The sequence below is a fragment of the Chelonoidis abingdonii genome, chromosome 11, assembly GCF_003597395.2.
Source record: "Chelonoidis abingdonii isolate Lonesome George chromosome 11, CheloAbing_2.0, whole genome shotgun sequence".
NCBI classification, from domain to species: Eukaryota; Metazoa; Chordata; order Testudines; family Testudinidae; genus Chelonoidis; species Chelonoidis abingdonii.
Genome location: NC_133779.1, coordinates 48190991 through 48260515, shown reverse-complemented (window position 1 = coordinate 48260515; position 69525 = coordinate 48190991). Strand labels below are relative to the sequence as shown.

At 50.2% G+C, this 69525-nt stretch overlaps 4 protein-coding genes across 4 annotated transcripts in view; 1 reads left to right on the top strand and 3 right to left on the bottom strand.

Moving 5' to 3' along the window:
- Positions 1–13696: 13696 nt before the first annotated feature.
- Positions 13697–27421, bottom strand: LOC116831823 (ras-related protein Rab-11A-like). The gene is made up of 5 exons (XM_032792132.2): positions 27289–27421; positions 18124–18319; positions 17184–17377; positions 14855–14935; positions 13697–14726 (listed from the first exon to the last, which is right to left on the bottom strand). The coding sequence occupies exons 1-5, from the start codon at positions 27326–27328 to the stop codon at positions 14587–14589; spliced, it is 651 nt and encodes a 216-aa protein (XP_032648023.1). The 5' UTR covers positions 27329–27421; the 3' UTR covers positions 13697–14586.
- Positions 27422–32343: 4922 nt separating this feature from the next.
- RAB25 (RAB25, member RAS oncogene family) lies at positions 32344–44892 on the bottom strand. Its single transcript, XM_032792133.2, has 5 exons — positions 44498–44892; positions 38364–38559; positions 35923–36116; positions 35413–35493; positions 32344–34171 (listed from the first exon to the last, which is right to left on the bottom strand). The coding sequence occupies exons 1-5, from the start codon at positions 44535–44537 to the stop codon at positions 34041–34043; spliced, it is 642 nt and encodes a 213-aa protein (XP_032648024.1). The 5' UTR covers positions 44538–44892; the 3' UTR covers positions 32344–34040.
- A 5280-nt stretch (positions 44893–50172) lies between these two features.
- LAMTOR2 (late endosomal/lysosomal adaptor, MAPK and MTOR activator 2) lies at positions 50173–54314 on the bottom strand. The gene is made up of 4 exons (XM_032792131.2): positions 54176–54314; positions 53004–53166; positions 51910–51999; positions 50173–50460 (listed from the first exon to the last, which is right to left on the bottom strand). Exons 1-4 carry the CDS (start codon positions 54241–54243, stop codon positions 50404–50406), a joined length of 378 nt encoding a protein of 125 aa, XP_032648022.1. The 5' UTR covers positions 54244–54314; the 3' UTR covers positions 50173–50403.
- Positions 54315–61204: 6890 nt separating this feature from the next.
- The window catches only part of UBQLN4 (ubiquilin 4), a 12654-nt gene continuing 4333 nt past the window's right edge, over positions 61205–69525 (top strand). Inside the window, exons 1-7 of the mRNA XM_032792230.2 lie at positions 61205–61356; positions 64479–64696; positions 65119–65381; positions 66789–66947; positions 67433–67658; positions 68331–68470; positions 69338–69421. Coding sequence (XP_032648121.2) covers positions 65157–65381; positions 66789–66947; positions 67433–67658; positions 68331–68470; positions 69338–69421 — 834 coding nt within the window. The 5' untranslated portion in view covers positions 61205–61356; positions 64479–64696; positions 65119–65156. The remainder of the gene's footprint in view (positions 61357–64478; positions 64697–65118; positions 65382–66788; positions 66948–67432; positions 67659–68330; positions 68471–69337; positions 69422–69525) is intronic.

The window sequence follows — 69525 nt, the reverse complement described above, 5'->3', positions numbered from 1 at the left end:
AGGTAATTTATTATAAGAAAAAAAAGGATATTTTATTTTATGATAAAGTGATCCTTAAAAAGTTTAGAAGGGTTAGAATATATGTAGGTTAAAAAAATACATTTGTATCCAGAGTATTGCTTAAAAAGTGTTTTTAATATATGTTTCTTTTTTTGTGTGTGCGTGTATGTAAAAGTTGATAGTTACAGTGCAAATGGCCCTTCCCTGAAATAAAGTTACACAAAGTTGTATGTATTTTAAAAAACTTAAAAATCAGAGAAGAGAAAAACCACTATGAATTCAAAATCTTGCTGCCATTTAAAACTCCAGTCCTCCCAACTGCCCCTCATATGTGTCACTTCACATACGGGGGTAGTCCTGTTGCCTGGAGGAGCAAAATTATCAGCAGCCAGGAATCTGCAAGATTGGGCCCCGAGTCATTGCAGGATCGGGCCACAAGCCTTTGCTAAATCAGTGGCATATTTCACTATGGCTCCAGTCCAGGAACCCATCCTCACATGAGTAAGCACTTAAGCATATGCTTAATTGCCATGAGAGTCAAGGGTTAATCATGTGCTTGAGCCTTTTCCTGTCTGGTGCAATCACGCTGTCATTTCAAGCCCTGATTCAGTGAAGCACTTAAATACGTTCCTAAGTCCCGTTAACTGAGCAGGACTTAAAGTTAAGCATGCACTTAAGGGCCTGATCCAAAGCCCATTGCATGAATTCCTGGCCCCACTGAAGTTCTGCCTTTGACTTCAGCAAAGCCAGGTTTTCACCCCTTGATTCTATTGTGCTTTAGATCAAGCCCTTTGTGTGGATCGGAAGCTTGACCCTGCGGACGGTAGGGAGCGGGATCCACCACAAGAGCCCAATCTTGCAAACACTATCAGGTGCCTGTTATAAGTGGTTCCGCAGCACCCAGTAGCTTTTACAGAATGGGGGCCTTAATGCAGCCTTCTTAGGTTATAGTAAGTGATATGACCAAGCCAGAAGGATGGGGAAGAGGGTACACAGAATACAGCCCAGCCTCTATCTTTTTTTATTTGGATTTCTGGCTACCCTGAGCTTGCCCTCTTTTGACCCCCTACAAACTAGAGCATTAACAGCACTTGGTGCAAAAAAACTATAAAGATAATGCATCCTCTTTAAGAAAACCATGGGCTTTTGGAGGGGAGGGTGGGCATGTTAATTCCCCTGCACTCTTTTAGCCATTAAGGTCCAGTTTAAATCCATCCTTGTTCTGGAAAGCACTTAAGTTTTAATCGTGTGCTCAAGTGCTTTGCATGATCTTGGCTCAAGGACCTGACTTGCAGAAGTGCTGAGCACTCTTGACCCCAGTACAAGTCAGCGGGAGCTGGGGTTACTCACATCAGCTCTGAAAATCCAACCTTAACGGTATTCACCCTTTTCAAGGCATCAGAAAGGTGGTAGTGGGGTGGTTCTAATCTTTTGCCTTCTAAAGAAGCATTTTAAAATGAGAATTGTTTGTTTTTAACCAAAAAGAGGGGGGAAAACAGTTTGAGTTGATGGGTATAAAAATATTAAAATAATAAACATTGAAATTTATTTCATATAATCCTATAGAAAAGATTAAAAAATAAATAAACTTAACTAGTTCATATAGTAGATGTTATCCATATTGTTTTATCTATAGTAGAGGTAATGATCCCAGACAGAACAGAATGTAAACTAGACTTGTAAACAAGGTCAGTTGTTACTGTTTTAATTTCCCTACAGATTCGATCCATTTTTGCTCAGTACTATTTTCTGAAACTTTAAAAAAAAGCGCCTAACAAAAATTCAAACCTCTGTCTGGTACCTTCTGTCAATCAAAATCCTGAAGTTATTTTTATAGAGGGGAAAAAATGGGATCTGATGATATGTATTTTTTTAAAAAAAGATCAGTTTGGGGTTTTATGTTCCTTTTTTTAATATATAAAAATTGGCTATCCACTGAACACACAAACCTGGCAAGTGAGGCCTTGTTTTTGCCTTATTCTGAACTCCAACCTTGGGCTAGCATGGGTGGAAGTGGCGATTTCAGAGAAAGAAGGGTTGAAAGTAAATATCTCGCGGTTGTTATGTTTCTTATACTATCACTTTAGGTTTTTTTAAACTTCTCAAAAGTACTGGTGGTTTTGGAAGGTCCCTGAAGCAGGCTGGTGGAGACAAGTTACATTGTATATAGGCAGAGAGGCAAAGGAAAATGAAATCCCTTCTGTAAAGGCAAAGAAACATGCTGTAAAAGGATGGTGCTTTTTAACTTCTTTCTTCTACCAAGTGTCTTGAGGTCAGAGGAGTGCGTTCACCACCTCGTCGATCATGCAGTGTTGGGTTAGGGGCCTGAGTTGCATGTGCACCTAAGGCCAGTGCCTTCAGGTGACTGATGTAAATGAAATCGGGCCCTCTGACACTGTTCTGCCTTAGGTATGGCTTCTAGATGGGCATGAGGGATTCGCGAAGGGTCCTGTGTGATGCACTGGCCGGATGCACACGCTGTGCAACTCTCAAAGCAAAAACTGATGGCAAGTTTCTCTTGGAAGTTCGAAGTTCAGCCTGCTAATATTCTGCACTGACTATCTGAGCTGCACAGGGAGAGCATCAGGCCAATAAGCCCAGAGATGTATGAGATTAGCGTCCAAAGTCTCGAGTGTCTGTCTCATAGCGTTACTGACCCTGTCCATTACAGGACGACACCAAACTGCAGAGGGAAGGATGAATGGTGCAAAAATGAACCTTGGCCTTTGTCATGTGAAAGTCCCCTGCTTGCTAGACAATCTACAGGTTCTGGCAGAGCCAGCGGCATTGCGAGGGGATCCACTTTTCCATCCTGAACAGCTTAGTTTGTGTGGAGAAGCCAGTAGAATGACTGTTCAACCCCACGTGCTTTAGCTTAACCGCAAGTGTTTGGGCTTCCTGCAGGACTCACCAGGTGAAATGTTCTGGCCTGCGCTATGCAGGAGATCAGATGAGATGATCGTAACACCCTGGAAAACCATGACTAGTTTCCATGGACAACTAGCATTAGCGGGTAGACCTAAGCGTTTGTACCATTCTGCCAGGGCTCAAGCATTGGAGGACTCAGAGGTGTCATGTTTGGGGAAAAGAATCTTTCGGACTTGCTGGGGTGGAGGGAGGAGCTGGTTGCTCCATTCTCTTGTGCGTCCATCTACACCAGTTTACATCAGAGCTGTCAGTTCAGGTCCTTTGTGGGAAGGTTAATATTTATGCTCTGGTTCCTAGGTAGAAAAGGAAAGACAGCAGTGTTATCTGTTGGTTAGAGAGAAGGACTGGGAGTCAGGAGTCCTGGGTTCTGTTACTGGCGTCAGCCTGGGAGTGGGGTCTGGTGGGTAGAGAAGGGGGCACTGGCTGTCAGGATTTGCGAGTTCGATACCCAACTCTAGAGGAGACAATGTGATCTAGAGGCTAAAGAAGGAGATTTATGTGTTCTTATGCTGGGGTTTGGAAGGGCAGTATGATCTAGGGGCAGGTACAGGGAATCAGGATGTCTGGGTTCTACTCCAACCTTTGGGGGAGACAGTGTTATCTCGGGGTTAGAACAGGGGACTGGACATCAGGACTCCTGGGTTCTGTTCCCAGGTCTTAGAGTGAGTGTGGTCTAGTGGTTAGAGCAGAGGTCCCATGCAAGGACTCTGGGATTCTATTCCCAGCTCTACCTCTGAATTCAGTGCAAGACTTTGGGCAAGTCACATCCTCTGGCTCTGTGCCTCAAGCTTCCTCTGCCTCTAAACTGGGGATAAAGCAATTTGAGATGCTTGAATGGAGGGGGGGCAATGGAGTGCAGAGTACCACTATGGTGCCGGGATGGAAGCGAATGAACCACATACTGATTTTATTTTTATGGCTAATCTATGAATCCAGACTGAAAGAGGGAACGATTCCCAGTTCTGCGGCTGAGATACTATGATCTCAGGGACAGGTCAGCCTCGTGCTCCACATGCCTGACTTCCCCCTATGTAAAAGGGGAGGCAGGACTCCTGGGTTCTTTCCCTAACTTTGGTAGGGGGTGTGGCCAACACCTCCTTACCTGGCAGAACAGTGTTCAGGTTTAAGGGTCTGATCTAAAAACGCTATTGAAATCAATGTGAGCCTTTACACTCAGTTCATGGAGCTATGGATCAAGGCCCAGAGTTTTGAGATCTGTCGATGAAATCTTATCTGGTGTCCTGGGCATTCACTCAAGGCAGGTTTTACTGTAGGAAACACAGCCCAGAGGGTGCATTGGACAGCTGTAGATGGGACAAAGGTTGCCCAGCAACCTTGAATATTGTCATGCTACACCCTATTCATCATTCAGAGTAGGGTGAGCCCTGTGTCCCACAGCAGTGGTGATCGCACCAAAATCTCCCATTTATATGATATTATATAATAAATAACATAGTTTTAAAATATATAGGTGTTATGAGAAGAAATTAACTACCGCAAAAGAGATGCCTCAGAGAAGTAGGTGTTGCCTTTGGTTTTAGTTTTTAATATTTTGTGCTGTGATTCATCCACAAAGAATCCAATAATGTCCTACAGTTCACTAGCACCTGGAAGGATCCCAAAGCATTTCCACAGGCAATGCAGTTGCTGCATCCCTCAGTCCAACTGCTGGAAATGCAGCTGCTTCTGGGGTGGGACGTAGCAGCTGTTTAACAGCGCACAGTAATGCTGTTTGGCAGTTTAGGATGGAAGTGAAGACAATTGGTTCTTGTTATGCTCCTGCTTACTGCACTGCAAATCAGGAGTAGCTCCATTGGGCTTGATTCTGCTCTCTTTCACAGGTGTAAATCAGGAGTAACTCCTTTGGGCCTGATTTCTCTCTCTGACACTGCTGTAATCAGGAGAGCAGAAACGGAGCCCAAACTACCATAGCCCAGCTGGCAACAAAATTAAAACGGTGGCAGCTTTTTGAAAGCAGAGGGTGATTGTTTCTGGTTCGTGTGCTGGCCCCTTGGAGTTTATGGTGGGTGGAGTGAAGAGGTCTGGTCCTTCCCAGCAGGGGTCAAGAAGCAGACTGTTTGCTCGTTCATTTTTATTTTACCTCATTTTTGTTTTTAATACTTGAACTGTCAGTGATTGAAGTTATGCAGTGATGCCCTGGACTGGAGATCAGATGCACTTTATATTAACTTTTACACTGGCCCCATCCTACCTCTGTTAAGTCCATGGCAAAATTCCCATTGGCTGCAGTGATAGGAGTGGACCAGGAAAGGTTAACTAGTCAAAAAGTCGTTCTAGGATTTTAGGAGGGATTTGTATTTTTATTACTATTTTTCACATACTGTAGAAGCTGAAGGCCAGATTCTGCTTCCTCTGGTGGTATTCCAGTGTCACTCCATTGGAGTCAATCTAGAATCACCTCACTGGAGTGACTCCATTCTATGCTGGGTGACTCCATTAAAGTCAATGGAGATAGAGACTCCAGATTTTAATCTGTTAACTTCAGTTGAGTTACACCAGTGGAATCTGACATCCGTGGAGTAAATCCAGAGTCACTCTAGTGGAGTTACACCAGTGTAGAGGCTGGAGTCACTCCACATGTGTCAGTGTAGTTCTACTGGGATAAAATTTGGAGCCACTATTGGAGTGACACCAGATTTAGCCTGGCAGCTAATGGCAGAATTTGTTTTTCAGTCTTATTATGATTTTCCAAGGTTGTTTTGAAACAACTTGCAAAGAAATGTAGCAGCAACACCCATCAACTCTCTCTAATTCCTTGGATCTCTGCTTAAATTTGTTCCTTCCACAGCTCTCTGGAATTGGCGGTAGAAGGTCTGGTTCTTGCAAACTGCTTTGCTATTCTGTAAAATAATCAGGGCCAGATCCTGTTTTGCCTACAGGATTTGCTCCTAGATTAGAAAGGATGTTAAGCAAACGTGAAGGGCTTCAGGATTATGAGGCTGAGTTTTGGACAATGTTGGCTCCTAAAGTAACAGTGCTGTTTTCACCTCAATCTGAGCAAATTCCTGTTCACACTGTTCCACTGTCCTCTGACTGAGGCAGATTCTGATCTCACCTCTGGCATATCTCCACTGAAATTACACTGGAGTCAAACTGAAGTCAACATGGGAGATTCTTCTCTCATTTGTCCGGCTGCAAATCACATTCACTCCACTAAATTCAGTAGAGTTGCTCCACATTTCACTGGAGCAACAGAGACTGGAATCCCGATCACGGACTTCAGCATGCTTCACGGGGACCCAGCGTTGCAGAAATGGTGAGATGAGTGAAATAAGAGGAATCAAAATTATCAATGGAGCAGATCCTCAACTGGTGTAAATTGAGTCCGCCAACTTCAGTGGAGCTATGCAGATTGACACAACTAATGTATCTGGCTCAGTGCGTTCAAAGTAAATTACAAATGTCCCTTCAGCCCTTCGTGTATTTTGCTTAACAAAATTACCATCCTCTTGTCTGAGATTGCACTTGCCGTGCAAGCTTGTGCATGCGCTTTGTTTTCCTTCTTACCTGGGCACCGTGGTACGTTCTTGTCACTCGGTCTAAAACAAAATCTCTCTCTTGATCAGCCAGCCACAAAATTCCCCAGCATTAGCCTTGATTTCCCAGTTGTGTGGCCGCTCTGTTGAAAGTCCATTCCTTGTTTTATTTTGTTCTCATCATAGGAAACCTGTAGTTGGGATTGTTACTAGCGGAAACAGATCACATGTTCCATCCAGCTATTTTCATCTCTCCAGCATCTCGCAAAAATAAATAAATTTAAAGGCCTGCGAGAGATATAACCGAACATAGAAAAGTAGAGTTAGGCGCGATGTCTGAGTTTTGAGGCATATAGTAAAGGGGAGAAGAAGAAAATAAAATTAAAATAAAATAAAAAATTAAAATGATGTTGCACAACTTGTAGAAAACAAAGAAGGGAAAGGCTTACTGTATTAAATGTGCTAAATTACATTAAGAAGTTAATTTTATTAAAGTATTATTACTTAAGAAACCTGGTGTCATGTCTCAATTGTTTCCTGCATCTTCCTGCCTTCACTTTGGGACGGCAGAAATTCAAAGACTTGCTGACTGATCCAGTCATTCAAGCTGCCTATTCAGTGTGGCCTCCATCCAGGTGTGGGATTTAAACATAGAAATTGCCGGACTGAATCACACCCGAGATCCTTCTAGTCCAGTATTCTCTCTCTTCAGCCCTTTCAAAATTGTTTGTTGTCATAATTATGTCATCTCTGGATCTTGAAATCCATATCAATGTCCAGTCTCTTTCGGAATTTTGGTATGTTTTTGGCCTTGTCAACTTCCTGTAGCAATGAGTTCCGCAGCCTCAATGATTTTTTTATTGGTTTTGAATTTCCCACCTTTTGATTTCATTGCATTAATTAAAGATTTGGGGTTTCCTCTTTGAGCTTTAGCTCAATTCCAAAAAACATGCAGTGACCAAAGGTGTCTTCCACGGAATATGATCTTAGAAAACAAAATCCATCACACTTAGTTACAAACTTGAAGTATGGTGGTGATTGGCCAGGAGGTACCTGAGGCTAGCGGGCTCTTTAATCTAGCAGACAAAGGCAGGACAAGAGTCAACAGTTGGTTGATGAAGTTAGAAGAAATCAGAGCGGAAAAAAGGTGACATTTTTAACTGAGGGGTCGTTAATCATCAGAGCAGCTTGGAATTCTCTTCATTTGGGTTGATTTCAATTGAGATGAGATGATCTTTCTAAAAGCGCCCAAGTGACTTAAGAGTCTCTCTCTCTTTTTTGAAAGTCACATTGGGATTGAGACATCTAAAGCTCATTGATTTTCACCAACACTTCGACACATTCAAGACCCCAGGTCCTCCTATTGATTTAAGTGCTTTGTTCAACCATGAAAGGACAAAGAAGGGAGCAAATGTCCCAAAAGGGTCCCAAGAAAAAGGAAACCTTAGAAATCACTCGCACCAAGGAAACGGAACGGTCTTACCCCGCGCGTTGGGCAAGTCACGCCCATGCTCAATACCTCAGTTTCCCCTCTTGCTCTTTGTCAGCCCTGTCTATTTACACACAGTTGTTGTCCTGGTATAACTAAGCTGGTTAGGGATATGATTTTTTTTTCTAAATCAATGTACTTATACGAGTACATGCCCTAATGTGGACACAGGTATATAAGGAAAAAGGTGCCTTCTTCCACTGTAGCACTAATATAAAGTACCTTGATATCACTATAGTTGTGTTCACACTAGTGAGGCTGTACTGGTTTCACTATAACGGGCTAGTTAAAGCAAGGCAAATTCTGTGCGTAGACAAGGCCTTAGGGACGTGCCTACACAGCCAAAAATCACCCGCAGCAGCAAGTCACAGAGCCTAGGTCAGGTCACTCAAGCTTGCAAGCTAAAACTACCAGCACAGGCATCTAGACTCAGGCTGGATCCTGGGCTCTGACACCTGGCAACTGGAGAGGGTCGTGAAACCCAGTCTCCAGCCCTAGCCCAAATCTCTCCCCTGCTCCTTTTAGCCTGAGGCGGTGGAGCTGGGTGCCGAGATGCGCTACCACGGTTTGGGGTATTTTTGCTGTGCAGTGTGCATGGGCCAGATCCTCAAAGGTCAGGAGACTTCTAAGTCCCACTGAAATCAATGGCAGTCAGGCGTGGAGAGAACTTTGAGGAGCTGTGTCTGAGCTCCATAGGACAGGGCGTGGCAGCAAGAGAACATGGGACAAGCATGGCTGAGACTTTTTACACACTTTATCCTAAACTCCTTTTACCATGGGAAACTGCCCTGTTGCTCTGCCCCGAACCAATTCAGCGCTGCAGCCAGATCCCCACTGACCATGTGACCCGGTCACCTTTCCATGGGGAGGGACACGTCTCCCACCTGTTCCAGCTCCATGCGGTAACAGTGAGTCACCAGCCACGGTGTTAGAACAACGTCACCCTCCTCGTCTCCACCCTGGCAGCGCCGGTGGGCGAAGCAATTGGGGACTGGGAGATGACATCACCACTTGGCACTGAGTCACAGTGTAGGCAGATGGTGGCAAGGAAGGTGTGTGTGGGGGGGGAAATAACACTTGGCTGCTCCATCAGCATAATCGATGCAGGCAGAGTAATCACAGCCACTTAGCGCACGGCCGAGGTGCGACTGCTTCTTCCACGCTCCATTTGGAGGGTTATTTTTGTGTGTGGGCTCAGTGCGGAGTCATGCTAGCTAATAATAATATCCCACCTGGAGACAGTCATCTTCAGCTGGCAGGGCCCCAAAGTGCCCCACAAACACCACATGGCTAGGGATTGGCTGATGCACCAGGGATCGAACTGGTGACCTCCAGGGCTAAAAGCATGAGCTGAAGAGCCCCAGCTCTAAAGGGGGAGTTGTAATTACTGATATGGGCTGTGGCTCGGCACAGGGGGAGGGGATCTGTAACGCACATGCCCCCGGGGGTTACCATTGCTCCAGCTGGCACTGAAATGCAGCCACTTCTAGGGTGGAGCATGGCGGCTGTTTAAAAGAACACAGTAACACTGCAGTGGGCTTGTTTCACCCAATGCTGAAATGAAGCCATCGTGAGGGTAGAATGCACCAACTGTTTTTGTTTTTCAAACAGCACTCTGCAACCCTCAGAGGTGAAAGACAATTAGGAGTCAAGTTTTCCATTGTTTTAAGTGACTGTAGCCAAGGGAACTTTGCCATTTTGAACCAGCTGACATCTCTAATACAGCCCCGTTGTTAGTAAGCCAGGATGGGATGGGGCACTTGCCTTGAACTCTGATTTTCCTGGACCAGTCCAGATCTATGGAGACCTGGGAGGTTAGGAGAAAGCCATTTCCATGCAGGGGACAGTGGTCGAGGAACAGCCCATGGAACAGCACAGGGGCGCACCAGTTAGACAATGCAATTTCCTGCCCCCCCCCCCCCAAGTTCCCCTTGCCCAAGCGAAAGGCCTGACAATAGCTGTTCACTTGCCAGCTTGGCCAATGCCAGCGATCAGCGCAGGGACCCTCCAGAGCAGAAAGCACAAGCCCTTCCAGCTTCCGCTAGAGAGTCTGATTGAGCAGCTGGGCTCCGCTACAGCTTGAGTGTAGAGGAGGAAGCAGATCCTACTATGCTACTTGGCTACACTAGCACTTACGTACTGTCTGTCACATAACAGGGCTCCAGGTGGCCTCACAGGGTCATTATTCCTATTACACAGATGGGGAAACTGAGGCACAGCAGGGCAGGGACATGCCCAAGGTCACTCAGGGAACCAGTGGCAGAATTAGGAACAGCACCTGCCCAGATTCCTCCTCCTCTGCCCTGTAGCCATTGTGGACACACTGCCACCAGGGCTTGGTTCACGGCTGGCCCTCACCGACTCTCACCTGGGTCTTTCCTTTCTGCACTGGCTCACACCAAGTGATGTGGTAATCTGGCTCAAGCAGCTCTGCTGGATGGCCACCGATGCACTCGTTCGTTCCCCTCCACCCTGTTGTCCCCTCACCCTGTGCTGAGCCACAGGGGGGACCCACGCCCACCACCGAAGCAGACAGGAAGGGACTGGCGCCCAGCCTTCCCTCCAGCTGACATTGGCCTCTGCTGAGCACTGGCAGGGGGCAATCTCCCCCCTGGCACCCACACCCTTCACAAGTGGCGCTGCCACTCCACCACCACCCTGTACTGCAGCCCCCGCTGCCAGTCCAATCTGGGGCCTCTCCTGAACAGCAGCTGCCCATCACCGCAGGGGTGGTGGGGTTTTTTTGCAATACAGGGAAACATGCACCAAGCGGCTGCAGCACAGATGCGATAAATGGTGCCTCTTCCCCTAGCAGCCTCGATCCCCAGTCAAACCCCACGATGCAGGTCATGCGCCCCCTGGGCCCTTCTTAGACAGGGGATAAAGGAGCAGCGATAATTGATTGACGTTTAAATCCGCCTGTTGAATGGAAAGGCACCCAAAGGCACCCCCGAAAACCAGCAAATAGCGCCACCTAGTGGCAGAAAGGGCCCATAGCAACTTGATGCTTCCCTTCCCATTCACCCTCCCTTAGCGGTTTTTGGGAGTGACAAAGGACGGGTGTTCAGAGCCCCTTGGGCACTGGGAGCACACTGCCCCTGGAACTAAAATGCAGCCAGTTCTGGGGTGAAGCAAAGTTCGCAGCCATCTGGGAAGTGGATGGCAAATGCCCATGGACCTGAATGACAGGTGGGCAAATGAGTCTTCAGGCCACTGCTTGTCACATCACGCCACCTCACAGGCAGCCTTAGCAAAGACAGAGGCTTGATTGTGGAGACTGCACTCAGGGCTGCCCACTCGATGCTTTGCATAAAGCCCCAGCTGCTGGAGTCATGTGATTTACAGCAGACTGGCAGTTTAACAATTAAAACCCAAACATTTCCGGAGTAAAGCTTAGGCCAGGTCTACACTGCGACTTTAAATCGGTTTAATGGCCGATATACCGATTTAACGCTGTATCCGTTCAGATGACGTCGTCATTAATATCGAGTTAAACGGCTCCTTAAATCGATTTCGGAACTCCTCCCAAACGAGAGGAGTAGCGCTAAATTCGATAGTGATAACTCGGATTAGGGTTCATGTGGACGGAAATCGACGTTGAATGGCCTCGAGGCGGCATCCCAGAGGTCAGCACTGACCGCTCTCCGGCATGAACTCCGAGATGCAGCGGGCAGGTAAACGATGAAAAAGCCCCGCGACACTTTTGAATTACATTTCCTGCTTTGCGCAGCGTGTCGAGCTCTGATCTAGTTCACTGCGCTGGACGCATTGGAGGCACAATCGAGAAAAGAGCCCAGCATAGACCGTACGGGAAACTCTGTAAGTCCCTGATCGCCCCATGAGACTGATCCGCTGTAGGAAGACAAATCTGTTTGTAAATCCAGCCCGTTACAGAACACGAAATGCCAAAGCGTTTGGAATAAAAAACTCCAGGATACACAGCGGGTGTGACAAGCGTAACGCGGGAAGCCAGGAGAACTCAAATGGGACGCTCCATGAAAGGAGGAAGGGGTCTGAGACTCCAGCATATCCCACAGTCACACAGCAGTCTCTGAAAATTATTGCATTCTGCTGCGAGCTCCCATGTCTGTAGTTCAACACTAGTGTTCTGGCTGGTTTTAAGGACACTTTCCTCAGTTATATTCCCCCCCACACGTGAAAAAAAAAAGGAAAAGATTGCTGTGCATGGCGTTTGCTCAATGCACTCCGCCGGAAAAAAGCCGCCAAAGGGTTGTCTGCTGCCTTCACAAAGGGAGGTGAGGCTGCTACCCAGCACACCCGGGCCATTGTTTCTGCCCCAATCAGGCACTGTGCTCTTAACACATGGAAGTGGGAATATGGGATAGCTGAGGAACAGCTACCCACAGTGCACCGCTCATGAATCGATGGTAGCTTTGGACCATGGACGCAAACAATCGATGCGGGATCCCACTGTGGACGCGCTAAACCGATTTTATTAGATCTGTTTTGTAATATCGGTTTAAGCTAATTCGAAATAATCGTGCAGTGTAGACGTACCCTTAGTGACACGACCGGGCTGAGTGTGAGCTAAAGGCTCGGAGACCAGCCGGCAAAAGACAGAGCATCCCAATAAGATTCTTTTGTAAATGGATCTCACAATATTTTTGAGGCCAGGCGCCTGATTTGTAAATGCCCGGGATCAATCCTATGAAGTCCCCCTCTTGCCCCTAGCCGGGGTCTCTCCAAGACAACATGCTTTGCTCCTGGGGGCAGGGAGGGGGAACGGGGGTTGCTTGCAAGGTGTTGCCCATATGCCAATCCCCAGAGTTTGCAATCTGGCATCCTTCACCACCCTTTCAAATAGGAACCTCAACTCCTCCTCCCATGCCATTGACCCCTGGAGGATAACAGCCTACTATCGCTGCGACTTAGGAGTTATCCACTTGAGTAGGAGAGGCTCATGCTTTTAAACGCAGAAGGTCCCAGGATTCTGACCCCACTGAGGAGCCCAGCGGTGCAGGCTGAAGTCCCACACCCCGTGACAGAGAGAGGGAGGCAAAACAGAAAGAAGTTAGATATTTTATTTAAACATTTTTTTTAAAACACATTCAACAAAAACCAAGCCGCAGTCAAGAGCAGATGTTAAAAGGCTCCATGATATTTACACAGGTTGGGGGGGTGGGGCAGGCTCAGCGCTGCACCCAATACAACCACAGCAGACAAAGGAGGGGGAATAAGCCACCACCAGTTACCCCTGCTTCCTGCTCATCATTGGTTGTGGCCCCAGCAGACAGGCTAATGACCATACAGACTCAACAGCCCAAACTCCCTTCTCAGCCCAGGTCCCTCCAGGACAGAGCACTGGGGAAGCTTGCCCGGACCTTCTGCATTCTTAGCTCAACCAGGAATGAGCTTCCAAGACTGGATCCAGACAAGGGCACGCAGGAGTTATCACTGCTTAAACTAACCAGCAGCCCCTGGCTTGCCCTTGTCTCCACGTACGGCTGAATATAGCTGTGACTACACCAAAGGCTGAGCAGGGGCTAATCTCCAGGTGGGCGAGACCGCACTGGGCAATTTTAGTAGGATCAATGCTGAAGAGAGCAAAACTTTGGTTGCAGCAATGAACTGACACCAGTTGAAGATCCCAAGCCTGCAGCTACCCAGCTGGAGCAGAAAGAGCATCAAGTTCTTTCTTTGACAGCAAATAGCACCCCTGCCTCTGGGTTGCGCCCTCAGCTCTCGAGGATGTGACGGAGACACTGAGCACCCACCGCGCTGGGTGAAGCCAATGGGAGTCAATGATCAGTCCCTCTGGAAATCCCGCTCTAGGGACCAAAACGGTGAGATGTGGGTGCCCGAAACGGAGGCACCGCAAACCACTAGTCACTCACCATGTCAGTGCTCAGCCTGCGCCTTCTCTCTGGGAAGCAACAAAAGGCAGGGATTCCGACCCCATTGATACTGGAGTAAATCCAGAGTGAACGCCACCAGAACTCAAATCTAGCCGGACTCAGGAAGGCTCAGAAAATCGTCAGCCAATCTGGGCTCGGGTCTTAACGTCTCCTGAGATCAGCGAGGCTCAGCCCCTGGCTTTCAGCAGAGTCACTCTGGATTAAGATGAGTGTAACTGCACTCTGCGTCCAGCCACCTCACTGCAGACAGAACGGCTTGGTGATCCACAATAGACTCTCTCGTGTCCTAATCAGACTGGTCTAGCGAGCCTACCTAGCAGCCACACCTGCAGGGTTGGGCCGTCAGGCCCCTTTGAGTCTTGGGTGAACCACATACACACGCCCTAGGTGATCAGGGATCTGAAAGAGTTTTTTTGTTTTTGTTTTTGTTTGTTTTTTTAAAAAGAAGAGGTAGGGGCAAAGAGGAGATACCCACAATGTGTCTCCTCCCATTAGAATAGGCCCTATATAAACATACGTCCGATAGCATGTGGGAAGAGAGGGACGTGATACCAGAGGAAATGATGATCTCAAATCGAGAACACCCGTCTCCCCAAGGAAACGGCTGTGGCCCAGTTATGTTTATAGAGGAGTTACATTAAATACAGCAGTCCATGAGTTGCAGGAGGGAACACGAGACAGGGAAATGACAGGATCTTATATAAGACATGCTCCAACACTGCCCCACACACATGGAAGCAGCCCTGGTGGGGGACGATGACAGGGGTCCGTCTGCCTCTGGTGCCTCCAGTCAGGATCATATGTTCTGGCAGCAGGGAGCCTGTTTCCCCTCCTGGTGAGTGGGCAGGACTTTGATAGGGTCAATGGCCGTGCTGGACCCAAACTCTGGCTCCTGCTGCCCAGTCATCTGCCTCTGCGACACGATGCGGTAGATTTCTGCAGGCGGGAGAAAGAGCAAACGCAGGTGGTGATGGGGGTTCATGTGCATCCCTTCCCACCCTCCCCCCCATGATAGGTGCTGCGGTCCCCACCCCACGGGAGCGAGGCGTCTGTGGGGCCCGTACCTGCCAGGATGCTGTGGAAGGCTGTCTCCACATTGGTGGAGTCCAGGGCAGACGTCTCGATGAAGGACAGGCCGTTCTTCTCTGCAGGGAGAGAAAGCGGAGGGTTAAGACAGACAGATGCACCCAGCAGAGCTCCCAGGCCACTGGCAGTTCCCGTTACCTGGCCCGATACAGCCACCTTTAACCTGGCCCAGGTCCAGATCCCTTCAGGACTACCCTCATTGCCCTTGCCCCAGCTCTCCCCAAACCCTGCACCGCAGTAACTGGCTGCTAGCGTGACAAGCCAGCCTGCCGGGGACCAAACCGGGGACCTCCCAAGCCAATAGCATGAGCCAAACCATCCTAGAAGTGGGTATAACCAGTCATCTCCTCCACAGGGCAGAAGGGGTAGGGGGCGGACAGACCTGTGATCCAGTCTGATGAGGTTCAATAAGAACAAGTGCTGAGTCCTACACTTAGGATGGAAGAATCCCATGCACTGCTACAGGCTTGGGACTGAGTGGCTTGGAAGCAGTTCTGCAGAAAAGGACATAGGTGTTACAGTGGATGAGAAGCTGGATATGAGTTGACAGTGTGCCCTTGTTGCCAAGAAGGCTAATGGCATTTTGGGCTGTATAAGTAGGAGCATTGCCAGCAGATCGAGGGACGTGATCATTCCTCTCTATTCAACATTGATGAGGCCTCATCTGGATACTGTGTCCAGTTTTGGGCCCCACACTACAAGGAGGATATGGAAAAATAGGAAAGAGTCCAGTGGAGGGCAACAAAAGTGATTAGGGGGCTGGAGCACATGAATTAGGAGAGGCTGAGGGAACTGGGATTGTTTAGTCTGCAGAAGAGAAGAATGGGGTGGGGGGGGAGGGTTAATAGCTGCTTTCAACTACCTGAAGGGGGATTCCAAAGAGGATGGATCTAGACTGTTCTCAGTGGTGGCAGGTGACAGAACAAGGAGCAATGGTCTCAAGTTGCAGCGGGGGAGGTCTTCGTTGGCGATTAGGAAACACTATTTCATTAGGAGGGTGGTGAATCGCTGGAATGGGTTCCCTAGGGGAGTGATGAAATCTCCTTCCTTAGAGATTTTTAAGGTCAGGCTTGACAAAGCCCTGGCTGGGATGATTTCGTTGGCGTTGGTTCTGCTTTGAGCAGGGGGTTGGACTAGATACCTCCTGAGGTCCCTTCCAGCCCTGATATTCTATGATTTTATGCCTGTCTGCTCGATTCCCTCATCTCAACAGACCCCATTCACCCAACCCTGGGAGAAATTCCAGCTGACTCCTTTAACTGGCCCCTCTTAGAGGAGCTGGTGCAACCAGCAGCCCAGCAGTTCCCGTTGCTTATTGGCCAGGTAGGGCTGGAGATGGGACCGTCCCGGTGGTTCCCAAGTTGGGGTATTCCTCCACCCAGCCCCACCCCAGCCTCCAGTTCAGGCCAAGAGGTGAATGGCCCCTGTAATATCTAGCTCTGCCTCTGCCCTGGACCCTGCCCCCCCAACTGTGGCTGTCCAGAGCCCCCCTCCAGATGCCCAGTCACTGGACAGGGACACTCCATCCATCCACATCCACGATGCTGGGCACATCCTTGGGTGAATGAGGAGGTGCCTGCTGCTGATTTACATGGGGAAGTGGGGTGAGCAATCCCCATCCCTCCCCCCATGCCCCTCTCCTGATGTCCTCTGCTAACTCCCCTCCATCTGCATTAGAGCAGCCCTGACCCCTCGTCTGGGCCGTCAGCCCCCTCCACACAACTGCCTCCCCACCCCCACTCATGCCAAGGAGCAGGGCTGTCCAGGCCAGTCCAAAGGCTGGGGTTTGGGAAAGTCTTCAGGGTGAAATATAGCATGAAAAGCCACACCCTGGAGAGGCTGCGCTTCCTACCATGACCTGGGGCCCTCTCAGTGCTGCTGGGGAGCAGTGGGAATGGAACTGGGGGCCCCCCATGCCCAGGCTCCAGCTGAGCAGAAGGAGAATCTCCACCACTGGCGAGGACCTATGACACACGGTTATGCAGTGCCAAGGCCACCCAGAAGAGGGCAGTGCGCTGGCTCACTCATGCGCCCCCAACATTCGACAATTGAAGAGGCAACACAAACCAGGTCAGGATCCCCACGCACACCAGCCAGCTGCTACCCCTGAGTATCGCCCTCATCATTTAGCCTGGCCCCACTGAACCCCAGCCCTGTCCCCTCCTGGGGTGCCAGCCCTGTCTCCCCAGTGGGCCCTGCTTTGGGTTTGATCTGGTGGGTAAAGCAAAGAGAAATAGGAGGGAATTCCAGCGCTGTTCTTCCTGCAGCCCCAGGGCAGCTTCCGGAGCGGGAAGAGCCGGGCCGTACCTGCAAAGCTCTTGGCCTCATCGGTGGGCACGGCACGGAGATGTCGCAGGTCGCTCTTGTTGCCCACCAGCATGATGACGATGTTGGCGTCGGCGTGGTCCTGCAGCTCCTTCAGCCAGCGCTCGGCGTTCTCATAGGTCAGGTACTTGGCAATGTCGTAGACCAGGAGGGCCCCCACCGCCCCCCGATAATAGCTGGGTGGGAGAAAGAGCAGTGGTGTTGTCACAGGCTAGCCAGGAGGCACAGGGTGCCAGAGTGGAGCAGGTCAAGCTGGATCCAGCTCAGAGCAGCACAGACAGGGGCCTGTTCCAGCTTCACATGGGGAGTTGCTGTGCTGTGAGAACAGTGGGAGACTGGGAGTCAGGGCTCCTGGGTTCTGTTCTCAGCTCTGGGGAGGGGAGTAGTGTCTAGTGGGTAGAGCTCAGGGGGACTGGGGACTCTTGGGTTCTCTTACCAGCTGTGCTCAAGGTGACATACCAAACTGGGCCTCAGTGCACAATTAGCCTGTGTAACTCACTGCCACAAGATATCACTGGGGCCTTGTAACAGGCTGCTTTGCCCCTTTAAGGGCTGGCCAGCCCAGTTATCACACACAGCTGCTAGGGAAGGGAGCAAGTGATTATAAAATGCCAGTGAGTGGCTCAGTTGTGGAGGGAACTGCAGAGGAGACATGAGCAGCTGTATTGAAAGGGAGGGAGTGTCTTTTCAGCACAGAGAGCCAAGTGGGGCAGGGAGCTGTGGCCCAAGAAGTGGCAGGTGCTGGTTGTTCTCCAAGACAGCATCCTGGACTATACAAACCTTTGCTCCGGTCCAGCCTGTCCGTTTCTATGTTACTGTGTGCTGCTAGGCAGCTGCTGTGTTCCACCCCAGAAGTGGCCGCATTCTGAAGAGATGTACTGCCCGTACAAGCCAGGCTCTAGGGTGAAATGCTACTACTCACGCTGAGGTGATGGCGCGGTAACGCTCTTGGCCCGCTGTGTCCCAGATCTGAGCCTTCACAGTCTTGTTGTCCACCTGGATGCTCCGGGTGGCAAACTCCACCCCAATGGTGCTCTTGCTCTCCAGGTTGAACTCATTGCGGGTGAAGCGTGAGAGGAGGTTGCTCTTCCCTACGCCAGAGTCCCCGATCAGCACCACTGAGAGGTACAAAGCACAAGGTTAATGGTGGCCAACGGCACAAGGGTGCTTGCAACCTTCAACTCTCACCTGGCATTGGCTGATGCAGAGCAAGTATTGTCCCCATTCTGCAGCTGGGAAATCCAAGACACAGAGCAGCAGTTTGGAGCACACGCTCAGGGCCTAGACTACCCTGGCATTGGCCCTAAGCAGCTACACCAGTGCAAACCCTTCCTGTAGGTTTTGCACCAGTGCAAACAGAAGTCTACACTAGGGGCTCCAGCCACATGGCTATCCTGCTGCAGTCAGGGCTCACGTCAGCACAAAAGCCAGATTAGCACCAAGTGTTCTCCGTTTCGTGGCCTGGCACCATTGAAGTCAGCAGGGTCTGCTCTGACTCATGCTGGGTTTTGGCCCCCAGAGCAGCCCAGTGGTGTAAAGCCACGGCCCCCTGTGCACCTTGTCAAGGAGCAGCCCACAGTCAGACCCTCGCTCTTACCCTAACATGTCCCCGTTTGCTGCTGCTGTCAGGGAGCGTGTGGCCAGGATCAAGGGGAGAGGTGACAGTTTCAGCAGTTGGGTTGTAAGGGATGAGGACAAGGGATCGTTTAGTGGAAGCAGCAGCAGGGACTTGGTAAGCCAGTGGTTCTCAAACTTTTGTACTGGTGACCCCTTTCATATAGCAAGCCTCTGAGTGTGACCCCCCCTTAGAAATTAAAAACACCTTTTTATATAATTTAACACCATTATAAATGCTGGATGCAAAGCAGGGTTTGGGGTGCAGGCTGACAGCCTGCGACCCCCCATATAATAACCTCACAATCCCCTGAGGGGGCCTGACCCCCAGTTTGAGAACCCCTGTGGTATGGCAAGGCTGACTCTTAAAGGGGCCCTTCCAACACACTCTTAAAGGGGCACCTGAATCCAGCCCACCCCAGAATAATCTCAAATAACCCTGAGCAGGCTCCGACCCCTTTGACTCGATCAGCCAAGCCTACTTTGAGCATTAGTTTTGTAAGAGCCACATTAGACCATTCCATTTTTTAGACAGCAAATCCTGCACTTTGCCAGGGGTCAGACTGTCCAGGTTTCTCAAAGAGCAGTCCACAGACCGGTGCTGGTCCCTGAGATCGCCCTGACACGGCTTAGAAAGGCAGCAAGCCGGTCCCTGGTATCGGAAAGGTTGAGGAACACTGGACTAGATGACCCCTGGTGGTATCTTCTGACCCTCTGGTTCTAGGATTCTATGAAATGTGATCCCAGAGCTGGCATGGGGGAGAAGCAGTCGCCGTTCTCAGACGTTGGAACCAAACAACTTATGCCGTTTAAATAACACCACAGACGCTCAACAGGCTTTAAACAGGTTTCACGAATATTCCTGCCAGACCTAGAGAGATTGCAAAGGTTTCAATCTTCTGCCTCCTCCTCCCCCAGTAAGACACACCCAAAGCAAGAAGTTGGCACCTGATGCAAATTTTGAGCCAGGGTTTGGTGTGGATGGAATTTGATGGAGAACTATAAGCAGCAAGAGGAAGGAAGGTCTTGTGGCTAAGGGGCTGGGATTTGGAAGACATGGGTTCCATTCCCACCTCTGCCACTGACTCCCTATGTGACAGTGGGTGAGTCACCTCATTTCCCTGGGTCAGGTTCTGATTTATACCACAGCTCAGTGTGAAAGGGCCTTATTGCAACTGGCCGTGTACTGTCACTTCACCCTGATGTGTAACTCCAACATTCTGATCTGGAGCAGCTACCATCTGGAGCTCTGGTGGAATGAGTTTGCGGGGTCTCAGTTCTTTCCAGACAAGCATCAGAAACTGCTGCTATCAATGGCATATAGAGTCCCTGCCTGAAGAGCTTACAGTCCAAACAGACAAGACAGATGGGGAAACTGAAGCACACAGAAGAACAGGGGCTTTCCCAGGGTCAGAGCCTGGACTAGAACCAAGGTCCCCTGAGTCCTCGTTGTGTTCTAACCACTAGGAAACACTGCCTCTTGAAGACAAAGGCCTCTCTTGCCACAGAGAATAGTGGCCTACTACTGCTGCCAGCTAATGGAGATGCTCCTTCAACTCAATTAGCAGAGAGGCCTGTGTGGTTAGTGCTGAATGTCCAGAGGGTGGGTAAGAAAACACATTTCCTACCAGTCCCAGCTTAGCCCTGTTCCAGGAGAACCCATGCATTAAAGTGCCTCAGTTAAAACAAAAAGTGGTACCAGGGGTTCTCTCTCTGTGGTTTCCATATCGAGTTTGCTCCGTTTATGACTCAGCAGAGAATGATTTTTCCCCAGCCACTGGCTCTGCAAACCCAGGGAGTGGAGACACAAAACTGCTCTGTCTCCCCCATAAACCAATGCTCGGAGGCAAAGGGCTGTGTGTGTATGTGTTCAATTAAACCCAAAGGGGGTGAATTCCAAACCGATGAAAGGAAAATACTTTTCTCCACACACTCCTATAAGAGGTCTGTGAGCTCTGAGCAGGGTTAAACAAGGATTCAACATTTATACAGAGGGTTAGACAGGAAGATCCAGAGTTAGAAGATTGAAAACTTTGGAAGGGCAGAAATCTGAGAGCTGTGAATCAAGTTCTAGCTAATGGATGGTGTGTTTGGGGGGTGATATCACCAGAAGCAGATTACAGCCATGGCAAAAATTCTTGCACTTCTCTCTGATACTGGCCACAGGACCATCTCTGGTCTCAGAGATGGTTATCTGGCTCCCGTTCTCTGAGCACCTCACAATCTCTAATGTATTTCTCCTTAAACCCCCTTGTGAGGCAAGGCAGTGCTATTATCCCTATTATATAGACGGGGAAACTGAGGCACAGAGCGAGAACAAGTGACATGCCCAGGGTCACACAACTGTGGCAAAGTAGGGAATTGAATGCTGGTCTTCCAAGTCCCAGGCTAATGCCCTAACTACCACACCATCCTTCCTCACTGGTCTAAATCCACTATAAGTTACTATGTTCCCAAGAAAAACCATGTCAGGCTCCCTTTTATCCTGGAAGTGACAAGATAGGTGACTGCTTGTTTGCCGAGACAGAAGACCAGACTTTAAGCCACAGGGAACAGCGAGAACGTTTCATAAAAATTACTTTTTCTGACTAAAATCTCTTTTTAAATAAGCCCCAGATAACTGAGTAACACAGGGCCAGGATGCGGGGAATCACTTGACCGCAAGTGAATGGCAGCAATCTGTGAAACCTATTGTAGTGTGAAATAAGTCGCTGTTATTAGCAAGGTTGTTTGGAAGGCTTGGAAGCGTCATTAATAATTGCAATAGTTTTTTAAAGGAAGGACGTAACCGAGAGAGGCTGGACTTTGGAAATCCAGAATCAAAAGAGTCACCTGATGTTAGATGGAGGCCAGAGGGGTTGGCTGGTTTCTTAGCATATCAGGAGTGGGAATTGTACCTGGTATGACAGGATCAGGCAGCAAAAATACAGACACAGGGGCCTGATTCTTATTCACGTTAAGGCCCCTTTGCACAGCTCTGGCATTGCTCACTCACTGTGGGGGCCATTTACATCACTGGCAGCATAAAGGGACTTCAAAGCAAGAATCATACCTCTTGATATCACCACCTAGCTCTATTCAATATGCAAAGGACGGCAGTATCCCTATCCCCATTGTACAGATGGGGAAACTGAGCCACAGAGGGGACTGTGACCTGCCTGTGGTCACCCAGGAGGTCAGTGGTGGAATTGGGAATATAACCCATGGTCTTCTGAATCCCAGTCCAATGCTTGATCTACCAGGCCAGGCTGGCTCCCTTAAGGAGAATAAGGAGTCATCTGAATATTTCACATGGCCTGTATGGCTTGGAATTCAGAAGGCCTTTCTTTCTGTTCTCAGCTCTGCCACGAGCCTGCTGGGTGATCTTGGGCAAGTCCCTTCCTCCCATGGCTTGGAACAGAGCTGCCCAGGAAACATATTTGCCATCCCGCAAAAAAATTCAAGACTTTTTTTTTTTTTTTTTGGCCAGGGCTGGGGGGTGTCGAGGAGGGATGGAGAAATATCCTTCCTGATTGAGAAGAAAGAAAACGTTGGACATGTTTCTGGCAAAACAAAATTCCAAACACAATTTTGTTTCAGGTCAATTTCATCACGCTAACTGTGAAATATTTTAATTCGATTGTCCCCCTTGGCACTAAAAACGTACAAAAGCACATTTCAAAATGAAAAGTGCTTTTGAAACTATAAATCCAAAACTTGTCATGCTGATAGTGGGACATTTAGACATTTTCAACTTGCCTTTTTAAGCATAATTGTCCAAGTTGATCGGATTTTGCCAAAACTTTCTGGTTTTGTTGAAACTGCATTTTCCAAGGGAAAAACGGATTAGAGGAAAGTTTTCCAATGAGCTATATCCAGGAAGTGATGAAGCCAACACGCACACTTCAGAAGAACGCACATAGTCACTCCAGAAATGAAGACACTACAGGAATAAACCGGATTCAGTGAGCCCTAGCAGGCCTCTCTGGGATTTGCCAATCAGCACAGGAACGTATCACTTCCCTTTGCTTAACCGCAGGGCTTCCTCCAGTTGCTGGTACTGCTAGTGTAACAGGTGATTCTGCCAAAGGAAGTAATGCCCACGCCTTTCCTCTCTGCCTACTTGAAAGCCTGAACTGATGGGATGAGACACAACACCCCTGGGGAGTTGGACCTGTTTCCCAAGTGGGGAAAGTGAAGCACTAATGCAATTTGCCCAAGGTCATGCAGCAAGTCAGTGGCAAAGGTGGGAAGAGAATCCAGCAGGCCTGTGGTCTCTCTGCTTAAGGTCCCTATGCTGCTTGCCTGCAGTAGCAGAGGAGACAGGCGAGAAGGCAGGACATAGGGGAAGAGACTGAAAGGGGCACGTGAGTGTGATTTAACAGAATATGGCTGCAAGGGAAGAGCTCTGGAGCACATTACCTCATTGTCCTCAGAGCTGAGGTGTGAGCAGTGGGCTGGGAGCCAGGAACTCAGAGCTGTAATCCCAGCACTGACACCCACATGGTTGCAAGATCCTGGCCTCTGTGCCTCTATTTCCCCATTGGTGAACCAGGGACGATGACTGACCCCCAATCACAACAAGGGTTTAATTAATATTTGCGAAGTCGTGTGAAATCAGAAAGGCCGATGTCAGTACTGTGAGTTCGTATGTAGCAAGTCCTGTTATTCATTTGACAAGCTTGGGAGTCCAGAAGGAATCAAAAATAGCCTGTAAGTCATCTAGGAACGATGGTAAGCCCCAAGCTGTTCACATGGCAGTTTGGAATGTCAGAGCAACTGTGGGAATAGACTCAGATACCCTGGCACCTAAATCAAGGTCCTGCCGTCTGAGTTAAAGGAGAGTCACCACCTGGTGTTAGCGGTATAGGGTCTATGACCTACAGCAGAGCAGTTCTGATTCCATCCAACACACAGAGCACATGAGGAAGTGAATGCACTGCAAAGCAGGCTACACATGAAAAAGGCATGTGCTCTAGGGAAGGCTTCGTAGCCTTGAAAATAAGCGGTTATAGGTTCAAGTCCCATTTGATTATTTGTAGAAAGGGATAAAAATGCTCTGGCTGGTGCTTTGCAAGAGACGGAATAGTCCTTTCTGGCCTTAACATCTGTGCAATCAGATTTAAATATCTTCCATTCTGCTGCCACCTTGCAAACCGGCACAGAATTCACCCTGCCGTAACCTTCTCTCGGCAGTGCCTTTCGCACTGAATAGCACATGTCCTTCAAAGCCTCAGTAGCAGGGATCGTGGATATCCTTGCGACTCCATTGGAGAGAACAATGGATACAGCCTTGAGCTCACAGGAGCGCCAGGGAAGAAGCAGAGACTGAGAAGGGTTTGAAGACAGACCGAATTCACAGCCCCTTTGCATGGCCAGAACAATATAGGAACGGCCATACTGGGTCAGATGAATGGTCCATCTAGTCCAGTACCCTGGGTCAAACAGTGGCCAGAACCAGAGCTTCAGGGGGAGTGTACAAAACAGGGCAATTTTGGAGAGATCCACCCCATCTTCCCCTCTCAGTTTCTGGCTGTCAGAGGATTAGAGTGACTGGAGCATGGGATTGTGTCCCTGATTCTCTTGGCTAATATCTTATTAACTTATCAGTTCTTTTTTGAACTCAGTTATGCTTTTGGGCATTACAATGTCCCATGGCAACAAGTTCCACAGGTTAATTGTGCGTTGTGTGAAAAAGGATTTCTTCTTGTTTGTATTAAATCTGCTGCCTATTAATTTCCTAAATTAAAAACAGCCATAATTTGGGAAGAATGGGCCCAATTCTGATCTCACAGACACTGATTTTAAAGGGTTGCAACTCCACCGATTGCAATGGATTATTCTCGATCATCATGGGGTAACCGAGCTCGGATTTAGACCTGATGTTTCCTGACTGTGTAGTAACCTGCACGGAACTTGGAGGGAGGAGCACAGGCTGCAGGAGGGAAGAGTTAGGAAGAGGCACCTGGAAGTCAGTCTGTGTGCACATGGCTAGCATGCTAGCTGCAGCATTTGCGTGAACAGCTCCCTTAAGAAACAGTTTTAGAAACCTGGAGGGTATTATGGGGATGGGGCCAGTTACGTACCTTAGCACCTGTTGCCAGAGGGGTGTAAAGGAGAATCAGGCCACAGACCTTGTCCACACCCAGACTTAATTAATGGTGGGGCTGTTTTAAAGTCAGCGAGTGAAAAACTTGGTTTATAGCAATTTAGCTCAAGTTGATTTCTTGCCTGTGAAGCAATCACATGCTGCTGCCTCCCACTGACCAGGAACCCCCCTCAAATCCCCTTTACCTTCAATGGGCTGGCAGCTACAGAAGGGGGCACCCTCAACTCTTTCACTTGCGAGTGGGGTGATGTTTGAGTTCCATTGGATTTGTATGTTTCCGGTACTGCAAATACCCCAGGGTTTTCAGTGCCTGATCTGCCCCAGTCAGGGTGCATGGAAGCCATGAAATACTTGAATTAAGTGAAAACAAGCTGGGAAGGAAGCTCTCTTCATCAAAGCACCGATTCTCTGCCACCCGCTCTCTTATCATTTACACTAGTGCGAAATGCTACCATGCCCAAAGGTCGCATTCTGCTTCAATGTAAAGTGACTCCATGTGGAGGTGCGAGGCAATGGAGATTCAGGACCAGATCCCACCCCCCACCTTTAGGTCAGCTCTGCACAAGAGGCAGGTGTGTCCGGGAGGGAGCTGTGCAAGGAGCTGCTGGTCTTATAGGAAACCACCTGAAAGGCACAAGCGGCTTGAGCCGTTTATGGCCTTTCAGAGAAGTGCTTGGAAAGGGAAGTGACTCATCAGGAGCGGAGCATGATGACTTCATGCATACTGGGCTTGATTCATCAGTAGATATCTTGCCAGTCCAGCCTCTCCTTGCTTCCAGACCCTGTGTCCTAATTCACCTGTGGCCGGCTACCGCTAGATGGTTGCTAAACGGCCCCATGGCAGGCACTCGGAATGTCTTGGCAACAATGGAGGTAGAACCCAGGTCCTCTAGCACAAGAGCCTGCCACCTGAGCGACAGGAGAGTCCCCATCAGCTGGCAGCAGTAAATGGCCCATGACACACAGTGGAGCAGTGCTGGTTCCATTTAGCAAAGGACAGTGGCACACATACAATATCATGATATGATGTTGAAAATCTACGTTCAAAGCATTTTAAGTCCCCATAGCCTTTGCTGGGGCTTAAAGATAGAAGCGTGTTGGAGGTCAGAAACACACACACAACTAACAGCAGCAGCAGCTAGTGCCTGGTATCCAAGGGTCTCAAAGCACTTTGCAAACATTAGCGCATTAACCTTTGCATCCCCCCACAGGAAGGCTGCATTATTCCCATTGCACACAAAGGGAAACTGAGGCGCAGAGCATAGCTGGGACTTACTCAAGTCACCCAGTGACTAGAGCTGGGACTGGGAGTAATCCTGACTCACAGCCCTGTGCTCCAGCCACAAGCCCCTCCCCTAATTGCTGCAGAGGTAGTGACATCATTTGTTTCAATATTACTCGCTCAAAGAAACCAGCATCACCTCTGTGCTTTGTGCACCAGGCCAGCTCAGAACAGGCTGCTGAAACCTGCCGGGTCTGGGAGGTGCCAGGGCAGGCAGATACCAAGGGGATGGGCACTGCTCAGACACCGGGGCTGCGTGGTGGAGGAGGAGGTTTATGCAGGCAGAACTGTGAGGCTGCATTGAGCTGACTAGGCTAACAAGGGGTTTTCTCCTCATCACAGCCCAGCTGGGGCATCCCCACACTGATGTTCCCTCAGCCCTGTCTCTCCCTCTCACACACACACACACACACACACACTCTCCCTCCTACCTGCCAGTCTGGGACGCTCTCTAGGCCAAGGCATCTTTCGATTATAGATTTGTACATGCACCTAGCACACCCTGATCAGGTCGCTAGGTGCTACCCTCCCCCCCCCCCCCCCCTCACACACAGACAACCACCACCACCAATCCCCATCACTTCCCCCCACTGGCCCCCTGCAATGCACCTGGTTGTAAAGGACTCTTGCCTCAGTGACCAGCCCTCTTCCCATCCCCCAGCATCCTAGCACGTGCCATAAAGTCAAGGGGATGCCCTCGCTCCCCTCAATTCTGGATTCAGAGCAACCCACGCAGGTGGCTTTTTTCAAGTGGGATCATGGATGATGATTATTTGCATTGCAGTAGCACCGGGAAGCCGCCCTCTTGGCCCAAGATCCCGCAGCGCTAGGTGCTGTATGAATATAGAACAAAACACCAACCCCCTGCCCCGCAGAGCTTGCAATCTAAATATGGGCCATGGAAGGGGGATGAGGAAGACAGAGTTAGACCAGTGGAATCCAAACCCCAAGGGGAGGTAAGCCAGGGGACTCCGGTTCTGGGCCATCTCTGGGTGGATGACAGAGCAGCTGAGACTGGTAATAACTCATTTCCCAGCCCAGGCTGGGCAAGTGCCTCCCAGGGATGGAAGCAGCAAAGCCCGGTTGCAAAGAAGGAAAGTTACCTTTGAAGAGATAATCATACTCATCGTCCTTGCCACGCATCCTGCCACCTGCTCCCTAGGTGAGGCGTCCTCCCCGTGCACACCTGTGCTCTGGTCCCCCTGCCTCCAGACTCCGGCAAGGCTGATCTCAGCACTCTGGGATTTCCTGGGCTGGGCCAGTGACCCCCCCAGGGCAGGCCTCATCAAGCCTTTCCTGCACACGTATTGGCCTGCTGCTCTCTGCCTCTCCTGCTGTGACTGGCCAGCAGGGCTGTCCCTCACTGGCCAGGCTGGCAAGGCACTCACCTGGCACAGGTATGCGGGGTGGGGCTTTCATGATTTTTTTTAAAGGAGCCATGTCTCTTTTTTCTTCTCACTCTTGGGTGTGATGGGAGAGGGTCAGGAGGCAGATGAATGGGATGGCTGGAGTGGAATGGAATGGGATCCCCTAGCTGGCAGCCTGTTTGAGGGAGAACTTGTAAAACATACCCAGTGCCTGTCATATTCCTTTAACTCTTTGTCTTGAACACGCAGTCACGTGGGAGGGAGAGATGGGGTGAGGGGGCTTTTGTGTGACTATGTTAATAAAATGATCTGCCTGGCATGTGTCTGTGTGTGCGCTACTGCCTCTGCTGGATGGCATCAGAACTGCTAGTCTGTGAGTCATAGACCCTTCACTGCCCATGGCTCCTGAGCTAGGAGGATCTTTGTTCTAGCAGTAATGGAGCAGCACAGTTCAGAGTGTCTCCTCCAAATGCACACATGTGTGCTCAGATATGCACACCCACTCTCACTTGCACACTCACGTGCAGGCACATACACATTTATTCATAGAATCATAGAATCATAGAAGGGACCGCAAAGGTCATCTACTCTAACCTTCTGCCAAGATGCAGGATTTGTGTGTTCACTTGCACACTCACGCTCGTGTTCACTCACTTGCACACATGTGTGAATGCACACACTTGCTTTGTGCAGTTGTGTGGGTGCAGTGTACTCGGTTGCACTCTGTGGATGCACACTTGCACACTCATGCATGCACACACTCATGTACACTCACATGCTCACACTCATACACATGCATGTTCAATCATACTTGTGTGCATGCACACATATGTATGCACACGTTTACACGTGTGCATTAATGCTTATGCACACACACACACCACATGGCTCTCCCCCACACACCAAAGTTTTGGGTTTGTTCCAATTAGCCCTAAAATTTCAGCACAAAGCCGGGCTGAATCAAGCCACTGGGCTCAGGCCAGTTGCATCGACAAGCTCTAACCCGGCTCCCCTGGGCTGGCTGGGAAGCAGGGCCCCACCTCTCGGCTCAGTGAGCCTTGCAGCTAATCTGACCAGACTTTCAGGTTGATGGCTCATCAGTGGCCCCTGAGGCTGGTGTCATTAGCCAAGGTACCTGCAGCTCTAGGGAGGGGCTGATTGACACGGCTGCTCCCTGGGAGGTGGGTCTGTATGCAGTGAACCATGGTACAACCTCTGGCCTCCCTCTCTCCACCAGACCCTGCCCTGCCAAGTAGACAGTTCAGCCCCCCCGTAGGAGACCAACACTAAGGAGCCCCCATGGGTGAGAAGATACAGTCTCCCTTCCCTTAGCGTAACCAGCTCCGCTTGGGCAGCTAACAGGGCTTGAACCGAGGACTTTCAAGGCTCAAAGCAGGGAGCAGCAGCCAATCTATAAACCCTCTTCCATGGACCAAACACTGAAGGGCGACGGTGAGACACCCTCGGGGCTCCATTCGCTGAGAACAGCGGATGACTCATCAACCGCTTCTTCACATCTGCCTGGGTAACCATGGTTCACTGCATGCAGGCCCACCTCCCAGGGAGCAGCCATGTCAATCAGCCCCTCCCTAGAGCTGCAAGGACCTTGGCTAATGACACCAGCTTTGTGCTGAAATTTTAGGGCTAATTGGAACTAACCCAAAACTCTGGTGTTTAGGACAGGCAGGACACGAAGGACAGGACTGTCTCCCGTTGAAATGGCCGGGGGCATTCTGAGGGGGCAGTGTTCTGTGGTTTGGATGGGGGCACTGGATGTTCTGGTCCTGGTTCTCCGTCTCAGCTAGGCCCCACCAGACCATGCTGGAAGTGCAAAGGGGGCTTAAAGTGGGTCAAAACAGCCCCCAGAGAATCTCCCCTGTGCGAGGGGCCTCCCCATTCCATTCCATCTGAGTCAGGCCAGCATCTGGAAGCGACACGGGGCATGACCCGCAGTGCTCACCTGAGCCACTTGGGCACTAGGACTGCAAGGGGCAAAGGGAAAGCACTAGCAGCCCAGCTCCTGAATGGAAAAGGAAGGACATTTGCTCTGCCCTTCCCCCCAGCCCTGACTTACAGTGATGTTGCAAAACGGGGTGGGAAATATTGCTCAGCTTTCCCCCGCCGTTGTAGCAACCTGGCCATCCATCTAGCCCACTTTTCGTGCCAGCCTGGCCCTCTGCTTGCCAAGCTCTGTGCGGCTAAACCCTCACTGTCCCCTCTGAGGGCAGTGCGGGGGGCCCACAGCCTGGCTTCAATAAGAACAGGTGTTCAGAAAAGCTCAACACACCAAGCCAGTGACAGGTCACTGCCTCCAGTCCTGAGCATTATCAAGGCCTGCTGTTAGCTTTGCCAAGAGAGATTAAAGTCAGGGGAGATCTGCAGGTAGGAGTCCAGAACCAGCTGAAAAACTGAGGCAGGATGACAGCTGTGTTGAGGCCCGGCCAGCCCTATAGGACTGACCCTGCTACCCTCCATTTAAACTCAGGTGATTCCATGTGTGATCTTCGCAGCCCGGCCCTCTCTCTGCCATTTAGACTTGTAACAAAGCCTTGGGTTGACCCAGGTCTCCTAGCAAGCAGCTGTGGGGTAGCTCTGCTGAGACCAATGAAGTGATGCTAATATAAACCACCTGAGGATCAGCCCCACTCCTCACAGCCCTGTGGGAGCTAATACAGCAAAGGGAAAGCAGCTGAATTCTTCTCCCAGCCAGGGTGAGAGTCAGCTCTCTGCATTGCTTTGAAGGTATTTAGTTGGAGGGTTTAGTCAGGGTTGGGTTTTCCCCTAGACCAGGTCTGCACAACATACGGCCCGGGGGCTGCATGCGGCCCACATGGGCTCACTGTGCGGCCTGTGGGGGGTGAGTAGGCAAGTGGCAGGTGAGGGAGGGGGCTGAAGAGGTGGGTGGGCAGTGGCGAGGGGTGAGAAGGTGAGCCAGGGGGTGAGGTGCTGAGGAGGCGAGTGGTTGGGCAGTGGCGGGGGGTGGGGAGGACAGGTGCCCTGGTGTCAGGGGCAGTGGTGGGGGCTGAGTAAGTGAGCCGGGGCGGGGGCCTGAGGAGGCGAGCGAGGAGTCAGTGGCTGACCTGTTCTACTGATCTGGTCTGGCTCCCAGCCCCTCTCCAAGGGGTGCAGCTGTCTGGAGGTGCTGCCTTCCACGCCTTCCTCAGTCACACCTCATTCATTCAACAGGGCAACTGATTACAATGTGGGGGAAGATCTTATTCTACTTCTAACAAAAAGACATTTTTCTTTTACCTTAATTACACCACCTTTGGGGCCTGCTATAACATATTACCAAGGTTCAATACCGCTGTTTCGGGGGGGGAGCACTGGGGAAGGAGGGTTTGTTTCCGCGAGGCGGGCTGTGCTGGGGAGGGGGTGATGCTGAGGGTGTGTGTGTTGTGTTTAGGGAGGGCTTGGCGGCGCTGGGGGTGGGGTCGGTGGGGCCGGGGGGGTTCGGCCCTCAGCCGTTTTCTTTGGAGTAATATGGCCCTCGCCGCTTTACGAGTTGTGCAGGCCTGCCCTAGACAAATTACCCAAACCATCAGCAGAGATCAACTCTTGCTCCCCAGCAGCCAGTTTCATCACAAGGCAAAGTGTTTTCTTGTGCGTAGACCAAATGCGACTGGGAACCATGGAGAGGGAATAAATGAAACCCCCCACAATGGCTATACAAAAATCTCACTGGGGGATCTCAGGGCTGGAATGGGTTGGAGTGAGGGGCATCAGCAGAGCCAAATGAAATTAACGGGCAGCAGGTTTAAAACAAATAAAAGGAAGTTCTTCTTCACACAGCGCACAGTCAACCTGTGGAAATCCTTGCCTGAGGAGGTTGTGAGGGCTGGGACTAGAACAGGGTTTAAAAGAGAACTGGATAAATTCATGGTGGTGAAGTCCATAAATGGCTATTAGCCAGGATGGGTAAGGAATGCTGTCCCTGGCCTCTGTTTGTCAGAGGGTGGAGATGGATGGCAGGAGAGAGATCACTTGATCATTACCTGTTAGTGTCACTCCCTCTGGGACACCTGGCATTGGTCGCTGTCGGTAGACAGGATACTGGGCTGGATGGACCTTTGGTCTGACCCAGTACAGCTGTTATGTTCTGAGCCCAGGGGACGCAGAGGTGGGGCTACGGCTGAGGCCTGAGATCTGCTATCAGAGCTGTGTGCTGTGAAATCTCCCAACACCCCCCCCCCCCCCCGCTGATGGAAGTAGGGCTACAGGGCCACTTCAGAGCTCACAGACCCTTGGTTGTCCAGTCTGAAACCCCATATCTTGCAGGTTCACCCAGCATCCTGCCCATTAACATCCCTAAGGATAGGGAAGGGGAATGAAAAGGATGGAAAAATTAGATGAGATCCTAAAGGGAAACCCACCAGGAATATGCAGGAAGTCAAGGTAGGCGGAGCGCTGTCTTTGAAACGTTCTCTAAATGTTTTAATGTTTGGGTCAGGGTCCTTTAGTCCATCGCATCACACACACTTCCTCGCCAGGGCTGCTCATGAGACAATCTGTACAAAAAGATCCAGCCCCGCTCCGGCGATAAATAATTCCCACTGAATTCAGATGGTCACAAGATGCTGCGGTTAGATTCACAGCAGGCAAAAGCCACGTTTAGACAAGAACGAGAGGCATAACAGGGATTTAGTGTTTCTGTCTCAGCACAGAATCTGCCCCGATGAGTTAAATTGCACTGGTGTAAATCCAGAGGCACTCCCGCGGCCTCCAATTGGCCAGATTCTGATCCCAGATACACCATTGCAAATTGAGTCGCTCCAGTAGAACTGGGCCAGATTCTGATCTCGGATACACGAGCGCAAATCCAGAGTCAACCCACTAACTCCAGCGGCGGTGGGCCGAGTCTGATCTCGGATACATTGACACACACGGAGCCAGAGTCAACCCACCTGGCGGGTGTATATCGGCATGACTTGGGTGGAGTTTTGCCAATTTACACCAGCTGAGACATGGCCCATTGACTTCAGTGACATTAGGGCCAGATTCTGGTGTCTGTGGATTTGCTCCACTGAAATCAGCACGACTCCGGCTTCCCCAGGTTGCCTGGAGATCACAATCCAGCCGAGGTCCAAAGAGCTCAGACGTTCAACCATTAATTACAGGCAAACCCCTCCTCCCCCGCAACTTCCTTCTCTATAAACTGGATCCAAAGCCCATTGAACTCCATGGGGAGAACCCTGGTGACATCAAGGGGCTTTGGGTTAAGTCCGTAGTAGCAAGAAGTCAGTCGCCCCCTGTTCAGTGTATATTGACAGAAGGGATGATTTGGTGAGGTAGTCACAATTCCAGCTGGAGGCATGCTCAGCCGCTCTGAAATCCAAGCTCTTCACTGAGTTATTTTAACAGAGTTCCTCTCTCAATTTCACCCTCCCATCTCCAAGATCTCAGACCTTAAAGCAAGGCTGAAGCACAAGGTAAGACTAATTAGGCAACGCAAGCCCTGGAACTAGAGATGTCTGCTTTCCCTTCACTCCTGTATTGCCATTCTGTACAGGGTGTATTTTTAGACGCTGTCTATTCAGAGAAAGAGATTCGGTACCCAGGGGCGAGAACAGCGGTGTGGTACGCATGCCACGAGGTGAACGAACAGGTTATGGGAGACAGCAAAATGGACAGGATGTTTAAAGCAGCAGCATCTGGGTGAAAATCGTGGCTCCGATCCTGGAACTGGAGCCATGTGGCCGCACTCTCCACTGACTTCGAGAGGGAGGGCTGGATTCTGACCTCAGATGCAGCTGTGTGAATCTGGTGCAAGCCCCACTGAGTTGAGTGGCCTTGAGGCCAGATTCAGAGTGAGTGTGGATCCAGTGGCAGGATCAGACAATATATTGATATTTAAATTCCTTCCTTGAAACCTCACACCTGCAGGAAGAGAAGAAGGACTGCATAGCTGTTAAGGCGCTAGCCTGGAACTTGGGAGACCCAGGTTCAATTCCCAGCTCTGCCACAGATGCCCTGTGTGACCCTGGGCATGTCACCTAGTCTCCCTGTGCCTCAGTTTCCCCATCTGTACACTGGGGATAATAGCACTGCCCTATCCCACAGAGGTTTGTGATGATAAATACATTTAAAAAGATGCTCTGACACTGTGGTAATGGGATCAGATAACTAAGATAGATGGGTGTGATCCTATGGCTGACTCCCCCTCTGCTAGGAAGTTTAGCTAGCTGACTCCCCTCCCACCTAGATTCCCCCTGCTGTGGCTTGGCAGACTCCAGGGGGCAGAGGTCTGGGTATGCAGCATCCCCTTCTCTAGTGATGCTGCCTGCAAGGTGTGGGGTGGGTAACGGCTTTGCGGAGGGAGCGAAGGGATGGATCAATTGCAGACGTGTTTCCGTCGCCCAGCCCCGGCCTGGCTTGGTGCAGTTACGGGGCATTGAGGGAGGGGATGGGCACTCCCCCAGTCAGAAAGCAAAGCAGATAGAGGGGCTCGTGCCTCCACGGCGAGTCCTGGGCCAGCTCCCACCCTGCTCTCAGAGGCTCACGCAGCACGCTCGCTTCTCCTCTGGGGTCTGGGAGGTGCCGTGGGGGTTCTCGCTGGAGAGCGACACCGTGTTGTCCTGGGGGCTTCTCTGCTGCTGCTTCTGCACTTTGTTGAAAATGTCTGGAAGAGGGAGCGATAATGAGGGATCCTGGAGCTTTCCCCCTGGCCCAGGGTCACCCCCACTGGGTGGTGCTTTGTCCCCCTCGAGCTGGGGCTGGGCCACAGACAGAGGCTGATGAGCCTCCTACTGCCTTAACCAACACAGCTGGTTCTATTAGCCGCACCAGCTGCTGCTTAAAGGGCTAGCGGTCCCATGTTCAGTCCCTGCTGGGGCTCAGCATAACATAGGTGGATCTTCAGGGCCTGCTAGGTTTTCAGTGTGGTGCAGGCCCACAGAGAGAAATGTGGGGCCCTGATACAGCCTGTTTGCTAGGGTCCTACCTCCTCCCATTTCACTTCATTTACACAGACATTTTGGGGCTTTCCCTAGCCCCGAGCTCAAGGCCCTGGTACAACTGTAGAAAGTGAATATGGAAAAGTTATTTACTTGTTCCCATAAGATAAAAACTAGGGGCCACCAAATGAAATTAGTGGGCAGCAGGTTTAAAACCAATAAAAGGAAGTTCTTCTTCACACAGCGCACAGTCAACCTGTGGAACTTCTTGTCTGAGGAGGCTGTGAAGACTAGGACTAGAACACGATTTAAAACAGAACTAGATAAACTCATGGTGGTTAAGTCCATGAATGCCCATTAGCCAGGATGGGTAAGGAATGGTGTCCCTGGAGTGTTTGTCAGAGGGTGGAGATGGATGGCAGGAGAGAGATCACTTGCTGTCCCCCTTTACGCCCGCCCCACATCAACCCTGCTTTGGGGTATTCTTTAGTCCTGTCCCCTTGAACCACGGTGGAAACAGGCAGCATGAGGGTAACTCCTTGCCCAAACCCACTCCCCAGCCGTATCTCTCTTCAGGGTGTCACATGGTGTTTTCTCCCAGCCGCTGAGCTTTACAGCTAGGAAAATCCCCAGTCTAGCCCAAAACAGGAAACCAGTTGGCCTAGTCATTAACCTGCCGCCCTTGGTGCAGAGAGAAGCTCCAGGAGCAGACAAATGATCTGACCGGGCCCAGCAGGATGCTGGAACGGATGGGCCTATGGGCTGGTTTGTCATGGCAGGAGGTGGGACACCAGATTCCACTCGGTCTCCTTAGCGCTCCCTGGTGGTGGGGCAGTTGTCACATGGCACCTTGAGCTCTTTCTATGGAGAGTTCACCCCTCTGGGTGCTTCTCCATCAGCCACCCCCAGAGCGGGCTCTGCTCAGAATCCAGCTCCCTGATTCCATGTTCCCCTGCCCCCGGCGCACCTCTCAGTATGGTCTCGAAGGCCTGCTCGACGTTTGTGGAGTCCAGCGCAGACGTCTCGATGAACAGAAGCCCATTGTTTTCTGCAAGGACAGGGTCACGCAAGAGGCATGGGAACTATGGTACCATTTGGGGGGTCCAGCTACCCGAGCATCCCTCTTCCTGCCAGAACAGGACAGACCCTTGGCCCATCTAGCATGGCATCTTCCCCAGCAGAATGACACTGGGGCATCAGGGTCAGGGAGAGGAGAGTACCCCCACCCTGATCCCACAGTACAGCCCCCCCTACCCCCTTCAGGGTCCTGAGCATCCCCTACTAAGCCCCCACCTCCTTGCAGCCTGGTACCCCTTGGTCTATCACATTACGAACCCTGCTTAGGTCATGCGGGCCCAGAACCATGACCTCTGGCTGGAACGGGAGGCTTTCAGGATGTGTTCTTGGGGTGGTGTAGCAGAACCCAGCGGGCGCTGGCTGTCTCAGGGTGGGTTCTCCCAGGGAGGCGGCTCCATACCTGCAAACATCTTGGCCTCCTCGGTTGGCACCTCACGGGCCTGGGCTAAGTCCGTCTTGTTGCCCACCAGCATGACGATGATGGTGGCCTCGGCGTGGTCATACAGCTCCTTCAGCCAGCGCTCTACCACATCGTAGGTCTGGTGCTTGGTGATGTCAAAAACCAGGAGGGCACCCACTGCTCCCCTGTAATACCTGCCGAGAGAGAGCGGGCGGCCTTCACAACAGGGCCTGAGACGGAGCCTGTCACAGCCCCACCTCCTCTAGTGGGGTAGGACCTCTTTTGGTGTGTCTCCACTGCACACTAAGCCCAGGCTCTGACTCAGTTTGAGCCCAAGTCTCTCTTCCGTCCACACACAAATCCGTCTGACTCAGGTCAGCAAGCGCTCAGGACCAAGGTCCAAGGACTCTGCTAGTGGGGTGGGTCAGAGTCTGAGTCCTGCTGCACCTCACGTCCAAGCCCTGCCAGTTTGCTGTGTGGACGCAGCTCAAGCCTCAGACCTGAGTCAGAGGGTCTGCGCAGGGCAGTGTGGACGCGTTAGCAGGGCTGTGAGACCCAGGCCAGGTCTACACTGCGACTTTAAATCGGTTTAATGGCCGATATACCGATTTAACGCTGTATCCGTTCACACGACGTCGTCATTATATCGTGTTAACGAGCTCCTTAAATCGATTCGGAACTCCTCCAAACGAGAGTAGCGCTCAATTGATAGTGATAATCGGATTAGGGTTCATGTGGACGGAAATCGACCGTTTTGCTGCCGGGCGGCATCCCAGAGTGACACTGACCACTCTGGACAGCAATCTGAACTCGGATGCAGCGGCAGGTAAACAGGAAAAGCCCGCGAACTTTTGAATTACTTCCTGCTTGCCCAGCGTGGAGCTCTGATCACACGGCTGGCGATGCAGTTTGAAATCGAAAAAGAGCTCCAGCATAGACCGTACGGGAGATACTCAGGTCTGATCGCTGTATGGGGAGACAAATCTGTTGTATCCAGCTCCGTTACAGAACACGAAATGCCAAAGCGTTTGAATAAAAACTCCAGGATACACAGCGTGTGTGACAAGCGTAACGGGAAGCCAGAGACTCAATGGACGCTCATGAAGGGAGGGGGTACTGAGGACTCCAGCTATCCCACAGTCCACAGCAGTTCTGAAAATTATTTGCATTCTTGGCTGAGCTCCCATTGTCTGTAGGTTCAAACACAGTGTCTGGCGTGGTTCAGGGAACGTCCTCAGTTTATTTCCCCACCACCACGTGAAAAAAAAAAGGGAAAGATTGCTGTGCTATGGCGTTTGCTCAATGCACTCCGCGAAAAGGCGCCAAAGGTTGTCTGCTGCCTTCACAAAGGGGGGGGAGGCTGTACCAGCACCACCGGGCAGTGTTTTCTGCCCATCAGCAGTGTGCTCTCAACGGAAGTGGGAACTATGGGATAGCTGAGGAACAGCTACCCACAGTGCACCGCTCCTGAAATCGATGGTAGCTTTGGACCATGGACGCAAACAATCGATTTCTGGATCCCACTGTGGACGCGCTAAACCGATTTTATTAGATCTGTTTTGTAATATCGGTTTAAGCTAATTCGAAATAATCGTGCAGTGTAGACGTACCCTCAGGTCGAGCAATCGTAAGTCCAGGTTTACAGCGCAATGTGGACGCTCAAGCACAGGCTTGGAAACACGGAGTCTTCAAGATCAGGCCTCACTGATCTTGGCTCACTATGCAGTGTAGACATACCCACATTGCGTCTACCTATAACCCAGCACTGCTGCTCCAAGAGTCGGCCTACAGAGTGGCTAGCGCATCCCTGTCCTGCCTCCCTGTGGTTGAGCTACTAGGATAACAACCTACTACTGCTGCCAAGCAGTGGAGTCACTCCTTTAACTCCACTGCTGTGCCTGTGGAGGGCTGGGGTTCAAATGCTACCGGGCATCAATCACAGTCAAATAAACACCCTGGTGTCACTGACTTTTTTCACCTTCATTTTCACAGTACTGTCCTAAGCCTGTTTTGCACGCATGTAAATGACTCAGGAAGTGCAGGGCAATGGAGAATCAGGCCCTGCAGCTTCATTTGGGTGATAGACACCCTCCATCCCTCCTGCTCTAGGGGTACCATGACTCCTCTAAGCGGGTGGTTAGCAGTGAGGATCCAACTCAAGATCTTTGGCTCTAAATGCACAAGCATCTACCACCTGAGCTAAAAGCGCTGTTAGCTCAAAGACTGTAGCGGACTCATATCTCAGTGCGGCCCAGCCACATGAGGGAGACAGTGAGTCATGCTGAGTATGGGCAGGTCACAGACAATAGCCCCCTGTGCCACCCCCTTGGAGTTCTGCATTCAGAGGCGCCTGCCTCCCCTATGGAGCCGCTCATGCCTAGGAACTGCTGCCGCCATCGCCACCCCTCCCACAGTTGCATTGAGCCACGCGGCCCGCTTACGCTGAGGTGATGGCACGGTAGCGCTCCAGCCCGGCGGTGTCCCAGATCTGTGCCTTCACCATGGCATTGCCCACCATGATGGTGCGGGTGGAGAACTCCACGCCAATGGTGGTGCGGCTGTCATGGTTGAATTCATTGCGGGTGAAGCGCGAGAGCAGATTGGTCTTCCCCACGCCAGACTCGCCAATCAGGACCACTACGGAGACAAGAGGGAAACTCCTAGCAAAATGAGATGCGAATGGCAATTGTGCACCAGGGATCCTCCGAATCCAAAAGCACAAGAAGATGGAGAATCCTCATGAGCTGGGAGCAGTAAAGAGCATATGACACCCAGTTGTGGTGTTCTGATTACAGTAGAGAGCTATGGAACATGACTTTGACTGTAAGCTCTTTGGGACAGGGACTTTTGTTATTGCGCCTGTCACAATGAGGTCCTGATCTACGACTAGAGTTTCTGGTGCTATCGCAATATAAATAATCAACTGCTGCATCTAGGAACATAGCAGTTGTCACGTAGGAGCAGCTCATGTGTTCATTTAGTCCAGTATCCTGTCTCTGCATTAAGCAGTTATGGGGAAAACATGCCAATAAGGAAAATTTCTTCCTAGCCCTCATCTGTTTTGTTTTTCCATATGCAAGGAGCAGATTTCAGTCAGAATCAGATTAAGGAAACCAACCAAAAAAGAAAGAACAAAAGGAAAGTCCCTTATGAGAGAGAGCACAGGGTATACGGCTCCTCTGTAACAATCTACATGGAACTGACTTCACAACAGCTGCTATCTCTGCATTCAGAGAGAGTTCTTAGAAATACGGTGGCGCAGAAAACAAACACACACACCATTGTAGCCACATGATATGACTGCCACTGCTGTCCCAAGTCTCACAATTTTACATCAATTCTTGAGATATTTGGGCGAGCTTAAAGTCCCAGCTGCTGGAGTCAGCTGACTTTGAGAATCTCAGCTTTCATCTAAAAAAACCAAGGAAGTTTCTAGTGTTGGTGGAGAAAAACTAGAAAACGTGAAGCAAATGAATCCAGAAGACAAATAAAAAGAACTCCCAAGACTATTTATTTTAAAAATCTCAAGATTTTAAGCCAGTCATGATTTTTGAATACTTGGGGTTGGTGATTCTGGATCACCCTAGACAACAATCACATTGTTTGCTGGAACTTTCATAAAATACCCCAAATTTCTTCTGCTGGGCTACAGTTTTCCTTCTTTTCATGCTACAGCCTCTTAATACAGGTGTGTTAAGCCAAAGTGAAAATAAAACCTGAGAGTGCTTTCTCTCTGCCTCTCTATTCTAAACAGCAACCGAAAAACCTTTATGGAAGATTTGCCTTTTCTTATGGTGCTGTATCTTCTGATCGCTCTGTTTTGTGGAATGCACTTGAATTTTCCAGCACAGAGCCAGGAATGTGGCTTAGTATCTAGGGGTATTTGTATAGAGCAGAAAAATACCTGCTGCAATGTGTCTCAGAGCCAGGGTCAAATGACTTGGGTTCACGCTGGGGGACTAAAAATAGCAGTGTAGACGTGTGGGCTCCAGATGGAGCCTGGGCTCTGAGACCACCCCTCCTCTCTGCCCCACAGGTCTTTTTTTGTGGTGTGGACACACCCTATCAAGCTATGGCACTTTTTCTGGCTCCCATTACTGACCTGAGTGCCTCACAAGCTTTAACACGTTTATTCTCACAAGCCCTCCTTGTGAACCCGGGCAATGCTATTATCCCCATTGTATAGGTAGGGAAACTGAGGCACGGACAGGCTAAGTGTCTTGCCCAAGGTCACATAGGGAGTCTGTGGCAGAGGAGGGAATCATAGAAATGCAGGGCTGGGTCCTTGAGAAGTCATCAAGTCCAGCGCCTTGAGCTGAGGCAGAACCCGGTAAACCTAGACCATCTCTGACAGGTTTTTGTCCAACCTGTTCTTAAAACCTCCAGGGATGACAATTCCACAACCTCCCTTGGAAGCCTGTTCCAGAGGTTAACTACCCTGAGATTTAAAAGTTTTTCCTAATATCTAACCTAAATCTCTCTTCCTACAGATTTAATCAATTACTTCTTGCCCTGCCCTCAGTGGACACAGAGAACAATTGATCAAAGTCCTCTTTATCACAGCCATTAATATATTGGAAGACTATCAGGTCCCCCCTTAGACTTCTTTTCTTAGGACTAAACAGGCCCAGTTTTTTTAACCTTTCCTCACAGGTCAGGTTTTCTAAACCTTTGATCATTTTTGTTGCTCTCCTTTGGACTCCCTCCAATTTGTCACATTTCCTAAAGTGCTGGACACAGGACTCCAGCTGAGACTGCACCAGTGCTAAGTAGAGCAGGACAATTCCCTCCTGTGTCTTACCTATGACGCTCCTGATAATACATCCCAGAATGCTGTTAGCCCTAGTTTTGCTTCTCACCAAAAAGGATTTTTGCTATGTGTTTCAGTTAGACGTTGAAGATCCCGCCCATTCAAATGGACGCAACCTCACTGTCCTGGGTTTGTCTTTATTCATAGTTACTGGGCCTGATTCTCCCATCAAACTACGTAATCAGTGACACCAGTGCCAAACAAGTGTGAAACACCTCCTGTTCTGAGTCAGAAATATTTTACACCCCACTTTGCCCTGGCGTAAACACCTGCATGAGGCGCAGGAAGAATCAGACTCATCGTTGTCTTTTTACAGCCAAGAAGGATCATTCTGGTCCCCCCAGTCTGACCTCCAGCATAACACAGGCCATAGAATTGCACCCGAGGGCCAGGACAGTTTCTGAGTAACTGGCCCCACCAGCTGGGACTAGGCGGTAACAACTGGGTCACTCCCTAGGCAAATAGGTTTTGGCTGTTTGACTTTCTAACAAATCAGGTCCTCCATCTTTTTTTCCTGTCCCTCCTAAGCCTTCCCCAGATTGAGCCCATCTGGTCTCCACTCCCTACTCCCTACAATGAGGGATTTATCTTCATGTCAGCCTGCCTCTTCCTGCAGTTGGCGCTTTGCTAATGGGCCCCCTAGGTGTGTGCATGTGTGTATGTCTTTTGTCCAGATGGCTTATGTAGTAGATATTCCACCCTGGTGGCAATGGAGACAGTCTCCACCTTGTTCCAAGCCACCCTGCAGCTGAGCTGAGCTGAGCTGTGTCTGCTCTGTTTGCAAAGCAAGACGGTAGCTCTGATCTTTTGCTCTGTGGGGAAGGGGGGCAGCTAACCCTGCAGTGGCTGCTTGAAACCTGGCTAAAGGATCCTGGCTGAGCTTGCCTGTGCTCTGACACTGTCAGGCTGTGTCGCTCGCTCATGCAGGTGTGGCAGGCGGCAGCGTGTGCAAAGTCTGCACAAACACAAGCCTTCCCGTGCCGTTGCTGCTGTGTGAGTGGGACATTAAAGGGCCAAGCAGCCATTTGTCTCCCTGGCTTTGTTCTGAAAAGGACACCGCCAGCTTAAAATTCATGTAGCTAATGTGTGGCTGCCTAGGGTGTGGAACTTCACGGTGACCCTGGGGACAGAACTCAGATTCCCCCTGCTGCAAAATTTCAGGCCCCTGGTACCCAAGCTAAAGGCAACTCCTCATTAGCGCCTGGCAATATAGGGCCTGTGACACACAGTTGAACTGTTCTGATTCCATTCAGTAGTGGGCAGGGACACATACCAGAGAGGCAGTGTTAGCCAGTGACTAGAGCTCTGGACTGAGAATCAGGAGATCTGGGTTCTTGGCCCAGCTTTGCTGGTGCCCTTGCCCAAGATACCTCCTTGTTCTGCTTCCCCTTCGACTATCTTGCTGTAAGCTCTGGTAGGCAAGGGCTGTCTCTCATTATGTTTATGTACAGCACTGAATGTACTGTAATACAAGTGATGACACACACACGGGCCAGGTCATTATAATATTTCTAAACCCTAAATTGCTTTACCCACAATGCTAATGACAACTCCCATGATTACTGAAGCAGAATGACCTTTAAATGCCTGATATACTTTTCCCATTTAAGCTGCTTGGACAATATTTATGTTTTGCATTCCACCAGTTAGCTTTTCTTTGTCTCTCCTGCACTGTCACAATTCCACACCAAAACAGTTTTCTCTGCTATTATCAACACTTAATTCCTGAGTCCTGCATAACTCCTGGACCATATGAGGCAGCACCAGTGCTGGGAAAACCTTCCTGGCTCTGGAACCAGACAACACAAAATGAAATAACAAGAATTTAAGTTACATCTCAGTTGGGATTTGAATCTGCAGCTCAAGAAAGACCATTGTAGCTAATGCAAAATGCTACAACCTATTTATTAAGGAGAGTTGCAGGTTGGGAGCCCATTAGTCCATGTTCCATGACCAACACTTGCTCCCAAAAAGCTTCTGGGTGGAATTCAAAAATTGAGAATCAAAAATTTTCCATCCAAGCTGCTTTTCTCCAGAAAGTCAGGGTTTTCGATTAAACAAAAATTTTCACAGGAAGTGTTTAATTTCTTCGAAAATCTTTGATTTTTTTTTTCTTGTTGGAAAAGCAAAAAAATGAGAATCTTTGGGCAAAATCCAAAAATGTTTTTTGGACAACATTTTTTCAGTGTTTTGATGAAAAATTGCCATGTTCATCTGAAAGTTTTGAGGATTTTGTTGTTTGTGTCTTTTTACCATGGATGGCCCCATTCCTTTCCCCTCACTTCCCCCCATACCACTGTCTAGCTAGCTCTAGTCTTAACTTATCAAGGTTTGGGATCCGATTGCCAGAGCAACTGTCCTTCTGCCAGTGAAATAAGGCCATAGAGAACCAGCTAGAAAACAGTGAACATTTTCCTCAAAATATTTAGAATTTTTTTTAATGTAAAATTTTTTTTCCTGCAAGTAAATTTTGGTTAAAAAAAATTGATTTTTTTCCCCCAGGAAACCAAAACACTTTCCTTTTTGGGGAAAATGAATTGGTTTTCAGTTTTTAAAAAATGTAATCCTTTCTGGCTTTTGTGGCAATGTCAGTTACTGAACACACCCTGAGCCAGATTAGAATAAACTGTTCCCTAGAGGGGTGCGATCCCGTCAGGCCCTGATCCTGTTGCCGGGCCTTACATGGTGGGGGCATTATTATTTTTTGTATTATGGTAGCAGCCGGAGGCTCATACCAAAACGGAGGCTCCAGCGTGATGGGGGCTGTGACTACGCATAGCAAGAAACAGTCCCTTGCCCCTTATGGGGCCTGAGAGGCACAGAATAGCCACAGCATGGTGCATTCTGGCCACACCTCGATCCACTCTCTATAGCCCTTACATCAGCTCCATACCAGCTGAGGCAGCCCCATGTGCAGGCAGGATCCTTACAGGGCTATTTCCTCCGATTATGGTCACCAGCTCCCGATTCTCCACTGCTTTGCACCTCATGCAGGTGTTTGCACCGGAGGTGACCTATTCTGGTTTGGTAGCACTTTGCACGGATGTAATTGAGCACTTACGGTGCAGTGTGAAGAAGAATCGGCCCCCAGGGTGTTCAGTCCAGACATCTGGACATCTATCAAAATCCCTGCGAATCCCTGGGGATTTGGGTTGCCAGAAGCCTACCTGCTTCCACTGTGGCCCTGCTGTAAGGCTGGCCACATCCGATTGGCCCACCCATCCAGCTAAGCCAGCAGTGACCAGTACCTAATGCTTAAGAGGGAGGTGTCAAACCCCCTGACTGCACCCCGCAATGCAGCTGTCGGTCCAGGCACTGAGCTGGCCTGCGGATTTACTGACAGGATGCTCGGTGGGTTCCCAAAGTAAATCACAACCTTGCAGTGACTGTGGGGGGCATGGCAGAGGGGCTCATCTGACCCAAATTCCTGGTGCATCTGTACTGACTTCACTGGGGCTTATACCCAGGTGTGGTGGGATTTGCCCTCAAAGATCCACCACCAAGGACTTCCCACAATCACAAGAGAAAGACCTTTCTCCCGAGCTGCCCTTCTGAATGGCTGGTTCCCCTCCACCTCTTGTGTGCGCTACATGCCCCAGCCCACCACCACTGCTCCATCCGGCCTCCAGCACCCACCTCACATCCCATCCATCCTCTGCGCCCCCCTGCCCCATCCACCCCTTTCAAAAGGCAGAACCAGCCCATTGCAGAACGCGTAGCCCAGCCTGCAACCAGCCGCGGAACAAGGGTACCAGTAAAACTCACCCTTAAAGACAAAGTTATAATCGTCCTCCGCCGTCCCCATCTCTCCCAGCCACACCTGGCCCCCTCCGGCCTGGGATCCTCCTCTCAGTCTTTGCCTGCTTCCTTAACAGCCAGGGGGTGGGGGTTTGTTTGATTTTTTTTTTTGCCACAATCTGATAAACCAGGAAGGTGGAGGACAAAATTTCCTCCCAAGACAGGGAAGTTGAAAGCAATTGGGAGGAGAGTTGCCAGTGGGGGAGGAGACCCACAGGGCCAAGTTCCCTTTGCTGCACCAGCCAAACAAGCAAAAAAAAATAGTCAGCCCTGTGCTTCTTAGGCCTCTTTTCTTCAAAGGGGCCGGGCAGGGAGTAGATCCTTGCTAGGCAGGTTGAAGGTGCAGCTCTGCTGGGCTGGCTGACTCAATGGGGTGTGACCTGGGTGTTGCCATGCAGGTTTGTCAGGTAGTGCTCACCGCCCCTCCCAGTGTCACATGGCTGCTAAACACACCCCCGCACGCTGCCTCCGCTTGTGCTAATGCTGGACTAGGCAGGGGTGCCAACTGTGGTCGGACACATTCCTGGGGGTTTCACCACATGACATCATCGCGAACGAGAGATTCAGCTTTAATTCCTGGGCAGTCCAGGGCAATCCTGGATGCTTGGCAACCCTAGGAGTGGAGACCTGATCCTGCACTTTCTTTGCTCTCCCATGGAAGTGCCCACGACTTGCAAACTGGCCCAGGCTGCATAAGCCACAGGCACTGCAGTTTATTGATGAGGTGGCCTGTTAGACCCCCCTGCCACAGGACCTCCTGGCCAAAGCGCAAAGTGCAGGAGGCCAGAGAGCAGGAAGTGGGAGGCTGAGGATGGAGAGAGGAGCATTGTGCAGATTGAACCAACTCTGCTGATCTGGGGACAAGAGCCACAGAAAAACATGTTTTGCCTTAGATGCTTCTATACCTACCGCTGGCTCAGCTCCCCCAGCAACAGCAAGCACCTGTCTAGTGGCTGATGCCCGGGACTGACTCAGGGACCTCCAGTGTGAAAAGCCCGAGTCCCTACCGCGTGAGCGCAGCTCTATAGGCAGGGACTGTAGCAGGGGCCTGGCCACTGTGGCTAGGGCAGACAGGGCTATAATACGCACTCTGGTCTGGGGCTTGCACCATTTTTTCCCCTGGAGCACTCCTTGGAGGAGCAGAGAGCCAAGGGGATGTTTATATCACATGAGACAAACGACTGAGTATTTTGGAGGAGAAGGAATGAGCTGACAATGGATCCTGGCCAAGGTTGACAAGAAGGGAGGGCAAAAGGGTCCAGTTGTATCAGGGAGCCCCAAAATACCTGTGTAAATAAAGTGAAATGGGAGGGACCCTAAGGAACACCAGGTACTCAGGCCTCACATTTCTCTTGCTGCCCTGCAGATGGTGTCCCGGATATTGCTAAGGTGAACCCAAGGAGCCTGAGGGAGGCATTCTCTATCATCAGCAGTTGCATGACTATAGCACCTAACTGTCTCCACTGAGAGCTAGGCCCCGCAGTGCCAGGTGCAGTACATAGACACAGTAAGAGACAGACTCTGCCTTTAAGAGAGCTTGCAATCAAAACAGAGGCACAAAGGAGGGAAAGGAAGTGATTTCCCTCATGATTAAGAGCAGAGCTGGGAATAAAGCCCAGCTCTCCAGAGTCCCCAGCCAGTGGTCCATCCACTAGACTGGGCTCGCCTCTCACAAGCAGGTAGTGTAATTGTATCAGCATCTGTACTGGGAACTGGTCTGGTACAGGAGAAACTAGGAAGCCCTCTAGAGAGGTTGAAGGGAAAGGATTTAAACCCAGGTGAGTTGGTGGGGAACCCCCAATATATTTGTGGATCATTAAGGAAATGGGTTTCTGAGTTCCTAGCCTTAGAGTGGTTTGAGCATTGGCCTGCTAAACCCAGGGTTTTGTGAGTTCAGTCCTTAAGGAGGCCATTTAGGGATCTGGGGCAAAAATCTGTTTGGGGATTGGTCCTGCTTTGAGCAGGGGGTTGGACTAGATACCTCCTGAGGTTCCTTCCAACCCTGGTATTCTGTTCTAAAGCCACTGCAATCCAGACAGCTGGGTCCTCAGAGCAGTGGCTGCAAAAGACTCCACCATAGGATCTTAGGGAAGGGAGGGGGTGTGACAGAGCCAACAAAGGCCTTGTTCTGTGACTGGGACCGCACCTCTTTACTGGTGGGTGGAAAGCTGTGTGTGCTAATGCTGCTGCCCACAGATGCAGGTGAAAATTCAATAGGGATGGGAGAGGCCAGGCTCAAGCAGGAGAAACCAGATGCATTAGGAGATTAACGTGGCACAGCACTGATGCTACACCCCAACAAGCCATTTAATGCCCATGCAGCGGGTGTGACACAAAGTCCCGTGGGCTGATTCTCAGTTGCACTAAGGCCCTTTTACACTGCTCAGGCAACAGGCTCCACTGCAGTGCTTGGCAAAGCTCTCATTAGCCTCACTTGGGCCAGCTTTTCCCTCTGTAGCTCATCTTTTTCTCCTGCCAATCTCAAAGTGCTGTACAAAGGAGGTCAGTACCATTATTCCCATTTTACAGACAGGGAAACCGAGGCACAGAGCAGGCAAGTGACTTGCCCACGGTCACCCAGCAAGCCAGAGGCAGGAATAGAATTCATGGCTCCTGACTCCATGTTCAGTGCACTATTCACTAGGCCACACTGCCTCCCCCTTAGCTCCCAGGTAACAAATGTCCTTCTATGTCCAATCATTTGTACTGACAAGAGGGAATGGGGGGAGGTGGGACAGGTTGTGTGAATTGGTGAGTGGTCTCATGTGTTGCACTTGATCTGCCCTGTGTAGACCCCGCTGGTGTGAACTAAAAGGTATTGATATAGTCTTGTGTCAGACAGGACAGACAGAATATACCCCTGATGTCCTTGGCGTGACCCAAGCCTGCAGCCTGAGCACAGCGCTAGATTAATTTGCTAGTTTCACTTTAAAAAGCACCAGGCCAGATTTTCCAGCTGCTGGTGTAGATCAGGACCAACTCCATTTACGCTGATGTAAGCAAGAGAAGAATCAGATATTAGTGTGCACAGCTCCTCCAGCAGCTGGATTTACAGAATCATGCTGGGAGGGAACGGGTATCTCCAAGAGCGGAAGCTCCGAATCCATTTCTGCTGTCGGTTACATGGGTGTAAATTGAGAGGGATGCCAGCAACTCGCTCCAGATTTACACCAGCGTTACTGGCAGCAGAATCTGCGTTTTGTGTTAGAAAATGAAAGTTGTGTTCCTTATCCTCTGCTGCCATCGTGTGAGCAACAGAGGGAAAAACTGGACATCACAGCAACCCCTGAATCCTCACACGAGTTAACTCCCTGCTCCAGGTCAACTTGTTCAAAAATCCACCTCCAGCAATGGCCAACACCAGCTACATCAGGGGAAGATGCAAGAAGCAACTTTCTCCCCCACAAATGGGCAGCTATGGGATAATCTGCTCCCAGCCCCTTGAAGTTCTCCTCCAACTCCCTCATTGTTAGAGACTGATTGAAGCCTTGAGGCTAAGGGTTTGCACTGTAGATGGGCTTGATCCGTCTTCACTAGTCTAACTGATCCTCTTGTGCGTGACATTAGTCAGGCTGCTTAATGTACTAGAGCACAGTTACTACAGTGATGACCTCAGTACAAGAACCTATGTAATCGTAGTCCCTCTTTGCTAATTTCTTGCCCTCTGTATGATCTTGTGGCAGAGAGTTCCAAAGTCTAATTATACAGTGGGTTAAAGGTATAGGGGAATACTTGTGAGATTGTGGCACATAGGTCTATGTATTACAGGAATACCCAGAGGCACCAACCAAGATCTGAGCCCCAGTGTGCTAGAGTATATAATGAAACATAGCAAGGGGAAGCCTGGCCCCAGAGAGCTTGCAATTAAAATAGAGAAGGTGGGAGGGGAAATCAGGAACAGAGAGGGGAAGTTACTTGCCCAATATCACCCAGACAAGTCAGTGGCAGTGCTGGGAATAGACCCCAGGACTCCTTATCCAGCACTTCACCTTATGCTGGTTTCCCTGCACTCACGAAGTCGGCTTCGTGCTGGCTTTCTGCAAAGGGGAGAGTTTAGACCAAAGTGAACACCTTAGGGGCCTTAGCATAGGCAAAGCTAATTTAAAGATCCAGCTAAGTGGTGGTGGGAAAGCAGTCTGGGCTCCAGGCAGCTGTAGCCTGCACCTTGTTAAAAAAAATGTATTAACGCCACTATCACTCAAGAGGGACACAGCCGAAATCTGTCCCGTTGGCTGAGCCAGGCTACCCCATCCAGTCACTGCTTCCGCTGGACACAGCCTAGGATCACATGCAGGATGCTGCTCTGAGGCTGGGTGGAGGTGGAGCTCCAGATTGACAGCCTCAGCTGTTACACCACCCTTGTCAGACTGCAGCCCCCATCCACAATATGCTGATACATCCATCAGCCTGTGGCTTCAGGACACAGCCTCTGTAGGAGCCCAGCCTAGGTTTAGATCAGGCCTGAGACATGTGCCCTTGTTTGCATACCAGAACAAGAGTGTGTAGACCAGTGGTTCTCAACCAGGGAGACACGCAACCCCGGAAGTACACGGAGGTCTTGCAGGGAGTACCTCAACTCATCTAGATATTTGCCTAGTTTTACAACAGGCTATATAAAAAGCACTCGCAAAGTCAATGCAAACTAAAATTTCATATAGAGCAGTATAAACAAGTCATTGTATACTGTACAATGAAATGTAAGTATAAATATTTATATTCCAAGTTATTTATTTTATAAGTATATGGTAAAGAGGAGAAAAATCAGCAATTTTTCAGCAATAGTGAGCTGTGACACTTCCGGGTTTTTATGTCTGAGTTCTGTAAGCTTGTAGTTTAAGTGAGGTGAAACTTGGGGGTACACAAGACAAATCAGACTCCTGAAAGGGGGACAGTTGTCTGAAAAGGCTGAGAGCCACCGGTGTAGACTAGAGCTGGTCATGAGTTCTCAAAAAATCACAAAAATGCCCATTTATCAAAGACAAATTGTGGGGAAAAGGTTGATTGGGCCAAATCTCACTTCAAAAGAATTCTGAGAAGAGTTTCAGAGGGGTCAGGATGCTCCATTTTGCCTTCCCCATCCCCGTAAATGAAAAGTTCTGTTTGAGTCAAAGTGACTGCTGCAAAAGTTAACATAGTAAAATAAATAAAGGTTGAAATAGACAAAATGTTACCATTGCCCCAATTGAAATTTGTTTGGAGATTTCAGTTCACAGCAACTTGCAAGATTTTTAACTTTTCCATCCCAATTTGTGATCGGAAAAGTTTTGAATGTCATCATAGGAGAGGAGACCTGTTTCTGACCCAGCTCTTGTACAGCCCCAGGCACCTCTCTTTGTCCTAACCACCCGCTCCATCCACACACTCCTTTCCAGTTCTTTTTAACCTCTCGAATCTGGTCTAAGCTAAAAACTTAAGACAACCCAGCTGCACCCCTGAGTGATGTAATTAAGCCAACCTAACCCTGGCGTAGCCAGCACTAGGTCGACCGAAGAACGCTATGATGACAGGAGAATCCTGTCCATCGGCATACGTAGTGTCTGCTCTGCAGTGGCGCAGCTGTAGCGTTTCAAGTGTAGACAAGCCCCAGGATGAAAGTCTCAGGCCCCTTCCTCATCTGAAAGAGGCAAGACAGGACTCAAGTGTTAAATACTCAGTTTTATTTTTCTTTTTAACTATATATAAAAAAAAGCCCCAAGTGCCCTCCACTGCTGGCAGGTAGTTTTCAGTGTGATGCCAATGCCTGGATTGCCTATGGAACCATTCACGTGCCCACTTCACCGGTTCTCCGTTGTAAGAGCTTTTGGGGGGAGGGTTCTTTGCCCCTGAGCTGTGATGGCCTCATTCATCCTCCACTTTGCCCCGCCGTAGTTTGTTCAGGATGCTGCCACTTGTGTGAGAGGTTCTTCCAAATACTGGACAAGGGCCTGGGCCTGGGCACAGATTATTATATAGCACAGTTAGACGAGCATTAGTGAATGAGTAATAAGCTGCACTCAGCCTTGACTACAGCCGAACTGCTCAGAGGTAGGGAAATATTATCCAATTTTGCAGCAAGGAAACTGAGGCAAACAGCTTGCCTGGGGGTACAGTGGCCCAGAATTGGGACTGTTGCGCTAGGTGCTGTACAAACACAAAAGACAACCCAGGCCCTGCCCAGAAGTCACATAGATTTTGTAGGCTGTTATAAAATCGCTGCTATACACCACGGATCCCACTTTCACTAAGCTCTGGTAGTGTACAGAGGCCTTAAAATGTAAGGGTACTTTGTTCCCAATGTTAGGCTCCCCCTTTTCTAGATTGGGGTTAAGGGGCCTTTGGGGAAAGTGAGAATGAGGCCCTGTCATAAACGGATAGCTAAGGGTTAATGTTTCTTTTGCCTGTAAAGGGTTAACAAAGGGAACCAAACACCTGACCAGAGGACCAATCAGGAAATTGGATTTTTCAAAGCTCAGGGAGGGAAGTTTTTGGGTGTGTGTTCTTTATTCTGTTCTAGTGCTCTCTTGGCTCTGAGAAAGCCTGAAGGTAGAGAGATCCTTTCTAATCTTCTGTTTCCCAGTTGTAAGTACAGGTATAAGACAATACAGGTTTTTATATTGTTTTTGTATTTACATGTGTGTAGTTGCTGGAATGTTTTAAATTGTATCTCTTTTTGAATAAGGCTGTTTATTCATGTTTTCTTTTAAGCAATAGCCCTGTATATTGTCACCTTGATACAGAGACCCTTTTTATGTCTTTTTCTTTCTTTTTATATAAAGCTTTTCTTTTAAGACCTGTTGGATTTTTCCTAGTGGGGTTCGGGGATTGAGCCTACACGCTCACCAGGGAATTGGTGGGAGAAAAGAAGGAGGGGGGGAAGGTGAATTGCTCTCTGTTTTGTAATTCAAGGAGTTTAAGTACAGTAATCTTCCAGGGTACCCAGGAGGGGGAAGCCTGGGAGGAGTAAAGAGGGAGAAGGAAGTGGGTTATTTCCCTTTTGTGTGAGACTCAGGGCATCTGAGTCTTGGGGTCCCCCCGGTGAAGTGTTTGGGGAGACCAGAGTGAGGCAGGCACTGAAATTCCTGTCTGGTGGCAGCGATATCAGATCTAAGCTGGTGATTAAGCTTGGAGGTTTCATGCTAGCATCTTATTTTCTGAACTCTAAGGTTAAGAACTGAGTAGGAAAGCTATGACAGGCCCTTTGGTTCCCCAAAACTTCATCTAGGTTCTCCCCCTCCCCCCCACAAAATGCCATTCTATAAACTCCCCCCGCCCCAACATTAGTTAGAGATCTGCTCATCCTATGCAGCGCTCACTAATCCACTTTTCAAACTGCAGCTACACAGCCTGCTACCAGCAGCCCCTGCCCTCCCCTCAGATGTGATCCGTCAGCTCAGCATCACCTTGGCTTTCAGCATCCCAAATCCAACGGTCTCTTTTGCATACATGCACAGCAAGAGATTCGCCACCCGGGTGATAGCAACACGGCCCTCCTGCAGAGGGGGAAGAAAAATGCATTTGATTGATAGGTTTGCAGAATTCTGCCCTCACACCCCATGTCCCAGGGTCCATGGGTGCCCTAGAATAGCCATTTTGACCTTCTGCTTTTAGAGTCAAGATACTGGGGACATGGATTCTCTTCCAAGTTCTGCCACTGGCCTACTGGGTGACCTGAGAAACCCTCTGTAACACTGGAGACTCCAGTGGCTGAGAGAGCTACTGATGCCAGAGTAGATCAGAGCTAGGGACCACATTCCTACTGCCCTGCACGAGGTGCTCAAAACAACTGTACAGTGTTATCCAGCCAGACTGTCCAGTCACCCTTGGAAATCTAGGTCATTCTTGAAAAGCAAGGCATTTGCTCTGAAATAAGTCCTTTCAACTGTGTGGGGGTGGGGAGAGGGGAATGGCAACCTTCGTAAAGTTTTGGCTTTAGATAACTTGCATTCTTATAGCACAGTGATTCTCAGACTATTGTACTGGTGACCCTTTTCACACAGCAAGCCTCTGAGTATGACCCCCCCTTATAAATTAAAAACACTTTTTAAATATATTTAAGACCACTATAAAAGCTGGATGCAAAGTGGGATTTGGGGTGAAAGCTGACAGCTCGCAATCCCCCATGTAATAACCTCATGACCCCCTGAGGGGTCCCGACCCCCAGTTTGAGAACCCTTGTTATAGCACCTTCCATTACAGGATCTCAGAGCACTTAATTTCAGCATCCACTCCACGACGCAGCTATTAGCCTTGTTTTACACCTGGGGAAACTGAGGCAGAAAGAGGCAGTTGCCCAATGTGAGTCAGTGGCAGAGCTGGGAACAGGAGTCTGTAGTCTTGTGTTCCAGTTCCACACCTGTTTCAGGGATCTATGGGTTAAACTGGGACGAGGAGAGACCTGCAGCAGCATTCCTCCCCTCCTGCAGAGAAACTCAGCCTTCTGTATGGGAATGCAGCCCTTGCCCCATTCCTCCCTCCCTTCCACCCCCCCATATACCATGCAGTCCATAAGGATGAATTTCAGATTGTCCTCGTTGAAAGCCTGGTGACCGTTCTTGTCATAGGCCACCCAAATGTTACTGGCAATGGCCGCAGTGACCCTGGCATCTGTGTCTCCATAACCAGAATATGCGAGCAGAGACCCCTCATTGTTCAGAAGCCTACAAAGGAGAGAGGAGGAGAATTTGAGCCAAACGCCCACAAGGCTTTACACCATGTCTGCTTAGGCATGGACTTTATTCATAGGGGTTTTTATGATGCTCCATCGCCTTAATACCTGATCAGATAGATCATGTACTGACCCTCCTGACACCCCCTCTGAGGCAGGTCTCACTCTCATTTTACTGAGAAGGAATCTGAGGCTCAAGGTGAAGTGACAGGCCCAAGGTTAGACTGGGAGGCAGTGGCAGAGCTTTTCCTTTATGCACCAAACCATCCTTCCTCCCTAGCAGGGGTGCTCTTTTTCCATGTGTGCAGCTACTAGGAAGGAGTTAAGGGGGAATGGACCCCCCAATTTTTTACTATCTAGTGGATATTTCTCTGGATTCAGCCACAGCACTTGTGCAAGCTCAGGATTCCCCACCCCTAGTTCTCATGTGTCTGGAGCTCTGCCCACCCTCAAACTCCAGCCCTGTCTACAGTGGGAAAGGGTGTATTAAACACAGTATTTACACAGATCCCACTGTTACCCTCTCCCATTTCTTTGCACTGGTGTAGCTGCCCTCATGCAACTCCCACCATGACTGGCCTAAGCAAGGAACACAGGCGACTGCCATGCAATGATACCAAAGTGCGCTGCAATGGTGTCCCTCAACAGGGGGAACGCTAGTAATCTGTTCCCCAAGCCCCCTCCCTACAATGCCTTTTGGTGGGGAGGTGAGTATTCCTTATTGGGGTGCACTGGGCTGCCCACTCCTCCCCACAGCTTTCAGGTAGGTTGTACTGCACAATTCCTTGTGTGTGTAGGGGCAGACACTGAGATGTCCCTGCTCCTACCAGGTTATCGGGGGGGGGGGCGGGGCAGGAGAGGAGGAGATGGGAAGCCCATTTGCACCTGGGGGCACTAATCCTTAGCAGGACCACTGATCTGGCCACAATACTTTAGGGTGAGGGCTCACTGACCCCTACCCAGCCACCCCACCCTCCTCCCCCAAACACCTTTATACTCACAGGGTGCTCTGGACCCCTCCAGTGTTGGCCTGGCTCAGAACCTGGGTAAGGGCCTTGGGGCGCAGCATGGTCGCAACAGACCGTCTCTCCTGCCTGCAGTGGTGGAAACACACAGCTCAGCCTACTTCCCCATCAGCTGATCAACCCAGGCGGGGGACCTCAGCCCAGAGCATGCTGGGAGTTGTAGTTCCTGCCCAGTTCTTTGCATAGTCAGGCCTATGTGGAAGGACATGGCATTGCATTCACACAGATTGCTGTGTAATTTCTTTGTATGTTACACACATACACCTTGTGATATACACCAAAGGAGTCCAATCCTTAGCACTTCGCACAGCAGTATGTGATCTCCTGTAATCTCATTACAGGAAACAAACATAGCATTTACTGACATACATGCTACAAATAGTTAACACTGTGATCACAGAGGAAACTCACACTATTTGGTTTTTAAAAACAAAACAAAAAAACAACTATCCGCAGCTCCTGGAGTCAGGTGAATCTGAGCTTTTATTAAAGCAAAGTTTCTAGCCTTCATGTTTGCCACATAGCAAATCCCAAGCATTTAAAAAAAGAAAAAGAAAGAAAGAAACTCATGGGCCAGACACCGAGAAGTTATAATAGATTTTGGGTTCTTTTTATTTGTTTTCTGTGTTTTGCGCCTTTAGGAACACCCTGGTCACATTTTCAAGGTTTTTTCCAGAACCATGAAATCCATATCTATGTGTGATTCTCACGTGACTCCAGGAGCTTGCACCAAATATGGTGAGGCTTATGATTAAAAAAAAAACAAAACCAACAAAAAACCCACAGAAAAAACCCTACAGTTTGTTAACATTGCAGTTGCAAAGAAAAACTTACAAGCATGACAGCTGAAGACTCATGGGGGAAAAATGCATGTTATTTTTGGAAGAGCTTGTGCTTAAGCCAATATTATAGCTTTCGGGGGGGGGGGGGGACTAACTCATGATTTCAATCATTTGGGGGTAACACTGTTGCCTCATCCATGCCATTTTCCCTACTGCTGTCCCATCAGCTTATAAATTTTCCCCACTACTACCCCAGGTACTCCAAAATCCTGTGGGACTAGTGGAAGAAAAGCCTAGGTGGCTGGATAAGTTAACTGGGAAACAGTTATAACTTTTGTCTTCTTAGCACTGCACCTTTTAACAGCAGAGAATTTTGGATCTATGCAAGGGCACCTGTCAGTCTATGAGGCAGCAGGTTACTGCTGGTCACATTTCTTGCAAAACAGAGGTACAGCAGTTTTCACTCCACCACCATGATCAAGGGGGGGGGGGGGAGGAGGGAGAGGGCAGACAATAAAAATGCAGTGCCCTTCTTCAGGTTTCCAGAGGCACACACATCCCATTTTATACCCAAATGGTGACTTTTTTTTAAAAAATAGAAGAGCTCAGCTGGGCTGGACACAGGCACACACACATTACAGTAACACCTCAGAGCTTCAGTCATGCACCAGGATCAATGCTGTATCACTCCAAAGACTTCATGACTTTCATAAGTCTAGCTATAAGTATCCCAGCAGAAGCTAGCCACTTTGACAAAGTCTGTCCCCAATCGAGAATGCTGAATATCAGGGAATTGGGGTGGGGAGGAAAGGGAACTAGCTTCACACAAACTCTGCTTTAACAACATTGTTCCCACAATATAACTACATTTGTAGCACAGGTACCCCCTAGAATCAAATAACTAATTCAGTTACTTTCACACTGATACTTACATTAAGATACTCATTTTCTATCAAACTAATATAATCACCCTCCTTTACTTTAGCTTTCCACAGGAGCACCTTGCAGCAGGGCTTTTTATGTTCCTCTACAACAGCAAACTAGTGTGGGTATGTGGGAGGAGCCTTTGAACCCTCCATCTGACAGGTTTTATAGCTAATTAGAGTGGGACTTGGGGATTCCCTGCTCTGCCATAGACTTCCTGGGTGACCTTGGGCAAATCATTTAATCTTTCTGTGCCTCAGTTCCCTGTGTGTAAAAACTGGGGACAACTGCCCTGCCCTGCCTTACAGGGGGTTATTTACAGGATAAATATACTATAACTTGGGATGGACCCCGATACTAAGGCAATCGGGCCAATGGGCCATGTAAGTACCCTAAATAGATACACACATTAGAAGAAACAGCTGGGCCATTGTCTTTACCTGCTGCTCAGCCCCAGGCCAACTGCCCCATTGTTGCAGTGACTGAAATATGGGTACCAGTATTGCTATGGTAGACATGTACAAAAGGGCAACTTGTATTTCTCTCTGTGTTTTTGTTGCCATCTCAGCAAACCTACAGGTGGATCTTGAATAAAATGCTATCCCTTGCTGATACCCCTAGGCCTGGCCCACAACAGAAGACTGCACAGCCCTCATTAACCACCCGCGCAGCTCTGGAAATGGATGCTGTAGTATAGACAGGGCTCTCACCACACTGAATTCACACTTTTCCTTCTCACTCCAGATGCCCATTCCCAGCTACCAGTCAGAACTGTCCCCTCCTATCTGTTCCTTCCCAGCTGTCACAGAACCCTCTGATCCCAACATTCCAACCCCAGCTACCACGGAACCCTCCGATCCCAACATTCCATCCCCAGCTACCACGGAACCCTCTGATCCCAACATTCCATCCCCAGCTACAATGGAACCCTCTGATCCCGACATTCCATTCCTGCTACAGCGGAACCCTCTGATCCCAGCATTCCATCCCCAGCTATCGTTGAACCCTCTGATCCCGACATTCCAACCCCAGCTACCACAGAACCCTCGGATCCCAACATTCCATCCCCGCTACCACGGAACCCTCCGATCCCAACATTCCATCCCCGGCTACCATGGAACCCTCTGATCCCAACATTTCATCCCCCTGCTACCACAGAACCCTCTGATCCCGACATTCCATCCCTGCTACAGTGGAACACTCTGATTCCAGCATTCCATCCCCAGCTACTGTGGAACCCTCTGATCCCGACATTCCGTCCCCGCTACCACGGAACCCTCTGATCCCAGCATTCCATCCCCAGCTACCACGGAACCCTCTGATCTCAACATTCCATCCCCAGCTACCATAGAACCCTCTGATCCCAACATTCCTTCCCCGCTACCACAGAACCCTCTGATCCCAGCATTCCATCCCCACTACTACGGAACCCTCTGATCCCAACATTCCATCCCCAGCTACCACAGAACCTTCTGATCCCAACATTCCATCCCCAGTGGCCACAGAAGACTTTGATCCGAAAATTACATTCCTGCTACCATAGAACCCTTTAATCCCGACATTCCATTCACAGCTACCATGGAACCCTCTGATCCCAACATTCCATCCCTAGCCATAGGTGCTGGAACTAGGGGGGCTGGCTGCTGGAAGTGCTGCTGTACCCCCTAGCTTGAAGTAGTCTCATTATATACAGGGTTTAAAGTTTGGTGCGGTGGCTCTCAGCACCCCCACTGCACAAATTGTTCCCGCAGCCCTGTCCCTAGCTGTCGGGGAACCCTCTGATCCCGACATTCAGCCCTTCTCCTGTTACGGGGACATCACCCAACCTATTCTGCCGGCTGTCAGAATAGGAACCCAAAGGAAAGAATGCCACATGGTTTACCCCACCCCCGCCCCAGTTACCCTCTCCTGCCCCGAGTCCCCGCCCGAGGTCTTCCCCCAGCCTGCAACCGGTGTGTCCTACCCTCTCGCCTCCCCCTCGCACGCCTCCCATGTCGGTCCGAACACCTTCCGTGGCTCGCCAGGCACTGCACGATCTCCCTCCACGGTCCAACCGCCTCCGTGGGGCTTACCTCCCACTGTTGCCTCTCCCACTCGGGATCCCTCCTCGCCAGCCCCGCCGGCAGTCCCCGCTCTAGCCGCGCGGGGGCGGATAGTGACCGGGCTCTCTCCCCTGCAGAGGCCGGCGCCCGCTCTCCAGCCTCCCGCGGCTGCCCCACAGGCTGGCGGGCTTGGGCGGGCGGCGAAGAGATGGCGGAGCTGAGCGGCGGCGGCCCGCGGCCCGGCGGGAGATGGCGGAGGCGGAGGCTGGGCGGGCTCCGGCCCGGGGGGCTTCCTCATTCCGGTGTCACGGTGAAGACCCCCAAGGACAAGGAGGAGATCGTTCATCGGGACGGCGCCTCGCGTGCGGAGAGTGGCCGGGCCGGGCCGGCCGCGGGGCTGCGGGAGCGGGGGGGTGAGACTGGGCCGGCGGCCGGGGTTGTGGGGGGGTTTTGAGACTGGGCCGGTGGCTACGGGCGGGAAGTGGGGCCGGCCGGGCCGGGGGCTGCGGGGGCGCGGGTGAGACTGGAGCCGGGCCGGGGCTGTGCGGGGGCTGAGACTGGCCGAGGGTGCGGTGGCGGGGTGCAGACGGGCCGGGGCTTACGGGCGGGAGGTCGGGGCCGGGGCCGGGCCGGGCCGAGGGCGGGAGTGTTGTGGTTGGCGGGGTGAGACCTGGGCGGGGGCTACGGGCGGGAAGTGGGGCCGGGCCGGAGGTGGCTGCGGTGCGGGAAGTGGGAGGCCGGGCCGTGCCGTGGTGGGGGGGTGAGACTGGGCCGGGCCGGGCCGGGAGCTTGTGTGTGGGGGGTGTGAAGACTGGCCCGTGGCCTGCGGGCGAGAGGTGGGAGTCCGGGCGTGGGGCTGCGGGGGCGGGGGAGTGAGACTGGCGCCGGGCCGTGAGGGTTGTGGGGGGGGTGAGACGGGGCCGGGGCACGGGCGAGAAGTGGGGGCCGGGCCGGGGGCTGCGGCGGGAAGTTGGCCGGGCCGGCGCCCGTGTGTGGGTGATGAGACTGGGTCCGGCGCCGAGCCTGGGTTGTGGTGGTCGGGGGTGTGAGACTGGGCCGCGGACCTGCGGGCGGAGGTTTGGAGCCGGCCGGGGGGCTTGCCGGGGGCGGGGGAGTTTGAGGACTGGGCGGGCGGGGGTTCGTGGCGGGGGAGGTGAGACTCGGGCGGGGGCGTACGGGCGAGGAAGTGGGGCCGGCCGGGCCTCGCGGGCGGGAAGTGGGGCCGGGCCGGCCGTGGTGTGGGGGTGAGACGGGCCGGCCGGGCCGGGGTTGTGGTGGGCGTGGTGTGAGACTTCGGGCCGGGGGCTGCGGGCGGGAAGTGGGGCCGGGTCGGCCAGGGGGTTGTGGGGGGGGGGGGGGGTGAGACTGGGGCGGTGGGCTGCGGGCCGTAGGATGGGGCCGGGTCGGGGGTGGGAAGTGGGGCCCGGACCTGGTGTGGAGAATGAGCATCTTGGACCGGGGCCTGGGGGCGGGAAGTGGGCCGCCGGGTGGGGAGGTGGATGAGAACTGGGACTGGGTGGTCAGAAGTAGTGGGCCGCGGCCGGGGAAGTGGGGCCGGGCCGGGCCGGGGGCTGTGTGTGTGTGGGGGGTGAGACTGGACCGGGGCCTGCGGGCGGGAAGTGGGGCCGAGCCAGGGTGGGTTCCGGTTGGGGACAGATTTCTCCGTGGGGGAGGGTAAAAGGCTTAGGGTGTGTGAAACTGGGGAGCATTTGGGGAAAGTGAAAGGGCTGATGGGGGCTGGATTTGGAGTGGGGCGGGAGTGGGGGGATTGGATCAGGAGAGGTGTGGGTGGGTGGATGGGAGAGAAGGGGATGGACTGAGACATGAGTTGTGGGTACTTGTAATCTGGGTGCCAGCAAGGCCCCCAGAGTGGAATCGCAGCTTGGGCAGTGGGGGGCCCCCTGGGCTGGGGAGTGAGGTTTGGAGGAGAGTGGCTGGGGATCTGCTGGGACTGGGGGCGGACGGGGTTTTAGGGCACAGAAGCACAGGTTGTGAAAGGATTTAAAAGGCACATCCGGTGTTGTGGAAACATGTGGTCATGGCCACCAGGGCAAAGTATCCCTGGTGCTGCTTGTGGCAGCAGAGGCCATGGTTGGATTCTGGTGTAGGATATGGTGGCTGAGCTGACGGTGTCATGATGACTGTAGCAGAGTCCTTGGTATTAGAATTAGACACTTCTGGCCCCTTTGAGGCCTCCACTTCCCCCCATTCAATTCCTAGCAGCCCCTGAGTACAAACAAGGCATTAAGTGAATGTGGCATTCAGAGGAGGGTATAAGGGTTGCGTTTTTAGCTGTGTGCCCTGGATGGCCTCAGGCTTCAGAGCTGTATGTTTGCTGGAGTTGAGTGCAGGAGCTGGGTGCCAGTGGCTTTTTGAATTTTGAGAACAACCTTTTCCCTTGTGAAGTCTTCCCCCATGGTCTGTGGCTACCAAAAAGCAAAGCTGAGGAATGCCCTCTGGCTGCATTAGCCGTGCAGGGGATAATCCCACTCCGTCCCAAAGAATAGTTGTCAGGTAGAGCTATACTATATGGTATGCTGAAAAGGAATATGATGATAGACGTTAGACCTAGGAAAGACCATTTAGTCTGTTTCCCATGGGTCATGCAGCATTGTTCCCTGGTTTCTAGCCCTGTTTTAAAATCACTCGAGCTGAGTTTCCCTTTATGAAATTCAAATGAGTGGAGAGACAAAAACGATTATAGACATTCAGAGGATAAACAGTGTCTTTGGATAAGATCAAAAAGAGACAACTGGCCTGGCTTTGTTAGCCCTCGTTTCTGTTTGAGGTAATTGCACTGTGGCTCCCTCCCTGCCCCTTCTCTAAACGTGAGCTGCGCCCCCCAAGTGGATACCGTTAAACAGCTCAGACAGAGGCACTATAGAAACGTCAGCTGTTGGTAGCTTTTGTGTAGTGAGTATGATGTTCTGCTGCAGACATTTAGACATTTTAAAATCACTGCTTTCATTCCTTTGCCTGCAAAAAAGAATTATAAAGTTCCTGGAGGATAGTGGCTATTAGTCAAGATGGTCAGGGATGCAACCCCATGCTCTGTGTCCTCAGACTCTAACTGCCAGAAGTTGGGAGTGGACGAAGGAGATGGATCACGTGATAATTGCCCTGTTCTATTCATTCTCTCTGAAGTGTCTGGCATCGATCACTGTCGGAAGACGTGATACTGGGCTAGATGGACCATTGTATATGACCCAGTGTGGCTGTTCTTACGTTCTTAAATCGCCTTGTTGTCTGTTTTCCAGTTCAAAGAAGAGATTTCCAGGCGGTTTAAAGCCAAACAGGATCAGCTGGTTCTGATCTTTGCTGGAAAGATCCTGAAGGATGGAGACACTTTGAATCAACACGGGATCAAAGACGGGCTGACTGTGCATTTGGTCATTAAGACCCCACAGAAGTAAGACATCATTCCTTCCTGGTGCTGTCAAAAACTTACTTTGTGAAGAAAGTATGTTAGAAAGGCAGTGTTTTGTCCAGTGGCTAAAGCAGGGTACTGAGAGTCAAAACTCCTGGGTTCAATTTCTGGCTCTGTGGTGGTGCTTGTTAAGACTCTTGGGTTCCGTTCCCCTTTCTGACACAAGTGTAAATCACATAACCTGTATTTGCCTCATTTTAACCATCTGTAGAATGGTTATTACTGCTACTTGGGGTTTGAGCTTTCGTCGCTCTAATTATTATGTAGAGCTTTACATTTGAAAAGAATTTACGATTGATGAGCATTAGTTAATGCTTGCGCCAACCCAGGCAAGTAGGTATCATCCCCATTTTACAGCTGGAGAGACTGACAGAGGTTAAGCGACTTTCCTAAAGCCAGACATATTGTCAGCACTGATGCCAAGGACCAGACCCTAGCTCTCCTGACTCCTGTTCCTTGACCTTTAGTTCATGCTGTCTCAAGTGCTTTGAGATCCGTTGATGAAAGACATGCAGTGAGTACAAAGTTTTATCCACAGTACATAGTTCAGGGAGCTAAGAAACATGTATGAAAATCAACATTTCAGATGCCACCAGATGAAACTTAAGTAAATGTCCTAGATGTCAAATGATTCCAAGAGCAGTTGCTGCATTTTAGATGTGAACACATGTTGTTGTTTTCTCAGTGCCCTTTGCAACAATTTCCTGGGTTCCCATTGCTGCCTGAGCAGCCGTGTGCTGGTGAACAAACCGGGCTGTCTCTCTTTGTGAAGCTGCATTGCCCCCTTGGGAGTCCTTGCTCACTGGCTCATTAACGATCAATGTATTTTTAAAAGAAGCACAGGTATTGTCAGTCGTTGCAGAAGGCCCGTATGCCAAATTCTGCATTTCTGTGTAGAGTGGTAGGTTGATGCTGTTCACTGCTGTCTTTGCAGTGCTCACAAACTATTTCAAAAGGTGCAGTAAACATCTGGCCAGTGTCATTCATTTTATTCTGTGTGATGGTCATTGGTAAAGGTGCTGTAGTGCTTATTGCAAACATGACAGCTTCTTCCTGTGCAGAGAGGATCAAGTGATCTGTGTCCAACTACCCCCCCTTCCTTTTACTTTAACCTTCCTATTTCCTATCCGCTTTGCTTCCTGCCCTGCCCTGCCTCCCTCTGAGTGAGAGCTGACAGTTCCTACCCTCCCACCAGCCTTGAGCTTGCTACCCGGGGAGTTATGCATCCAGCTCTGCTTCTGCTAGGTCTCTGGATCCAGTGTTTTATAACAGCTGGCTAGGCGCACTGTGCTTCAGCTGCTTTTGTCTGAGTGGTGGGAGGTGAAATGCCTAATAAACAGAGGTAGATGGTAGCACTGGAAGCTTTTGGAGGGCTGTGTGGAGAATGATTCTACAGTTAGTTTGTCTCTAAGGAGATATCCGACCAGTTGGGCATTCTTTAAAAGACAGTGGCTGTCTCTGCAAGCTTCAAGCCTCTGATCTCTAAAAGGGGGATGAGTCCAGATTACCCTTTCCTGGTCTGATCACTCCCTTCCCCCATTCTCAGATATTCCCAGAATATTTTTGTCTTTGAAAAAAAAACAAAACAAAACCTGCATTCATTTTTGCTCAACTCAAGTGACATTATTTGCCATCCACATGACTGAGTCATTTCCCGGCATACTTTGTTAAAGCACAAGGCTGCAGCAGCTGGAAATCTAGTCAATTTCAGAAAGCTCAAAGTAGTTTCAGTTTTGGCCCTGCATCCCCTAGTTGATTTTTGTGCCTTTGTAGATTTTCCTATTTTCAGAGGCATTTCTTTCTCCTGCTGCTGTTAAAGATCCAAACAAAGAGGGGACATCAGACACAGAGCACTGTCAAATGCGCAAAGTTAAAAGCCCAGCAAAGTGAACCCTTTCCCCCTAATCTTGTAGTTATAACCATAGTCCTGCAAACACTTGTGCATCTTAACTGTAGCCTTGACTTCAGCAGGTTCGCTCATGTGCTTAAAGTTAAACACATGTATAAGTGTTGTTTGTGTCATTCACTGGTGAGTGTATGTTCCAGGTCTCCATTTGTGCCAGTCCACAGAGAATATGGCTTGTTACAGCCCCCTGTTTTTACAGAGCGTTAGCTCAAGCTGTAGCAGCTCATGCTTTTAGCTCTGTTGGTCCCTGGCTCAGTCCCTGGAGTGGCAGCCAAGATTGTGGCTGTCACATTTGCAGAATGGGGGCTGTAGTTATCTTCCGTTGTATTTAACCAGCATAGTAGGGTAAAGAGAAGATCAGACATCATAAATTGACTGTCTATTTAGTAATCAAAATGCTGGTAACTAAAGAATGTAATATTAAACACTGAAGTTTGTGACTTGTTAAAATAAAATGGGAAACAAACTAGAGAATATTTAATATTAGAGATGTTGTCAGAGTTCAGGGTATATATATATATATATACGCTAAAAACCAAATTCTTTCCTTGATAAAGACTTCAGTTATTGAATCTGAAATTATTTTTAAAATTAACGTCAGTTACATATTTGCTTTTGCCCATCTTGGAGAATGAAGATGAGATAATTGTGCTTGTTTGTAATCCACTCTCATGCACTAGTCCAATAATGTTGGGGTTGTAAATGCTCCAGGGAAGTTGAAAAGGAGAAACATGGGGGGAAAATCATGGTTCTAGGCTACCAGTTCAGGTTGGCTCTACAAATGGAAGGCATTACAGAAAAGGAAATGATTATTGCAGTAAGCATGGTTTAACCTGCTGAGGTTTCTAATGAGGCAGCAGGAGGCTTTTCCTGGTTGGAATGAACTCTGCTGCAGGGTATTATTGAGGCAAATAACTTAGCATGATTCAAGAAGGGGTTCACGTCATTCAGAATGAGACTAGTGCCTCCATTGCACTGGCCAGGGATGTTGTAGAAGATCATGGCAGGAGTCTCGTCACCAGCTGGAGGTGGGGGGCGATTTGAAAGAACACGCAACGGGGCTGGATGGAAGCATCCAGAGCAGATGTTGCATTGATCTGACATGGATATTCCGAAGTTCCTTTTAGGAGCTGCAGGTGGTGCTATTTAGATTACTGAGCCCGAGATGTGACCTGTTTTGTTTTGGTTTTTTTGGTAGGGTTCAAGATCCTGCAGCTGCTTCTACCCCTGCCCCTGCCGCTCCTGCTGCCACTGCTGTCCCAACTACAACCCCTTCCTCTCCCACTGTACCACCTCAGCCTTCCACCTCCAGCAGCGCCCTCTCTGACGCTGGGAGCAGCAGCAGGCGGAGCAGCGGCGCAGGGACCACGGCAGGTGCCGGAGATGGAGCACCCAGCAACGCTGCATCCATCCTCTGTAGGTGACAACTTTGGTTTCTTGGTATCCCAGTGCCTATTCTGTGAAGGGAGAGTTGCCCAGCGGTTAAAGAAAGGGGGCCATGCATTAGGGTTTCTGGGTCCTATTCTTGAGTCTGCCACTTGCTGGGTGATCTTGGGCAAGTCAGTTCTCCGCTCTGTGCCTCAGTGTCCCCATCTGTAAAATGGAGCTAATAGTACTGCCCTCCTTTGTAAAGCACCTGGAGTTCTGTGAGTAAGAAGCTTTCTGTCAGAGCTGGCTATTACAGAACTGGAAGGTGGTGGTATTAGCAATGAAGTATCATTGGGTTGCAGTGGATAGAATTCAGCCAACCCCCCCACCCCTACCCCACCCTCTCTTTCTGGTTGCAGATAACCTCACTAATTGGCGTGCGTCTTTCTCCATGTCTTCTCCCTCTCCAGCTGGCTTTGGTGGTGTCACCGGGCTCGGCAGCCTCGGGATGGGCTCCGCCAATTTCATGGAGCTCCAGCAGCAGATGCAACGGCAGCTGATGTCCAACCCAGAGATGCTTTCGCAGATTATGGAGAACCCCCTTGTGCAGAACATGATGTCCAACCCCGACCTCATGAGACAGATGATCATGGCCAATCCCCAAATGCAGCAACTGATGGAACGAAACCCTGAGATAAGCCACATGCTGAACAACCCCGAGCTCATGAGACAGGTGGGTGAGAGTTTACACTTGAGAGCCTATTTCAGGTGCCTCAGAGATCATCTGCGCGGACTCCCCAGCTTCTCGCTTCTTTCTTCTCTTTGCTCCCATCTTTGTCCTTTCTGTAAAGGGAGCGAGCGGAGTCCAGAGCCAGTTGATTCAGAGATCAGATTCTTTATCTACCTGCTGCAAGCTCCTCCCAGACACACAATGGTCTGTGTGTAAGCTCATGTATGTTGTGTGTACCACAATCATGCACCCATGTGCTTCCAATCCTACCTTTGTCAGTGCTGCTGAACAGATCACATGCATAGGGGCTGAAAGTATCTAGAGTGTTCTATTGCAGGATCAGAAGCAAAAGGTGTTGCTTTCCATAGGAATTAGAGATGGCAGAGAAAGATCTCATGGTACATCTCCCACTGCCAGTGTAGGATTGTTCTCTACAATGTGTTCTTCAGGGCTGTTCGTTTCATTATTTCTAAGTATTTTTATTACCATAGTGCCTACAAGCCCCAGTCCTGGATCAGAACCCTCTCATACTAGGTGATACTTAGATTGTCTTTTGGTCTGTGCTTGTGTATTAGACAAGAGACAACAGATGGAATCAGGCGGGAGCACCACGAAGCAATGAGAACTCTAGTTTTAAATACAGCAAGTGACAAGACTTCCATCATGTCCCTTGGGAGAAGAAGAGATCTCATTGTCGGCAAATGTTTCTTGATATTCGGCCCGATGTTTTCTATGCCCAGTTTCAGTCTGTTACTCCTAGTCTTACCCCTGCTTGGGCCACACTAACCAATTCTTAGCTTCTAAACTCCCAGTGAATTGTCACTGTGTGTTAGTTGGACTCAATTGTCTTGTGAATGATCTGTGCTTTGGTACTTTGAGTTGGAGCTGGACTTTCCCCAGAAAGGCAGAACCTATCTGAGATCTGGAGGACCTGTCGGAGGTCTGGAGGTACAAGATGGTTTTATTTTTACTGAAATGTGAGGGAATCGTTTTCTCGTGAACCTTTGGACAGTTTTCAAACGCAGTCCATCCTGGGGGTGTTAGCCAGGCATTTGGGCAGAGGTGACTTGATCTTGCATAGAAACTACATGATCCTAACCAGCTGAATTGAGATTGTGAAAAAAGGAAGGCGTCGTAGCTTAGCAGTGATAGCGGGGAATTTGAGGGGCTAGGATCCTGGATTCTCTTCCCTTGCTATGCATTATCTTGGATAAATGATTTCCACCCTCTGTCTGTAAAATGAGTTTATTTATGCTTTTTTCCCAGGAGGTCGAGACTTATTTTTTTTCAGTGCTTGGATGTAGAACAGTGGTGGTACTGCTGGGGGCGGTGCCACCCATAGTTCAAGCCACTGGAATCTTTTGTGGTGTAAATGGGCCTGATCTCCCCAAATTCTTCTCCTTCCCCCAGACAATGGAATTGGCCCGCAATCCCGCCATGATGCAGGAGATGATGCGGAACCAGGACCGAGCTCTGAGTAACCTAGAGAGCATCCCAGGAGGATACAACGCCCTGCGCCGGATGTACACCGACATCCAGGAGCCCATGTTTAGCGCAGCCAGGGAGCAGGTATGGAGCACTCCTGCTCCAGTTGGGGTAGATTGGTGGGTCTTATCCCCCCCGCCTGCAGGTGGTGGTAGAGCTCATTTGTCCAGCTGTCTGTATGGTCTGGTGCAGATTCCTCGGCAGGGAAACTGCACAGAGGGTGTTGCAAGACCTGGTGTGTGATCTGTGCCCGGTGTATTCCATTGACGCCTGCAGAAGAGGCGGCTGGTTCAGGCACTAGTCTAAGCCATGAGAGACCTGGGTTCAGTTCCCTGCTTGCCACAGACTGCCTGTATGACCTTGGACAAGTCACTTAGCCCCTTTGTGCCTCAGTGAAAGCCGGGTATAATAGCACCGTCCTGTGAGACTGAACACATTAAAGATTGTGAAACGCTTTGAGCACTGCTGGTGAAAAGCGCTATATAAGAGCCTGGTATTCTTGTGCGGCGGTGGGTTTAGTCTGCTCCTCTCCTTTACGGGGTCTGATTCAGCGATCTCTCTCTTTCTAGTTTGGCAGCAATCCTTTCTCATCCTTGGCTGGGAACTCCGAGAGCTCGAGCTCCCAGCCTTTACGGACAGAAAATAGAGAGCCATTACCCAACCCCTGGAGCCCCACGCCGCCCGCCTCCCAAGCCCAGGTTCCTAGCAGTGAAGGGAGTACCGGATCAACGGCATCTCAGAGCACACCCACTGTATCCAATCCCTTTGGGATCAACGCTGCCAGCCTGGGGACCGGTACGTATCTGGCAGCGAGGCGCCGGTGACAAGACAAACCGGTCAGATGTAGGTAGCATCAGATTACTTCTAGCATTTGTATGTTTGCTGTAGTGGCCGCGTTCATCAGATTGGCCATTCTCACCCTGTGGCAAACTAGAATGGGTTATTCCTCATGTGCCTGCCCAAGGGCTGCATTGGGGTTCTCCATGTGCACAGGATGAGACAGGTAGCTGTAGGTGGAGCCCATGGAGACAAAGTGCTCCCTGCCTGGCTGCTCAAATGGAGCATTGCATGCTGGGATTTGTAGTCTTCCTGGGCTGCTGCTGTTTAAGATGAGAGCATTTCCATGTGTTGGTCTAGCCCATCCTTGGCTTATTTACTTACCCAGCCTGAAAAGGGTTAACCGCTACTCTGCTGGATTTCCTCTCCAGCATCCACACCCCCATGTCCCACTGGAAAATCTCAAATGGTCAGGAGCACATGTTGCCTTGCCCTCTGACCCTTTCTCTTACAAAGACGAGCTGGTGAGAAATGAACGTCAAGATTGCTCAGTGTTGCTGTATGCCCCACCTTCTACCAACACTAAATTCAAACACAGCCTCCATCTTTTGTGTGTTTCGTGCTTGATTTTAGCTCCTGTGTTAGTTGCGATCAGGCTTGTAAGTTTTGCTCTCTCCTGTATTGCTGCAGGGATGTTTAACAGCCCAGAGATGCAAGGTCTCCTGCAGCAGATTTCAGAGAACCCGCAGCTGATGCAAAACATGATCTCTGCCCCTTACATGCGCAGTATGATGCAGACTCTCTCCCAGAACCCAGACTTCGCAGCACAGGTAAAAACATAGCAGCATCTTCCTCTGTCACAAACAAGCCCTGGGACCGAGCACAGGTGCAGATGTTCTGCCACCATAGCATGAGATGTTGCTCATTTTAAGGAAGCAGAGTTTTGATAGACCAGGCTCGGAGCTCTATTGTACTTCTTAGTAGCATGAGCCCAACCACAGGACTGAGATCCCAGACGAATGAAGTCCTCTGCATATCCACACAACGTGTACAACCTGGGCAGAGGGAGGGCAGGCACCAGCCTCACTGTGCTGTCTTCCTGACCTGGGAGGGATGAGAGGGGGAATTCAGATTCCAATGGCCCATTCAGTCCTCAGCCCCTCTGCTCAGACTGCCAGAAAAGGTGAGGTTAGACAGTGCCAGTAGCTATTGTGAGTCAGATGCACATGCCCGCCGTGAACCTGGCTTGAGAGCCACCAACTCTCCTGGGTGACAGCTTCCTGTGGCTGCCATGCTGGGCTGTATTTCAACTTGGATCAGGATGTGGGTGGGGAAAGCTGTGTATCTCAGCACTCCGGGAGCCATGCAATCATCTCTAAAGGAATGGGAGGTGGAAGGTCTTCACTAAAAAGCATTTCCACCCCTTCTGCTGGCTGCACCTCCCATTCATCTCTGATGGCAGGATCAGGCTGTCAATTCCTGTTGGAAGTGGAACATACCAAAGCCACCGGTGGCAAGGGGTGTTAAGGACCCAGTTAGACTCATAGACTTTAAGGTCAGAAGGGACCATTATGATCATCTAGTCTGACCTCCTGCACGATGCAGGCCACATGTTAACATACTCTTCTATGGAACTAGGCCGCGAAGAGAGTTTAATAACCCCATTGACACATGCTGTGTGTGCTGTCTTCTGGCAGATGATGGTAAACGTCCCACTCTTTGCCGGGAACCCGCAGCTTCAGGAGCAGCTACGGCTTCAGCTCCCCGTCTTTCTGCAGCAGGTAAGGAGCCTAGTCCCTCGCTCTGCGCTGGCCATCCTATGGTCCAGAACTGTTCCATGGCTTTTGCAGTGGGGAAAGCCTTTGGTCCTTCAGCCAAAGGCTCG

What these genes read in the sequence shown, in the direction of transcription:
- LOC116831823 (XM_032792132.2), bottom strand. Translation starts at nt 27,328, where the DNA reads ATGCGTGGCAAGGACGATGAGTATGATTATCTCTTCAAAG. An exon ending in GTATGATTATCTCTTCAAAG is followed by an intron (nt 18,320 to 27,288) that starts GTAACTTTCCTT and finishes TGTACCTCTCAG; the next exon opens with TGGTGCTGATCGGGGACTCT. An exon ending in CTTCCACAGCATCCTGGCAG is followed by an intron (nt 14,727 to 14,854) that starts GTACGGGCCCCA and finishes TCCCGCCTGCAG; the next exon opens with AAATCTACCGCATCGTGTCG.
- RAB25 (XM_032792133.2), bottom strand. Translation starts at nt 44,537, where the DNA reads ATGGGGACGGCGGAGGACGATTATAACTTTGTCTTTAAGG. An exon ending in TTATAACTTTGTCTTTAAGG is followed by an intron (nt 38,560 to 44,497) that starts GTGAGTTTTACT and finishes TTGTCTCCGTAG; the next exon opens with TGGTCCTGATTGGCGAGTCT. An exon ending in GGAGGCCAAGATGTTTGCAG is followed by an intron (nt 35,494 to 35,922) that starts GTATGGAGCCGC and finishes CTGTCCTTGCAG; the next exon opens with AAAACAATGGGCTTCTGTTC.
- LAMTOR2 (XM_032792131.2), bottom strand. Translation starts at nt 54,243, where the DNA reads ATGCTGCGCCCCAAGGCCCTTACCCAGGTTCTGAGCCAGGCCAACACT. An exon ending in GGAGGGGTCCAGAGCACCCT is followed by an intron (nt 53,167 to 54,175) that starts GTGAGTATAAAG and finishes TCTCCTTTGTAG; the next exon opens with GCTTCTGAACAATGAGGGGT. An exon ending in TTGGGATGCTGAAAGCCAAG is followed by an intron (nt 50,461 to 51,909) that starts GTGATGCTGAGC and finishes ATCTGTGCCCAG; the next exon opens with GCCCAGGCCCTTGTCCAGTA.